Source organism: Vicugna pacos, chromosome 36, assembly GCF_048564905.1.
Source record: "Vicugna pacos chromosome 36, VicPac4, whole genome shotgun sequence".
Classification (NCBI taxonomy): domain Eukaryota; kingdom Metazoa; phylum Chordata; class Mammalia; order Artiodactyla; family Camelidae; genus Vicugna; species Vicugna pacos.
Window position 1 is genome coordinate 4,468,316 of NC_133022.1, and position 54,394 is coordinate 4,522,709.

The 54,394-nt window shown below is 46.7% G+C and overlaps 1 protein-coding gene and 1 long non-coding RNA gene across 2 annotated transcripts; both read left to right on the plus strand.

Annotated features, from left to right (window-relative positions):
- Positions 1-25,813: 25,813 nt before the first annotated feature.
- Positions 25,814-31,216, plus strand: LOC140691707 (uncharacterized). Its single transcript, XR_012067403.1, has 3 exons — positions 25,814-25,896; positions 29,666-29,797; positions 31,146-31,216. It is a non-coding gene; the product is annotated as an uncharacterized lncRNA (long non-coding RNA).
- A 2,023-nt stretch (positions 31,217-33,239) lies between these two features.
- LOC140691656 (transport and Golgi organization protein 1 homolog) lies at positions 33,240-42,268 on the plus strand. The gene is made up of 11 exons (XM_072955521.1): positions 33,240-33,298; positions 33,384-33,494; positions 35,132-35,204; positions 37,229-37,364; positions 38,731-38,829; positions 39,695-39,755; positions 39,868-39,903; positions 39,978-40,045; positions 40,167-40,261; positions 41,403-41,473; positions 42,239-42,268. Exons 1-11 carry the CDS (start codon positions 33,269-33,271, stop codon positions 42,266-42,268), a joined length of 810 nt encoding a protein of 269 aa, XP_072811622.1. The 5' UTR covers positions 33,240-33,268.
- The last annotated feature ends 12,126 nt before the right edge of the window (positions 42,269-54,394 follow it).

Below are 54,394 nucleotides of genomic sequence, written 5' to 3' on the forward strand. Positions count from 1 at the left end.
CTAGTGATGTTATGCAGTGTTAAAATCTCCAACTATGATTTTATTCCCATCAATATCCCCCTTTATCTCTGTTAGTAATTCTTGCATGTACTTAGGTGCTCCTATATTGGGTGCATATATATTAACGAGTGTAATATCTTCATCTTGTATCACTCCTTTAATCATTATAAAATGCCCTAATTATCTTTCTTTATGGCCTTTGTTTTAAAGTCTATTTTGTCTGAAATCAGTACTGCAACACCTGCTTTTTTGGCTTTTCCATTTGCATGGAATATCCTTTTCCATCCTTTCACGCTCAATCTATATGTGTCCTTCTCCCTAAAGTGGGTCTCTTGTATGCAGCATATTGACGGTTCTTGCTTTATTATCCACTCTGCCACTCTATGTCTTTTGACTAGAGCATTTAGTCCATTAACATTTACAGTAATTAATGACAGATGTGTGTTTACTGCCATTTTGAACTTATCTTTGCAGTTGAATTGGTATATCCTCTTTGTTCCTTTCTTCTTCCTTTTGTGGTTTGGTAACTTTCCTTTTTATTTTCATGGATTTTATTTAATTTTTGTGACTCCCTTGTAAATTTTTGACTTTTGGTTACCCTTTTTTGTAAATCTATAACCCATTACTATATCTGTTTTATTTAACTGATAGTAACATGATCTCAAACCCATCCTACTGTTAAAAAAATTTAAAATGAAAGAAAAAAAATTCTATATTTCCCTGTCTCTTTCTCCTACTCTCAGTGATTTGTATGTCTTCTTTTATAATTCCGTGTTTTCTTTATTTGTAATTCATGAGTTGTCACCTTTCCAGTTGTGAGTTTCTCATTTCTGTAGCATCGTGCTGCTTTTCTATTTAGAAAAGCACTTTCAATATTTCTTTTAGCATGGGTTTAGTGTTGCTAAACTGCTGCAGCTTTTTTCTTGTCAGTGAAACTCTTTATTTCTCCTTCTATCCTAAAGGATAGCCATGCTGGTTAAAGTATCTTAGGCTGCATCTTTTTTTCATTCAGGACTTTGAATATATCTTGCCACTCCCTTCTGGCTTGTAGTGTTTGTGTAGAGAAATCAGCTGAGAGCCTTATGGGGGTTCCCTTGTAACTTAGTTTTTCCTTTTCTCTTCCTGACTTTAGAATCATTTGTTTATACTTGAGTGTGGCCATCTTGATGATGATATGTCTTGGTGTGGGTCAATTTGGGTTCTTCCTGTTTGGGACCCTCTGAGCTTCCTGTACTTGGATATCTGATTCTTTCTTTAAGTTTGGGAAGTTTTCAGTCATGATTTCTTCAAAAACCTTTTCAATCCCCTTTGATCTTTCTTCAACTCCTGGGACACCTATTATGCGAAGATTGGGATGCTTTATATTATCCCATAAGTCCCTTATGCTATTTTCATTATTTTTTATTTGCTTATATTGTAGGTCTTCTGAATTGGTGCTTTCTATTGTCCTGTATTCTAGGTCACTAATTCATTCCTCTGCATTATTTAGTCAGCTTTGCACAGCTATTAGATCATTCCTCATCTCTGTCAATGTGTTTACCCATTCAACCTGGCTCTTCTTTATAACTTCAATTTCATTTTTGACATATTTAATATCTCTAAACACTATCTCTTTTAATTCCTTCAGCAATTTTATCATTCCTTTTTTGAAATCTTGATCTAGTAGGTTATCAATGTCTATTTCATTGATCTTTCTTTCAGGGGATTTCTGTTTTTCTTTAAATTGGGAAAAGTTTCTCTGCTTCTCCATCTTGCTCATACCTCTCTGGCACTGTGGTTTATGGAGTATCAGTTGTCTATTTTGGACCTTAAGGATTTTATCTATCTAATGCCTTTTTAGGAATAGAACTTAGGAAAAAAAGAAAAAAAAAGAGAGAGAGAGAAAGAATTTTAAAAGAAGGGAGAAAGAGGGTTTGAAAACAGTGTATAATGAATAATACAAGAGCAAGTTGAAGCAGAATATTAATCGGGTTGACACGTCCTTTTAAAACCTTTAAAAAAAGGGGGGGAGATGAATAGATGCATTTGAAACCTGTGTCTATTCAATAACAGGACATCAAGGAGGAGAGGCAAGATGGCGGAGTAGAAGGACACTTGTAAGTCACCCTCTCCCACAAATACACCAAGACCCATATCTACAGACCCACTCAGCCAACCAGAGCACCTGCGGAACTCCGACAGATCATCGCACTCTTCAAAAGATAAAGACCCCAAAAATCTGGTAGGAGAAAAGGAAAAAAGAAAGAACAAAAGGCAAAACAGCGTGGGACGGGTCCTGCGGGGAGGAAGCGGCAAAGGAGGACTGGCGCTCGCTCGCTGGGTCTCCCCTCTCCAACTGAGAGGCCAGTGGGACGGAGGGGGAGCCTCCGAGGCTCGGATCTGTACAGAGCAGCCCTTGTCTGAGAGAACTATGTTAAACGGGCACAGAGCATCCCCCCGACACCCAGCCTGAGATGCGGGCCGGCAGCGGCAGGCAGGGCCAGGCTGCACAAGCCGGGCGGAGGACGGGGACGGCTGCACGGAGGCAGCCCTGGGGGACTGCAAGGGGCTGGTTGCATTGGCTGTGGGTGTACAGGGCAGAACAACCTGGGCCCTCCATAAAACAGCAAGGTTGATGTGCTCTCGGGGGAAGGGTGCATACCCCAATCTCTGAAAACCTGCGGAAACTTTTCAGGGGAAGAGAGGCGGAGCTCAGGCACAGCCGCCATATTCTCCGGCGCTTAGCACCAAGGCGGGGGCAGTGGCTAAACCTGCATCCTCACCTAAGGGCTTAGCAACCTCAAGGACCAGACTGAGAAGGGCCTACTGCCCGGGGCAGATAGGATCCTCCCATTCTGGTCCCTCAGAGAACATGCTCCACAAGGACAAACAAGGAGCTGGGTCTTGGCTCAGAGCAGCGACGAGGTGGCCCCTCGGTCTTCCCGAAGACCACCCGCGGAGCGCGACCAGGGCGGAGCGTGCAGCCGCACAGAGCAGCGGCGCTACGGCGGCGCAAGCAGAGTGAGAGTGGCCCCCCGCCTGTCGGGCAGGAACACAGCCCCTGACTGAGGTGCTGGGAGGGGGCATGACCCGCCCTCCTGCCTGGCCAGTCTGCAACATCTGACTGCGGCATCCGGAGGGGCAGTGTCCCGCCCGCCCACAGCAGAGGAGAGCTGCACCTGACCCTGTGTTAGGAGGAGGGGCGATCTGCTTGCCAACAGGTGCTGGGAGCAGTACAGAAGAGGGCGCCAACGGAGGGCCTCTGAAAACAAGCTGAGCTTCCAAAACAGGACGAAGACACAAAGACTACACATTAAAAGCCCACAGACTCCAGGAGAACACCGACAACACCTTTTTTGTTTTGTTTTGTTTTGTTTTGTTTTTTCTTAAATCTGTTTTTACCTGTTCTATTTTCAATAAATCTCTTAATTTTTACTTCTTAATTCATTTCTATTTCTCTTGGGTTCTGATGTCGTTTTATTGATTAGACACAGGCTTCAAACACATATATTCATCTCCCCACCCCCTTTTTTTTCTTTCATTTTTTTTAGGTTTTAAAAGGACGTTTCTACCCAATTAATACTCTGCTTCAACCCGCTCTTCTATTATTCATTATACACTGTTTTCAAACCCACTTTCTCCCTTCTTTTAAAAATCTTTCTCTCTCTCTACTTTTTCTATTTTTTCTTTATTATTCTTTCTTTTTTTTCTAAGTTCTATTCCTAAATAGGCATTAGATAGATTAAATCCTTAAGATCCAAAATAGACAACTGATACTCCATAAACCACAGTGCCAGAGAGGTATGAGCAAGATGAAGAAGCAGAGAATCCTTTCCCAATTAAAAGAACAAGAGGAATCCCCTGAAAGAAAGATCAATGAAATAGACTTCGATAGCCTACTAGATCAAGATTTCAAAAAAGGAGTGATCAAATTGCTAAAGGAATTAAAAGAGACAGTGCTTAGAGAAATAAAATATGTCAAAAATGAAATTGAAGCTATAAAGAAGAGCCAAGCAGAATAGGTGAACTCATTGACAGATACGAAGAATGATCTAATGGCTGTGCAAAGCCGACTAGTTAATGCAGAGGAACGAATTAGTGATCTAGAAGACAGGGCAACAGAAAGCACCCATTTGGAAGAACTACAAGACAAGCAAATAAAAAACAATGATAATAGCATAAGGGACCTATGGGATAATATAAAGTGTCCCAATCTTCACATAATAGGGGTCCCAGAAGGGGAAGAAGGATCAAAGGGGATTGAAAAGGTTTTTGAAGAAATCATGACTGAAAACTCCCCAAACTTAAAGAAGGAATCAGATATCCAAGTACAGGAAGCTCAGAGGGTCCCAAACAGGAAGAACCCAAATAGACCCACACCAAGACATATCATAATCAACATGGCCAGAGTCAAGGATAAAGAAATGATTCTAAAGTCAGGAAGAGAAAAGCAAAAGCTAAGTTACAAGAGAACCCCCATAAGGCTCTCAGCTGATTTCTCTACACAAACACTACAAGCCAGAAGGGAGTGGCAAGATATATTCAAAGTCCTGAATGAAAAAAAGATGCAGCCTAAGATACTTTACCCAGTATGGCTATCCTTTAGGATAGAAGGAGAAATAAAGAGTTTCACAGACAAGAAAAAAGCTGCAGCAGTTTAGCAACACTAAACCCATGCTAAAAGAAATATTGAAAGGGCTATTCTAAATAGAAAAGCAGCAGGATGCTACAGAAATGAGAAACTCACAACTGGAAAGGTGATAACTCATGAATTACAAATAAAGAAACACGAAATTATAAAAGAAGACATACAAATCACTGAGAGTGGGAGAGAGAGACAGGAAAATATAGAATTTTTTTCTTTCTTTTTAAAATTTTTTAACAATACGATGGGTTTGAGATCATGTTATTATCAGTTTAATAAAAACGGGTATAGGATTATAGATTTACAAAAAAGGGTAACCAAAAGTCAAAAATTTACAAGGGAGTCACAAAAATTAAATAAAATCCATGATAATACAAAGGAAAATTATCAAACCACAAAAGGAAGAAAAAAGGAACAAAGAGGATATACCAATTCAACTGCAAAGATAAGTTCAAAATGGCAGTAGACACACATCTATCATTAATTACTGGAAATGTTAATGGACTAAATGCTCCAGTAAAAAGACATAGAGTGGCAGAGTGGATAATAAAGCAAGAACCGTCAATATGCTGCATACAAGAGACCCACTTTAGGGAGAAGGACACATATAGATTGAGAGTGAAAGGATGGAAAAGGATATTCCATGCAAATGGAAAAGCCAAAAAAGCAGGTGTTGCAGTACTGATTTCAGACAAAATGGACTTTAAAACAAAGGCCATAAAGAAAGATAAAGAGGGACATTTTATAATGATGAAAGGAGTGATACAAGATGAAGATATTACACTCGTTAATATATATGCACCCAATATAGGAGCACCTAAGTACATACAAGAATTACTAACAGAGATAAAGGGGATTATTGATCGGAATACAATCATAGTTGGAGATTTTAACACTGCATAACATCACTAGACAGATCTTCCCGACAGAAAATAAACAAGACAATAGAGATATTAAATAGTACAATAGAAAAACTAGATTTGGTGGATATTTTCAGAGCTTTACACCCCCCAAAAGTAGAATATACATTCTTTTCAAGTGCACATGGAACATTTTCCAGAATCGATCATGTACTTGGGCACAAAAGAAACCTCAACAACTTTAAGAAGATATAAATTATCTCAATTACCCCTGGCCGGTGCAGCAGCTCCCCTGGCTGGCACGAGGCCCCTGAAGCCTGTAAGTACTGTTGTCAGCTTAGAGCTGGCAGAATTTTGTAGATTTTATGGCGCCTTCTCCTGTAATTGCTGGTGCAGGGCAGTAGATGGGTTGGTGTGGCCCTGGGTCATGTGCACACTCATTTCCTGATGAACTTAGTCTCATATTTGTGTCATGCTTGGCAGCCTGTGAGAATGCAGGCCACAAACATGCCCATGTACAATGCTTAACTGATTGCTTTTGATGAATTAAATCATAATGGTATATCAACTGTAGCGTTAGTAAACAAAAATGCATTTGGGGAAAATGCAAATGCTGTATGAGTTATAGCACTTAGCTATATGAGTTAAAAAACCCCAGTAGTAAATGCAAATCATTCATAGGACTTGTCAGTATGGGCTTTTATTATAACACACACATCTTTGTTAGGAACCTACCTGGAAGTTTGCCTTCATTGACTCTTAACAGATTGCCAATCTACCTTGGTACTATTCCATTTTCTAAGTAGATTAATAACACAGAGAGCAGAAATTACTAATTTCAGTAGGAAGAGTATCAGAACACCTGAGGGAAGGGAAATTTACAAGACTTTACAAAAAGAAGCAGGGACCATGAACAAAGATAAACACAAGTTGAGCCTGTCCGAGTGTTGATTTGCATCCTGTGTGTGGCAGGACGTGTTCAGACATTGATTGCCTTTATCCATCGCATGGAGCAGCTATTTTAATAGAAAAACCTCTCCCTAAGAAGTGTATCTCACGTGTACATGCCTCTGACATTCGGGATGCTTTGGGGTCACTGTCGTAAGCCATGGATGTTGTATGTGAGAACCTTCCCCAGGAACCTAAATGGGAGGTTGCTGAAGTTGGCTAAGGGTCAAGTGTGAGCTCGCACTTAATGGAGAGGGAATTTATGAGGGTAAATTACATCTAACGCTGTGGTCTGGGCAGATCACACGAGGTAGCACAGAGGTTGGCATCTGCTGTGTCTGGACTCAGCCCTTTACTATAAATGTTACTATGCTGACTAATAAAAGACTCGGTAAGCATTTGGGTTGTCGACAGACAAAATTAGTCAGGTCCTCCCCTCCAGATTGTGGTGTCAGGAAATACCCACACGGGGCACTTGGAGCAGCTGAGTCCAGAACATCATTGCCCTCCACTTGGATGGAGGGGGCATCCCAGCCCCACCCAGGGCACCAACACATGGGGCTGAAATCCTTTCCACCCAATTCCCTTGTGATTCAGTGAGAAAGGCTGGACAGGTGGGTGGTGAGGGAGGGGTGCTGAGAGCTGCCTCCACCTTGCGCAGGTGAGAGGAGGCTTGGAGCCTACTTCTGCCCGGGTTCCCCACGTTCTCATTCAGGTTGAAGGCCCTCTGGGACTGAGTGAGTGTCACTGGGCCGTCTTCTCATCTGGGACCTTTGTTAAGGAGGTTCCTTCCCTTCTCCTGCCCTGCAGTGGCTCTTCTCACCAACTGGGCACTTTTGAAATGTGAGGGCTTGGCCTCTCATTCAACAGGAAGTGGTCAGAGTAGTTGAAACCCCTTTCTCTCCCAGTCTGTACATTTAGGTTCCAACCTAGTCTCTGACCCTGAAAGATCAGCACGTAACCAGCTCTGAGTGGAGCACTTTATTTTTAAACAATTTTTTTATTCAGTTATAGTCAGTTTACAGTGTCAATTTCCAGTGTACAGCACGATTTTTCAGTTATACACGGACATACATAATATTCATTGTCACATTCTTTTTCGCTGTGAGCTACCACAAGATCTTGTATTTCTTTCCCTATGCTATACAGTATAACCTTGTTTATCTATTCTACATACGCCTGTCAGTATCTAAAAATTTCAAACTCCCAGTCTGTCCCTACCCACCCCTCTCCCCTTTGGCAACCACAAGTTTGTATTCTATGTCTGTGAGTCTGTTTCTGTTTTGTATGTATGTTTTTTTTCCGGCTTCCACATATGAGTGATCTCATATGGTATTTTTCTTTCTCTTTCTGGCTCAGTTCACTTAGAATGACATTCTCCAGGAGCATCCACGTTGCTGCAAATGGTGTTATGTTGTCACGTTTTATGGCTGAATAGTATTCCATATTGTAAAAATAAACCACATCTTCTTTATCCAGTCATCTGTCGATGGACATTTAGGCTGTTTCCATGGCTTGGCTGCTGTAAATAGTGCTGTTATGAACATTGGGGTGCAGGTGTCTTTCTGAAGTAGGGTTCCTTCTGGGTATATGCCCAGGAGCAGGATTCCTGGGTCATACAGTAAGTCTATTCCTAGTCTTTTGAGGAATCTCCATACTGTTTTCCACAGTGGCTGCACCAACCTGCATTCCCACCAGCAGTGTAGGAGGGTTCCCTTTTCTCCACAGCCTCTCCAGCATTTGTCATTTGTGGACTTTTGAATGATGGCCATTCTGGCTGGTGTGAGGTGATACCTCGTTGTAGTTTTGATTTGCACTTCTCTGATAATTAGTGATAATGAGCATTTTTTCATGTACCTGTTGATTATTTATATTTCTTCCTTGGAGAATTGCTTGTTTAGGTCTTTGCCCAATTTTGGATTGGGTTCTTTGGTTTTTTCTTAAGTCATATGAGCTGTTTATATATACTGGTGATCAAGTCTCTGTCAGTTTCATCTTTTGCAAAAATTTTCTCCCATTCTGTAGGTTGTCATTTTGTTTTGTTCGTGGTTTCCTTTGCTGTGCAGAAATTTGTACATCTAATTAGGTCCCATTTGTTTATTCTTGCTTTTATTTCTATTTTTTGGGTAGACTGCCTGAGGAGAATATTTTTGAGATGTATATGAGACAGTGTTTTGCCTATATTTTCTTCTAGGAGGTTTATTGTATCTTGTCTTATGTTTAAGTTTTTGATGCATTTTGAGTTTATTTTTGTGTATGGTTTAAGGGAGTGTTCTAGCTTCATTGTTTTACATGCTGCTGTCCAGTTTTCCCAACACCATTTGCTGAAGAGACTGTCTTTATTCCATTGTATATTCTTGCCTCCTTTGTCAAAGATCAGTTGAAAAAAAGTTTGTGGGTTCATTTCTGGCTCTCTGTTCTGATACTCATTCATTTGAACATTTTGTAACATGTTGCCTGGTTGGAGGATGAAATTAAGCTTTGTTCTTTAGGAAGTACTGTGATGACAGTTGAGTCTTGTCTCTTGTGTTACAGTCTGATATTTTGTCCTGTGTGACTCTCATGTGACAGTCACATTTTGTATGAATTTTTCTGACCTGGCCAATCAGAATCCTCCCCAGCTTGGGGGTGGTGACTTGGGGCTATGCTTGGCGGTGCAGTGGGGGCCAAGACTGAGGCAGGAGACCTGGAGCCCCCACTGGAAGTCCTGGGCCTGGGACCCTCCCCCACAGCAGGGGGCCCTGTCACCTCCCTGGTGGTCCTGCCTCCTGGCATCTTGTCTTGGGGCCCTGCTGGGATCCTCTCACCTGGCCCTGCATCAGGAGAGTTACCTTTCAGGAGTTCTGTCAGCCTCTTGGGCTTATTTTTCTTCATATGGTCTTCTCACTTTCCTGTTGGTTCTTTGTGCTTTTCTTATACTGTTTTGAAGACTTATTTTTAAAATTTCTATTACCCAGAGCCCCTGGGCTCAGAGGCGGTGGACATCTGACTAGGGCCAGTATCGTGCGAGTGCCAGCTGTACAGGGAGGCCGATATTGGGCCCCTGCCCGGCCTGTGCACATGCCCTGCAGCCTGGGCTGGACCCAGCCTGGCTGGAGAGGACTCACAGCCCCTGAGGAGAGGGCAGACCAGGTGCAAGAAGGCCTGAAGCATTATTTTTTAATGTTGTGCAGGTTAATCTTTTATTGATTCTTTTCTCCTGTGGATACTCATTTCCTTGTCTGCTGTTTGCAGGTTAATTTTATTTTGTTTCTTGCTTACAGACAGAAAAATTTGCTTGATTTTATACTGATCCTCAATCCAATAACCATGCTTTAATTCACTGACTAATTATAAATGTCTTTGGATTGTGGTGGATTTTCCATGCATATGATAATGCCATGCACATACAACGACCGTTTTCTTGCTTACAATTTGATCTTTATGCCTATTTTATTGTTGTTATTGCATTATTATCCTGTCTTCAGTACATATTGAATAGAAGGGGTGAAAGCTGGCATCTGGTTCCAGTTACAGGGAAAAGTCGTTCAATATTTGCTCATTAATTACATCATTTGTTATTGTTACTGAGTCCAAACTCATTCCGCTCAGTGCACAACAGGCCAATAAATCAGAAGACAAGGTTTCGGGGCAAGGACTAGTGACTTTATTCAGAAAGTTGGCTGACCCAGAAGATGGTAGACTGATGTCCTGCAGAACCATTTTCTGCAAGTCAGAATTCAGGCTTCTTTTTATACTAAAAAGAAGAGGGGGAATTCTTGGTTGTTGCAAACTTCTTGGTGTAGGAATTCTTTGTTCTTGGAATCCTGTGTTCTTGCAGCTGTCCACGTGGGTCAGATTGTGGTGTTTCTGTAAGCCTCCAATGAAACAAATGTTATTTTCTGTATTGCAACTTATTATCTTTATATGAATGGAAACATGTTAATATCCTTAGGGCAGAACCTTGAGAATAGGCTCTCCTATACATTTCAGGCTATTGGCAGCTTTATTTTATAAAAGGTGCAGAGCCAGCAAGAGGAAGCCTAGGAAACAGCACAGGGTTAAAGTCAAAGGAACAGATCTAAAATGGAGTCAGATTTGTTCTTCTCTATTCCATTATCAGTTCACTTAGATAATCAGATTCAGGAAGTTGCTTTCTTTCCTTTTGTTTTCTTTATGGTTCATGGTGTTCTGAGTGTGTTTCTTCCTGTCTGGATTCTAAACATTACTGGACTCATCATGCTCAATCATGTTAGATTCATTGTTCTGTTTCCTTCCTCTGCACCTTGCTTTGCATTTCTGTCTAGTAAAAAGCCAGTTTTCAGTCTATTTCTTCCCAGAAAATTTGAACAATACTGTTAATGGGGTTTCTGTTGGTAAAGAAATAAAGATGGCAATCTTTACTAGAGAACTTCTACTGCAGAGGGAGGCGTAACTACAGCTGAAGTGACCTGGGTAATTGCAGCCCCCTGCAGGACCTGCCTGCACGGTTTCAGGTTTCTGTAAAGCAGAATGGAATTGTCACTTTTGTTTCTGAACAAAAGGCGAGAGAACTTGCTGTGTTTTTATGTTTCTCTCCTGTGCTGTTTGCATTTTCTTGGACTGCTGAGTGTGATTTCGGTACTTGGGCACCTGGACTCTGAAACTTAACGTCTCGTGCAGGATGCCTTCTCTTTATTCCCACGTTGCTCATCCTGAAGTGCTTGTGCTGACTCATCAGGATGGGGTGTTAGAGTGGACATATGTTACTGTGCTGTAGAGTAAGCCCACCCCCTGCCACCCCCACCGTCCTCACCCACTCCAGAAATAGCAATAAGACCCAAAGTATATTTTTGTTACAGAACCACAATTAGAGAGTTGCTCAGAGTTAATAATAGCAGCCCTCTTCTTTGTAGCAAAACAAAACACACACGTCAAACCCTCAACAGTTAATGAGCTGATTCTGGATGTGCTGTACTTCATTTAAGTTTCACTTAGATATTTTTGTTTAGCAGGAAGATGCCTAAGAAAAATGGAGTGTCTAATTTTTATCTTGTGTGGAGACCAGAGCTACCCTGTGCTGATGCTCTTACCAGGCTGCTGTGGCTGGTGCTGCCACCACGCTGTGACGACTGCCTGTCTTCCTGGTTTTTATTCATCTTATTACAGTTTTCAAAGCATCATAAACCCCATTCTTTCTTAGTACAGCTTTGCAGGATAAGCAATGCAGGTTTTCACATCCTAAGTTTTATATGTAAATGAAAATTGAAGGTCAGAGACTTGAAGTGGCTGGAATCAGAACTGATTAAGTAGTAAGACGTAGTCTAGTAGGATGAAGTGCACTTTTGTTCTGGTTCCAAGACAGGTCTGAGTCCTGGCTGTGCCACTGTCTTGGGAAAATTGCGTAACTTCCCCAAGCCACAGTTTCATTCTTTCTAAAATTACCTATGATACAGATCTTTTTATGATTGATTGTCTTATAAGTGAGATAATGTGAATTAAGCTCTTAGCACAATGATCACCAAAGGATGTACCCAAGGTTACCATAATCATTATTGTTGTTGTTGTTATTATTACTAATGTTGCTAAATGTTCACATTATCCCAAATATATCCTTTTACAAATTGCATAGCTGTTAGGTTCGTTTGTTTTTATTGAGACATTATAGACATATAACTTTATATTAGGTTCTGGTAAACAACATAATAATTGATTTGTATATATATTGTGAAGTGATTACCACAGTGAATTTGCTTAACTTCCATCATTACATATATTTACACATTTTTTTCTTGTGATAAGATTCTACTCCCTTAGTAATATCAAATATTTTATGTGGTATTATTACTTACAGTCACCACAGTGTATGTGTCATGACCCCATGTTATTTATTTTGTAAGTGGAAGTTTATGTCTTTTGGTCGCGTTTACCAGAATTGCTCCTCTCCTCCTCCCCACACCTGGCAACCACCAGTCTGTTCTCTGTATCTGTGAGCTTGTTTTTGGTTTTGTCTTAGTTCCCATCTGTAAGTGAAACCATGCATGTTTCTCTCTGTCTAATTTATTTCATTTAGCATAATGCCCTCAGGGTCAATCCACATTGATGCAAATAGCAAGATTTCATTCTTTCTAATGACTCAATAGTGTTTTGTTAGATATATACAGGCATACCAGATTTTCTTCATCCATTTCATCCACTGATGGACACTTCAGTTGTTTCTGCATCTTGATTGTTGCAATTAATGCTGCAGTGAAGATGGGCCTGCAGATCTCCTCTCAAATTAGTGTTTTCATTTCTTTCAGAGAAGTAAGAATGGAGTTGCTGGATCATATTGTAGCCCTATGCTTAATATTTTGGGAAACTTCCATGTGGTTTTTATATTGTGGCTCCACTAATTTATACTCCCGACAGTCACAGGGTCCCTTTTCTCCATGTCTTGCCAACACTTGTTATGTCTCGTCTTTTTGATAACAGTCACCCTAAGACGTGGGAGGTGATACCTTGTTGTGGCATTGATTTCTGTTTCCCTGGTGACTAGTGATATTGATCCTTTTCATGTTTTAATCAGATTGGGGTTTTTTGTGTCGTTGTTGTTACTGAGCTGTAGGAGCTTTTTAATATATTTTGTATGTCAGCCCCTTTTCGGTTGTTTTGTTTGCAGTTCTCTTCTCCCGTTCAGTTAGGTATTTTTTCATGTTTTTGTTAATTTCCTTTGCTGTGCAGGAGCTTTCTAGTTTGATACAATCACACATGCTTATCTTTAGTTTTGTTTCTTTTGCTTTTGGGTGTCAAATCCAAAAGCTCATCACCAAGATTGATGTCAGGGAGCTTACTGCCTATGATTTCTTACAGTAGTTTTATGGTTTCACGTCTTGCGTTCAAGTCCTTCATGCATTTTGAGTTGAATTTGGGGTATGGTAATAAGATAGGGGTCCATTTTCATTCTTTTGCACGTAGCTATACAGGTTTTCCCACACCACTTAGTGAAGAAACTCTCTTTTCCCCATTGTATATTTTTGACTCCCTTGTTGTAAATTATTGATGATATATGCCTGGGTTTATTGATGAGCTGTATTCTATTCCATTGATACATGTGTCTGTTTCCAAGCCAACCCCAGACTGTTTTGATTATTTTCACTTTGTCATGGAAGTTGCTTTCTTTTACAGTTTTGCTAAGAGTTATTTTCATGACTGATTGATGAAGTTTATTAAATGCCTTTTTATATTTATCCTACTTAATCATTATTTTATCATTGCTTTTCTGCTAATGGGATAATTTAGATATTTTTGAATCTTGACTAGTATTGCATTTTCCAGTATAGCCTATTATTCTGTTATGTTTACATAATGGCTTAATTCATATAATAATACTTCATTTGAGTATGTACAGCATAGTTCTTTAGTTATATATATTATACATATATATTCCTTTTCATATTTTTCACTGTGGTTTATTACAGGATATTGAAAAGTTTTCCTGTGCTATACAGGAAGACCTTGTTTTTTATTTATTTTATATGTAGTAGTTTGTATCTATTGTTGTTTGTATCTGCTCATCCCAAACATCTAATGTATCTTCCTTCTTGCTTTCCACCTGGTAATCATAAGTTTTTTTTTCATATCTCTGAGTCTGTTCTGTTTTGTAAATAAGTTCACTTGTGGCATGTTTTAAATTCCACATACAAATGATATAATGTGATATTTTTCTTTCTGTTACCAACTTACTTAGTGTAATCTCTAGGTCCATGCATGTTGCTGCAAATAGTATCATTTCATTCTTTTTTTATGGCTGAGTACTATTCTAGTGTGTGTGTGTATAAAATGTATGTATATATAAAACACTTCTTCTTTATCCACTTACGTGACAAGGGACATGTAGGTTGCTTCCCTGTCTTGGCTGCTGTAAATAATGTTGAACATTGGGATGCATATATCCTTTTAATTTAGTGCTTTCTCTGGATAAGTCCAAGAATGGGATTGTTGGATCACATGGTAGCTCCACTTTTAGTTTTTTAAGGAACCGCCATGCTGTTTTTCGTAATAGTTGTACCAATTTGCAGTACCACCAGCAGTGTAAGGAGAGTTCCCTTTTCCCAGTGTCTCCAGCATTTGTTATTTGTAGACATTTTAATGATGGCCATTCTGACTGGTGTGAAGTGATATCTCATTGTAGTTTTGATGTGAATTTCTCTGATAATTAGCAATGTTCAGCATCTTTTCATGCGCTTGTTGGCCATTTGCAGTTTTCTTTGGAGAAATGACTGTTTAGGTCTTCAGCCTGTTTTGGGGTTTGAGTCATCTGTTTTGTTGTTGTTACTGAGTTTCATGTGCTGTTTGTGTATTTTGGAAATTAAGCCCTTTTTGGTCACATTGATTGCAAATATTTTCTTCAGTTTCATAGTTTGTCTTTTCATTTTCTTTATGGTTTGATGGTTTGCTTTGTTGTGCAAAAACTTACAAGTTTGATTAGGTCCCATCTGTTTATTTGTGCTTTTATTTCTTGCCATGGGAGACTGACCTAAGAACACATTGCTATAATTTATGTCAGAGAAAGTTTTGCCTGTGTTCTATTCTAGGAGTTCTATGGTGTTATGTCTTATATTTCAATCTTGAAGCCATTTTGAGTTTATTTTTAAGTATGGTGTGAGGGAGTGTCCTAACTTCATTCATTTACATGCTGCTATCCAGTTTTCCCAACACCTGCTGAAGAGACTGCCATTTCTCCACTGTATATCTTGCCTCCTTTGCCGAAGATGAACTGTAGGTCTGTGTGTTTATTTCTGGGCTCTCTATTCTGTTCCATTGATCCAACACCACAGTGTTTTGAGTACTGTAGCTCTGCAGTATTGTCTGAAGTTTGGAGGATCATTCCTCTAGCTTTATTCTTTTTCTTCAGTAATGCTTTGGCAATTCTGCATCTTTTATGATTCCATATAAATTTTAGGATTACTTGCTCTAGTTCTGTGAAAAACGTCCTGGGTAGCCTGATAGGAATTGTGTTAAATCTGTAGATTGCCTTGGACAGTATGGCCATTTTTATAATATTAATTCTTCCAATCCAAGAATATAGGATATCTTTCCATTTCTTTAAGTCATCTTTCATTTCTTTAATCAATGTTTTGTAGTTCTTCATGTATATAAGTCTTTCACCTGCTTGGCCATATTTTTTCATAAGTATTTTATTGTTTTGGATGTGATTTTTTTTTTTTACTTTCTTTTCCTACCATTTCATTGTTAATGTAAAGAAATGCAAACTTACTTGTGTATGTTAATCTTCTATCCTTCTGCTTTGCCAAGTGTTTTTGTAGTCCTTCTCTGTCTTTCTTCCTTCATACTCTTCTGTTATGGTTAGTTGATTTTCTTTATTGTTACATTTGTGTTTCTCTAGTTTGTTTTTGCACATCTAATGTAGGTTTTTGATTTATGGTTACCATTAAGTTCATATACTTTGCTCCATTACAATATCTGATTGTCTTAAAGTGATTGTCATTTAAGGTCATATAAATTCTAAATGATCTCCTGTTTTACTCCCCCACCTTTTTTTGTTTTTGATTTCATTTTTTACATCTTCATATGCCTCATGTAAGTGTTTACTGTAATTATAGTTGCTTTTACAATTTTTGTTTTTGCCCTTAAAGTGGGATTTTCCCCTTCACACAAGTTCTTAATTCTTACTCTGTTTCACATAAAGAAAACCTTTTAATACATCTTGTAAGGTTAGTTTAGGATTGATGAACTCTTAGTTTTTGCTTATCTGAGAAGCTCTTTAATTGTCTTTCAATTGTGATTAATCTTTGCTGAGTAGGTAGCCTTGGTTCTAAGTTTTTCCTTTTAAGTAATTTAAATATATCGTGACTGTTCCTTATGGCCTGCAGTGACTCTGTTGAAAAACAGCTGATTGGCCTCCATGACCTCTCCTCACAACTGCAATGAAACAACTGACTTCTAAACAAGCATCAAATAAAAGACTGGAACCTAGCAAAAAAGATCTTCAACTGGAAATATAAAAAGGGAGCCACAGCAGGACGGTGCGAGAGGCATTCTCATGATATAATCAGGCCCCATACCCCTCAGGGTGGGTGAACCAGAAGCTGAAGAATAAATCACAGAGACCCTCTCACCGGACTGAGTTCTAAACCCCACGTCAGGTTCTGCAGCCCAGGATTCCAGCATCGGGAGGTGGAGGAGACCCCAGGACATCTGGTTTTGAAGGCCAGTGGGGCTTAGCTCTAGGAGCTACACAGGACTTGGGGGAAACAGGCTTAATTCTCTTGGGAAGCATACACACAATCTCAAGTGTGTCAGGTTCAAGGGCAGAGGTAGTGATTTCATAGGAACCTGGGCCAGAGCTGCCTATTGGCTTTGGAAGGTCTGGGGACATAGAGGACATCTGTGGCTCACCCAGGGGACATAAAAGCTGGTAGAAGACATTCTGGGAGTGTTCATCTACACGAGCTTTCCTGGAGGCTGACATCTTGATTGGATCATTAGAACCAAGACCAGCCCCACCCAACAGACTGTAGGGAAGCCTCAGGCCAAACGACATACAGGGTGGGAACACAGCCCCACCCATCAGCAGACTTCCTGAGCCACAGAGGCTTCTGAACAGGGCTCTACCCACCAGAGGTCCAGGACCGAGCTTCACCCAGCAGTGGGCAGGCACTGGCTCCTCCAGCCAGGAAACCTGCATAAGCCTCTAGTCCAGCCTCATCCACCAGGGAGCAGATACCAGAAAGCAGGAAACAACAGTCCCAAAACCTGTAGAAGGAATCCACACACAAGCCAGATTCCACACTGGGACTGGCTGGACCTTGGCCCTTGGGTGACAAGAGAGGAGCATACTGCTGGGACACACAGGACATCTGCCACAGAACGCTGCTTCTTCAAGGTCAAGAAATGTAACTAAACTACCTAAAAATACATACAGAAAGAATGAGGCAGCAGACAATATCTCCCAGGCCAAGGCACAAAGATAAAATCCCACAAGAAATAAGTGATGAGGAGACAGGAATTTTTTCTGAGAAAGTTTTAAAGTGATGATGGTGAAGATGTTTAGAGAACTGAGGAGGTGTACAGATGCACAGAGCAAAATTTTTAGCAAAAAGTTGGAAAATAGAAAGAATACCCAAACAGTTGAAGAATAAAATCACTGAAATGACTTTAATGATCTAACACAGTAGAAGGAACCAAGAATAGACTAAATGAAGCAGAACTAGAACTGATCAGTGAGCTAGAAGACAAATTAGTGGAAGTCACTACTGCAGAACAGAAAAAAAAAATGAAAAGGAATGAAGACAGTTTAAGAGAACCCTGGGACAAGGTGGAGCACACTAGTATTCACATTATAGGGGTCCCTGAAAGAGAAGAGAGAGAGAAAGGACCTGAGAAAAATTTTGGTGAGATAATAACCAAAAACGTTCCCAGCTTGGGAAAGGAAACAGTCACCCAAGTCCTGGATCAACACAAAGAGGAACACACCAAGAAGGCACATAGTCGTCAAATTGGCAAAAATTATGAATAAGGAGAAAATGTTAAAATCAGTAAGAGGAAAGCAACAAAACAACACACAAGGGAACTCACATAAGGTTATCAGCTGATTTCTCAGCAGAAAGTCTACAGACCAGAAGGGATCAGCACGACATATTTAAAGAGATAAGAAGAGAAAAATGTACAATGAAGAATAAACACTCTATCCAGAAAGGCTCATGTTCAGACTTGATGCAGAAATCAAAAGCTTCACAGATAGACAAAAGCTAGAAGAATTCAGCACCTCCAAACCAGCTTTACAGCAAATGTTAAAGGAACTTCTCTAGTCATCAAACCACAAGAAAAGACAACAAAAAAGAAGAAAGCAGGAAAGGAAAAAAAAAGACATAGACAAGATTGTTTTGGCTGTTAGGGGTCTTTTATTGTTCCACATAAATTTTGTAATTGTTCTAGTTCTGTGAAAAATGCCATGAGTGTTGACAGGGGTTGCATTGAATCTGTAGATTTCTTTGGGTAGATGGCCATTTTGATAATGTTGTTGCTTCCAATCCAAGAGCATAAGATATCTTTCCATTTCTTTATGTCATCTTCAATTTCCTTCATCAATGTTTTACAGTTTTCAGAATATACGTAACCTCCTTGAATAAGTTTATTTCTAGGTATTTTGTTGGTTTTGATGCAATGGAAATGTTTATGCCAGTTCTAAAATTCTGGGTTTTGAAGTGAAAAAAATTGGTGAACGAAGGGCCACAAATGGAAAAATACCCTTCTCTCTTATGGGTGAACTGTATTCCATTACCTACATATGGTGCATCTCCTTTCTCCATTCATCTGTTGATGTGCACTTGGGATGCTTTCATGTCTTGGCAATTGTAAATAGTGTTGCTGTTAATAGTGGGATGCGTGTATCTTTCTGAATTTTTATTTTGTGTTTGGTTTTATTCCTTTAATAACTACGTAAGTTTAAAAAGCTAAAGCTCTATAAACATTCTTAGAGACAATGAACAGTGCATGTACATAAATTTAAAAAATATGTGCAGTAAAAGCAGCTGATAGGCTCATGAGGGATTTCCTTTTCTGTGACACTCCTTTTTTCTTGCTGCCTTTAGAAATTCTATCATTATCTTTAAATTCTGCTTTTTGAATGATGGTATGTCTTGATGTGGGTCTGTCTCAGCTGATCCTGTTTGAGACTCTCTGATTCCTGTGCCTGGATATTCGTTTCCTTCTTCAGATTAGGGGAGTTTTCAGCCTTAATCTTATCCAATGTTTTCTCAGCCTTTCTCTCTTCAGGGACCCCAGTAATGTGAGTCTTACTATGCTTGATGCTGTCTCAGAAGTGCCTTAAACCCATGTAACAGGCCTTTTCTTCTTGCTTTTTTGATTGGGTGTTTTACATTCTGACTTCCGGATTGCTAATGGATCATCTGCATTGCCTAATCTTCTGTACTACCTGCAGTTCTGCTCTGATTGGTTCTTTTTTATATTTTCTAGTTGTTTTTGAAAATTCTCCCTGTGCTCATCTGTTCTTTTTCCCAGTTCAGTTATCATTCTTGTTGCTATTGCTTTGACCTCTTTGTCAGGTAAATTATTTCTTTGCATTATGTTTGTTTTGTTATTCTTTCATTGAAAACATGTTCTTGTGTCTTCTCATTTTAACTTTCTGTATTTCTGTGAAATTAGGTGAAACAGGTACCTGCTCCAGAATGAAAGGTGTCCTTGTGTGAGAGCACTCCTGTGCAGTCTTCTGTGCCCAGTGGGCTTGTTGGGAAGAGCTGGACCTGAAGTGATCCTGGGCTGCCCTCTTCCCCCGGGACGTGCTGGCAGCTGCTGCAGTGGGGCGGCAGGGCTGGAGTCAGAGGCACTGGAGCCAGTTCCAGGTTGAAGCAGGGGCTTCTCTGCTCAGTGACTATTCCAGCCCTATCAGGGGTGGCACAGGGTCCCATGGGGCTGGAGCAGGATCTCTGTGGGAGTGGGGTTCTCCTGGGTGTGATGGCAGTCTCTGTTTTGGTTTGGGTTGTGGCTGAGGCCTGAGGGCTTGTGGTGGCCCTTCTGTACTGGTTTTACCTTTCCTCCAGTGTGCACACCTTGGCTAGAGGGTGGGTCGGGGCCAGAGAGATTGGGGCCGCACCACTGAGCTGGCCCCACCCCGTCAGGTGTGCACAGGAAAGTGAGTTCTGGGGATGGCAGGCTCTGCCCTGGTGCTGGTGCTGTTCCCTGCAGAGGGTGTGCGGGGACGCTAGCTGGCCGTGACTGCCGGCCATTTTTTCAGAGGCAGGGCCACACCCAGGCCTCCACCTGAGTGGGAAGCAGCACCAGAACATGGAGGGTGGGAGCAGGAGCCTGGGGGAGTCCGGGGGCCCCCCTGAGCCACCTCTGCCAGCCAACTGGAGCTGAAGGCAGTGTTCAGCCTGCTGTGTCCCTGCCATGATGGGGAGTCAGCGAGTCTCTGCACAGGCTCTTCAAAAGCAGTGGCTCCGTGTCTTACAGTGCCCCAGCAAGCTCGCTGGTTTTCACCCCAGCTGAGGGGGCTCCTTGTCCCGGTTCTGAACCCCGTGCCTGGGTGCCTGACATGTGGTTCAGACCATGAGTTAAGGCGTGGGCGGTTGTCAGGGCTGGAGCACCGCTGTGACACCATGCTTCTGAGCACGGATGCCCACAGCTCCTGCTGTGTGTGGCTGGTGGGGAGCCCTGCAGGGAGCGGCTGTACGTCTGTCTGGCACAGACAGATGGGGCTCTTTATGATCATTCCTCATAAAGATAGTATAAGGACAAGATATGCGTTCTGGTTTTCCAAGGGATTGAATATTATAATGTGTGATGTGCCCCAGCTGCCTAGTGTGAGGAACATGACTGCAGGTGCTCTGGGTCCAGGAATGCAAACTCCAGTTATGCCCTTGGGAACCAAAGGAGCAGGTCCTAAAGGGGTCTGCTTACTGTAAATGCTCTTACAGATGTCAGTCGTAGGGAAACACCAGATTAGGAAATGGATGCTGCCTGTGTTTAGTGTTGAATTATTATAAAATGTAAGGAACCTACAAGATTCTGGGTAAAAATTAGTGTAGTGACAAGTGGAAGTGATCCAAGGAGTACATACAGTAAGAAACAGAGTCCTGAATTAAATCATCTTGTCTGATTTTCTTAGTGGGTAGTAAATGATTAGGGTTTTGACTCATGTTGTTTTGATTAAACTCTAGAATGTGGTCAGTTGTGAAGTGTAAAAGCCTAAGGATGTTTGTAGTAAGGGTACTTGTGATGATATGGTTTTGGGGATTAATGATTGCTGGGATGGATGAAATCGGCTGGCTGTGTGTGCTGGTGGAAGAAGAGAAGTTGTTGATGCAAGTGGAGGCACTAACAGGAGGCTAGTGAAAAGTGAATGCTAGTGTCAGTTGATTCAGGAAGAATGAGCTGATAAGGCTGGTTAATAGACCATAAGGTTTAGTGTTAATTCAGAGGGTATAATTTTTGGTAATCATGTTAATTGTATTAATATAATGTTTGGAATAATGAGTTTTAGCCTTGAAGAAGGTTAAGATTTTGTACATAATCAGTACCGTAGGCGTTGGATCCCACAGCTGTTACTGATGGTCCCGGTGTAGCCACACAGGCGGGAGCACTGATGGTAGGTGTTATGCCAGCTCATATAGAATGGGTGCTGAGCATGGTGACAGCAGATGTAATGAAAAACGATGTTATTGTGCCATATAAGCATAGTAATGGGGATGTTAAGTGTGATTTATATATTAGTATCCATATAGGGTACTGTAAATGCAAAAAGGATAGTAATATAGATGAATGCCATTTGATAATTATGAAGTTAATTATAGTTTTATGAGTCAAAATGTTTTTGTTTAAAGTAATTATCATACGTTCATTCTAATCCTTTTAAATTCATTCATAGGCTAACCTTAGGGCTACTAGTAATGCGATTACAGTTTGTGCCATGTGAAGAGTTTAGTTTCTAGGCTACTCTTGAGATGCTCAGGGTAAGGGTAGGAGGAGGGCAACTTTTAGGTCAAATAATAGGAAAGTAGTGACAACTGAGAGTAAGTAAATGGAGAAGGTGGGTGTGCTGGCCCTAGAGTCACAGCCGCATGCGTGTGGGCTTGGTGTTCTGGGACACTGACCAGAGGAGGTCAGAGTGTGGTCAGGACAAGCTGTGAGTCTGGTCATGTGTGGTGAGTGACATCAGTGTAAGCTTTATTAGTGTTTCTGCAGCTACAGGAAAAGCTGTAGATTGGAAGTCAGTTGTTCTACTTAATACTAAAAGAATAAAATGCTCATCGATAGATAGCGATCTATAGGAACAATCACACTTTACCTTACTTACAAAATGCACTATCAAGCCACTGACTGAAATCCAAAATAATTAGGTGTATAGGGAAATTTTAATTGGCATAGAAAGCACAGAAGGAGAAAAGTGGAGCCAATAATTCTGTGTAGTCAGTGGAAGCTTTTAACCTTGAAAACTACTGAGCCAGAAACTCCTTCTGAAATTGTGAATTGTATATTCTTCTGACACTTGGAATAATATAAGTTCCTAGAAGAACTGTGATGAATGAGACTTGAAGTATTGTTTATGATTTCTTTCTGTTAGATGATGGTGAGTGCAAGTGAGGGGAACTTCAGAGTCTCATAGAACTGAAGTATTAAGAAGTTACTGTGGGAAATGTGTGTGTGGTCAGTGTGTTGTTAGGTGGTATGAGTACATATCTTTATCTTTTTTCTGATCAGAAGGTAGATGGTCATTTTAGGATCTGTGTGCATTTATTTGCCTTTGTGTGTGTGTGCATGTGTGTGGTGTGTGTTTGCGTGTGTGTGTGTGTTGAGAGTTTGGTCATGGGGAGAAGCACTGTGAACTTAACCCACCCTGTACTGAGAGCTGTAGGACCTCCTTCCCTGCTAAAAATGACCCTGCTCTTGTCACCACATCCCCACCCATGACAGCACTTCTTTGTAATGAATGTATGTAATGTCCTGTTTGTCATGGACCAATGCAATGCATCCATTTATAGTTCATAAAGTTATTTATATTTTTAATTAAATACTCATATGTATGATAGATTTTATGTTTTTACTCTTATTTACCTTGGTGCCCAAATTAATAATAGAAGACCCGTTTCCTGAGACAAAGTTGACTTGCCGTTAAGACACAGGATCCCTCGTGAACACATCCTCACCGTTTGTCCTGACTGATGCATGACTTAATGCCATTGCAAGAGGAATTTCCCAAGGAAAAGCCAACAGTCTTCCTCAGAACCCCAGGGAGCAGGTCACAGGATGGGCTCCAGGTGGATCCCTTTCCAAGGTAGACCTTGGTTCAGGGTAAAGTTACAGCGCTCGCCAGCCCCGAGACCCTTAGCTGATTCACATCCCCTCGGTCTTCTCATCCATAAAATGGGTTGTTGAGAATGTTGTGTACTTGGAACACTGCACTTTTGAATTTGGTCAGTTGGCACATTTTATTGCTTAGTTTGAGACCTCAATACCTTTGACCTGATGTTAATTGATTTATAGGGGGTCCCGACTCCTGAGGGTTGGAAGGAATTCTGATTGACATTAGAAGGAGATCCAGGATCCCTGAAGCCTGCTCACCCTGGATGGGACTCAGTCCCTCCAGACCAGGGGATCCTGGAGCCAGCACAGCGCCTGAAGCCTGGCTGTGGGACCAGGAAGGCCCAGCAGTGTGGTTGGAAACGCAGCCCCACTGGGTCTGTGAGGAGTTAGGGTCAGCTCTCCACAGGGCAGGCTCTGGAGTTTCCTCCCCAAGGGCAGGCCATTCTCCTGGACGTCAGCCCTGATAGGGACAGACACAGAGGCTGCTACCAGCAGTCCCAAGAAAAATGGGAGGTACCAGTCTTTGCAAGTACAGTGACCCCTGGGGAGCTCAGCTCCAGAGAGGTGAGAGCCATGGCGTGGGAGGGACTGTGATGCCAGGATTCCTGCCTTTTCTGCCCCCTCCACTCAGGGCCCCTTCCCAGAGTCAGGCCACCCTGGCCCTTCATCCTCCACCATGCACTGTGGGCTGGCTCCCTCTTTTCTTCTTGCCTTGTCTTGTACTTGCTCTCCCTACGTGGTTCCCCCTGTCAATGTCTGTCACTCTAGGACTTGACCCCCACCTCCCTTTCTCAGTCACTCATGCACTGTCTCTCTCCCTGCCTGCCTCTCTCTGTCTTTCTCCACAGGCCCCTTAGGCCCTGGGCTCTGGTCCAGACCTGTCCAGGGCCACAGGGCTGCACCTCTCCCAGCCCTCCCACCCTCACTGCCATGTTTTGGCCCCAGCCCTGCTCACAGTGGAGGAGCCCGGTTACAGAGGCTGCTCCTGCTGGTATGGCTGGACTGCTGTTCCCCCTCTTCCCGGGCAGCACAGTCACACCTTGACCTGTTGGTGGCCCTTGACCAGCTGGTGGCCCAACCTGGACCCCAGAGCTGCTGCAGGGCTAGCCACCTGCCCCAGCTGGAAGGAGGGAGGGCACTGCGGGCTTAAGGGGCTCCTGGGGGATTGGATTGAGGAACGTGTAATGAGCCAGGTATTTTCACCCAACTCCTCTTTGTCAATGGCAGAGCGTCCCAAACCACTGACTGCCCCCTGCCCATTTCTCACTAAGAACACTGGGCACACTGTGGGAGCTCCTGAGACTTAGGAGCGAGCTGCTGCCCTCAGCCCCCCTCAGGGTTTGCTTGGAATTGGGGCTCCTGGGGGCAGCTGGCAGGGCTGGGGCCCAAAGCCTGGATGAGCACGGGGCCCTCTCACTGGACTGAGCACGGGGCCCTCTCACTGGACTCTGGTGGCCACTCCAGGCATCTCATCCCTTCCTCGCTGTCAGCAGTTGGTCACTTCATGGGGACAGATACGAGGGTCTCTCTGACCCTTAAGACTGGCAGACCCCACGTGCTCAGTATTTCTTGATTGAGTGAACACAACCACCTCCCATATCTAGACACCAAGTCTTCCCACTGCCCCAAAAGGGTTTCTCAGTCCCCCTCAGAGCCAGTACTGCCCCAAAGCACAACTTTGCTTCTGTCCCACATGGTAGTTTCTGCCTCCTTGGACCTGGGTGTACACAAATCACCCAAGTGTAGGGGGTGTGACAATATATAACTATTTTTTATACTTATATATATATTTGGCAAAAACCATAGGGCTTATTTATATGCATATAAGATAGGTACTTAAAATCAATGTGTCACCTACAGGTGTACTACAGATAAGGACGGCCACATGGGTGTGGTGGTGTGATTAAGATGGTGTGCTGTTAGGATCTTCTCCACCTTGTGGACGTTCTCTCTGCATTTTGTGTGCAGTGCTGAGTGAAGGGGAGTGAGGACCTCCCACCCTGCCTGTATATTTGATTCCTCTTGGTTCTGTCATTCTTTGCCTCACATGGTTTTCAGCCACTGCCCAAGGGAAAGCCTGGGAATTTGGAAAAGGAGGAGGGAGCACCCCAGAAGTAGGGGGCAGGGGACATGGGTTGGGCAGGACCAGAAAGCATAAGGTCAGAAAAGTTTGCAGAGAGGACCCAGGGTTGGATGGCAGTTGGTGGTGGGGGATCAGCTAGGCAGGGCACGTTCTAAAAGTGAGGTCACGCGGAATGTCCACTGTGAGGTAGCAGGGGCAAAGGCAGGTGATTGGTCAGAGAGAGGGCATAAGGCACTGGCGTTGCTAAGGCAGCGTTCAGACAGGAGGAGGCTTGGAGGGAGGCGTCTCGTCCCCTCCAGCTGCTCCTGAGAGTTCGCTTGCCTGCTGTTTGTTTTCCTGACCTGACTGAACCCTCCTTCCTCCCCTCAAGAGCTTGATTGGCCCTCATCCTTTCTGTGGTCCCCTTCTCCTCCTCCCAAGTGCCCAACCCCTCTTCCTATTACACTCCTTCCCCAATCCCCTCCCCTCCCCTCCCCTCCCCTCCATGTTCCTCCCCCTCCCCTCCCCCCACCTCCTGCCTGGGGACCTCAGGCATGGAGATGATGGGGATGTTCTGGCCCCACGTGCTGGGGTGTACCGGATATGAAAACACAACTGTGAGTAAACATCCTTTTCCCTGGGCTCTTTCACACTGTGGTTAAATCCCTGCTTTCTCATGGGGTCCTTGATGGGAACGCATCGTTGGTGAAGCCCGAGGCCCTCAGGACAGGTTTCTTGACCAACCTGCACCAGCCCTGGCCACTGGCGTCCTCAAGATCTGAGTCCTGTCAGGACCTCTTGGACCAAGCACAGCAGGTTGACAGGATGAAACCTGAAATAGTTACTTTATTGCATCAAAGAAGGAAATGTGAATGTACTAAAAGCCACTGAGTTGTATGCCTAAAATGGGGGAATGGGGGAATTATATCTCACTAAAGCAGTTTTTTAAAAAGCGAGAAACTCTTATTTACTAGAAGCCATAGTGAGACTTTCTCCTGGAAAGCTGGTCAGGATCCTGCTTCAAGTTATGCGCATTCTGGTGCCGTCCCCGTCCCCGTCCCCGTGTGGTGCGCTGTCCTGTGCATGCGCCCTTCCTGGTGGTGACGTCTGGCAGTCCTGGGAGCAGTGGGGTCTCAGCACTGGGTTGGTGCTGGTTTGTTAAACAGTGAAATGTCATCTGTGCTCTGTGTTTTCTGGTTTGTTGACTTACAGCAACTTTGTTTTTTCTTTGAAGTGTGTTTTTTTCAGGAATTTTAATGTAACAAATATTCAATAGCCATATAAATTTAAAATATTTTTATTGAAGTATAGTCAGCTTATCATGTTGTGTCCATTTCTGGTGTACAACAGAATGCTTTATTCATATAGGAAAATGCATATATTCATTTTCATATTCTTTTTTACCATAAATTACAGGATATTAAATAGACTTCCCTGTGCTGTACAGTGTAAACTAGTTGTCTACTTTATATAGATTAGTATCCATGAATCTCAAACTTCCAATTTTTCCCTTCCCACTCCCTTCCCCCTGGTAACCATAAGTTTGTTTTCTTTGCTGTAAGTCTGTTTCTGTTTTGTAAATAGGTTTGTCTTTTTTTTTTTGATTCCACATATAAGTGATATCATATGGTATTTTTCTTTTGCTTTCTGACTACTTCACTTAGAATGATAATCTCCAGGTCCGTCCATTCCCTGTTGCTGCAAATGGCATTATTTTATCCTTTTTTATGACTGAGTTATATTCCATTGTATAAATATACCATATCTTCTTTATCCAGTGATCTGTTGATGGACATTTAAGCTGGTTCCATGTCTTGGCTATTGTAAATAGTGCTGCTATGAACATTGGGGTGCAGGTGTCTTTTTGAAGTAGGGTTCCTTCTGGATATATGCCCAGGAGCAGGATTCCTGGGTCATACAGTAAGTCTATTCCTAGTCTTTTGAGGAACCTCCATACTGTTTTCCACAGTGGCTGCACCAACCTGCATTCCCACCAGCAGTGTAGGAGGGTTCCGTTTTCTCCACAGCCTCTCCAGCATTTGTCATGTGTGGACTTTTGAATGATGGCCATTCTGACTGGTGTGAGGTGATACCTCGTTGTAGTTTTGGTTTGCATTTCTCTGATAATTACTGATAATGAGCATTTTTTTCATGTGCCTGTTGGCCATTTGTATGTCTTCACTGGAGAGCTGCTTGTTTAGGTCTTCTGCCCATTTTTGGATTGAGTTGTTTGTTTTTCTTATTTAGTTGTGTGAGCTGTTTATATATTCTGGCAATTAAGCCTTTGTCAGTTTCATCTTTTGCAAAAATTTTCTCCCATTCTGTAGGTTGTCTTTTTGTTTTGCTTATGGTTTCCATTGCTGTGCAAAAACTTCCAAGTTTAATTAGGTCCCATTTGTTTATTTTTGCTTTTATTTTTATTGTACTTCTAGCAAATTCTTAGTTATCCCTTTCCTTCTCATCTTGGAGGCTGCCCCCAGGGACTCTGTGTCCAGCTAGGTTGATGGGAGCCCTGAGAGCCGAGCTGATGTGAAAACCAGTGGCTGCAACCTGCTGTGATGTTTATAATGAGGAAATGCTTAGGAGGGACATGACCAGGAGGTGGACAAGTTGTTTTATTTTTAGTGACGTATCCCTGTGAAGAATGTTGATTTCCCCAAAGCAGAAAGTGTCCTTCCTTAGAATTGTCCAAATATAAAGAAAATTCATTTACATGCTGTGAAATTTTTACTGTGTCAGGAAAAAGCACCTCCACACCCCAAAAAAGAAAGACTGAGAACACCTCATGGATTTAAGTGGGTTTGTTCAGATAGGCTTGCAGCAGATTCTTATGGACCTGGAAAAATCACGTGTCAGGAACAATCTTTGCACTGAGGCAGAATCACACCATGTGAACAGTCCACCCAAAGAAAAGCGTGTTCTGTGTCTTCTGAGCCTGCTAAAGAGGGCGTTTCTAGGTCATCTTTATTGGGATTTTTTCCCTTAGAGGGAATGAGGCTGAGTTCTCATAGGTTAGTTAGCCCTCTTTCCCTACCACATCTTTGAGCATTTGGATAAACTAACTTGTCCTTTTCCACTGTTGCTCACAGAACCTGAGTCCATCGGCCCTGGTGGGTAGACTCTAGGTAGGAGGCACCTACTGACGTCAGCGCTCAGACAGTGCCCTGTGTAACAAGCATGCCCACGACGGAGGGGGTTCTACCAGTTAGCGACTAGATGGTGTTTGTGTTTTTGTGCCTTTGATCTTCATGTCTCTCCTTTGTGCTGAGACCCACTGCTTTCTCAGGCAGCGTCTACTCAAAGACAGTGCATGTTTCCCACCAGCACACATTTTACTGACCTCAACTGTGAGAGCTGTCAAAAACGATATTATCGATTTCAGAGGCTGCTTTCTAGAGAGGTTTTGTTTGCACAAGACTGAAGCTTAGTGTCTAGGTTAGTACAAATTACATCGCACATTTATTCCCTCCTATAGTACTTACAAATCTAGTTTTTACAAAACTATGTGTTTGCCTTTTGTTTTCGTGACTGTACATTCCAGAAATACAAATTAATTTTTGTGGTGGCTGTTAATGGATGTAGGTGCAGTTCTGTGAAATATGCATGTAAATTATTTGTACTTATTATTTTGAGTTCTCTTTTTATGTAACTTCATTCTTTGAGTGATCTTGTATAATATAATTAAAACTCTATTATACAAATTCTTATTTATTTCAGAAGTCTGACGTGCTCTGGTTCAGAACCAAAGGGAATATTGAAGAAAACCTCCATGGTTTTTAGATAGTTGGGCTAAAATAAATCATTAATTTTTGCTGGAATAGTAATTTTGACATTATTTTTAAGCGCTCGTCTGCTTTCTCACTCATGTCCAGTCTATAAATGTAGAAATACATCTCTGTACAGCTCTCTGTATTTTAACACATACCTTCATTGCTCTTTCCCCATAATGTTGGGTGTATTTTTGGAGACATTTCATAGGGGTTTGTCCAGGTACTTCGTGAACATACAATAGAAAATGAAGGCGTCCCATGCCCTGTAGGTTTGTTTTTGCTTATTTTCAATTTCAAGTTGGCTTCTACATACATAAGTTCTGTTAACTATTTTAAAAATATTTACTGTGTGTCTGTCAGCAAAGTCAAAGCTCTAACATTTTGTGTATCAGATATTTGACATATGTGAGCAGCAGTGAAACTATCACCAAACAAAGACAGTAGACATACCCACACTCCCAAGAGCATCCTCCTGCTCCTTTTGAACTCGTGTCCCTTCTCGCCTCTCTGTGGAGCTATTTGAGGGGTGTGGTTGAGGGTTTCTAAAGATGATTCTCTGTGACAGATACACTGTGAATGTCTTTGAGGTTCCTCATTATCTCCAATGTCTTTTCAGATCCTCCACTCTCTCGTTCTCCTTTCCCATACTGGGTCTGATGTTTATGAACTTCTGTGGAAGCTTATTCTTCTTGCTGCCTTCTGGGGAGTATGTAGTTTTCTCTTGTTCGTCTGGAGGACCGTCCTTGTGGTGAGTATTACTAAAGTACCTTATAGTGTCCTTTTAATCACACCTAACAGGAATTTTTATAGTCACTGGACATTTTATTTGCCTGCCTGGGCCAGAATCCAGAAGTCTTTTTTTCGTTTCCTTTTAGATTACTAACTTGAACAGAAATTAGTTTTGAAATGGAAATTTGTTGCAAAATCTTTATAGTAAGAACTCATTGAGCAAGATAACAGTATATTCTCAATGAGCAAATGACAATTTATAAACTCTTCTATTCAATAATAAAATAGGAGGGTTAAGTGTTTGGTGAGCCCATCTCTCTCCCCACCTGCCCCACCTGTGTGTTGGGTGACAGGGGACAGGGACTCTCAGTGTTCCCTGAGCAAGTGTGAAGTGAAGGGAACATCTGTGGCTTTCTGTTTGCCCTCCATGGGTGCATTCTTCTACAGCCACGGTATTGCCCCTGGAGCTTCGATACTGTGATGATGCTCCAGTGTCTTGGCAAAGTTAGGGCTGGCCTCAGTCTCTGATCATCACTTACAGTTTTGAATGAAGAAATATGTGTTAAGGGTCAGGAAAATTTGTCTTTACGTGGTATTACAGTGGAGTCCTGCCTGGGTTTTATTGAGCTATGTTTCCTCAAATGATGACTCATGTCTGAGTCAAGAAGCACGTTCACTTCTTGAAAATGGTCACTGTCTGTCCTGCTGCTGCGTGTGCTTTTGTTACAGCCATTGCTCACTTTCATTCTCATCTGATGTCTCATTTGATATCTGTTTGTTTTTAGTGGTCTTGACAAATCTTGTGATCTAATATGTTACAATTGCTTGTCAATTCAACAGTAAACTCTATAAGATATCAGAAAACCTTTCATTGAATGAAAGGGGTGCATCTTAGTATAAAGATTTTGCCTTTATTTTTCTTTTAGTTTTTCTCCTCTGTCTCTCTCTCTTTTGAAGGTTACACAACAATCCAGGTTCTGCACTTAAGTGTGGATGTTTGGTTTGCCAAAAAGAATCAGATAAATGGTGCATTAGAAGAACGTATTATGATAATAATATAATTCAGTGTTATGAAACATGAATATGCATTATGAAAATTGAATAGAGTGGTGTTTATTTAACAAAATGTAAACAGATCTTTTGTGTAAAATAAGTTATTTACCAGTGTGCTATCAGAAATGGTGAGTGAAAGATCATGCCTGAAGTAGGAAATTCGATTTTTCCTGAGTTTTAATCATATAAATCATTATTCTGAACCAAAGTGGTAATCGTAATTTCAATGGATTACTGTTTTGATAGTTTATTAGAAACTGTATGTTTACTAATTATATGTTTTGACTTCAAATTTAATGTTTCTTCCTCTCTAGGTAAAGCCTCCAATGTTTCAAGGTAAAATATTAGGGTTTAGTTTCCTTTGTAATGTTTTCTCAATACCAGGATTCAATGTGGGTTTTAGTTCAACTAAAAGCAAACACAATGACTTCTGATGTCAGACTCCTTAACTCTTGAAAATTCTACTCCTGTGATGGTGTCTGAATGACATTGTAGAGGAAGTTGGCATCTATTGAGATAAGAGACCAGAATGGTCACAGGCGTAGGGAAACTAGGAAGAGTTTAATTTTGCATAGCAACCTTGAGGAAGCAGGTGATGAGAAGAGTCTAATATTCGGAGTGAGTCCCTGACATGACCTGGCTCCTGGTGAAAAGGAAAGACACTGAAACATGACTTGAGCCTGTCAGGACTCTCCAGGCTCAGGGAGGGATGCAGAAGTGGCCAGGCGTGTGTGTCACAGCAGAGGGGAAGCATGGGTGAAGGGAGCCACTCCTGGCAATGAGGACTTAATGGAATGTGTGATCCAGCCTGAGGATGATGCTTTCTGTGCAGGCTTCACAGGCTCTGCTGACTGAGTGGGGCTGTGTGTGGTGGACAGGGTGGCTGCCTGATGCTCAGTAGGCCCTCGAGGGCTGGTGTTGGTGACAGTGGATGCACAAGTGCTGGTGCTGAGAAGAGGAATCTTAGCATCAGAGCGTCCCCGCTGAGCAGAGAGAAGACACGTGTGCACTGTGCAGTCAGATGAGGGAATTAGATGCCCAAGAGAGGAGGCTGGTTCTGACGGCCGCGTTCTAGAGCGTCACATGTGGAGTCACCTGTGACCGGCTGCTTTATGTGTGCTTTTTTCCTGAAGCAGTGATGGGAGCATTCTCATCCTGGCGATGGAAAACTTGTCATTTAGGGACTGTGTGTTACCAGGTCCTCCAGTGACTAGGTGGGGAAGCCCACATGGTATCAAAGTGTTTAATTCCAGTGACCTTGTCCTCCAGGGCCCCCAGCGTGGTTTTCATGAAATACGATCTGACAGGCAGCAGGACAACACTGGGGGCCTGTGCGGGCCCAGTCAGGCGACATGTTGAACTTGCCTTCTGTGGTGCTGCAGATAGGGCCTGGCTGTGCAGTGAACCTGCGTGGGATGAGGGTTCTTTTTTTTTCCTTTCTTTTAAGCAGGGTCATGTTTACTTAGGAGGAGAGAATGTCAAGAGGACAGGATGCTTGGTTTTTCTTTTTCATCTCTGGTGATGTCAGAAGTATTTGAATGATTGAATTTTCTAAGAATGGTGCTTAACTTATAGCCAGGAGAGAATTTAGGAGAAGACTTTTTATTGTGTTTCTGCATCTTTGAAAAAAATTGAACTAGGAAGCTCAGCAATCTCACATTTAGAATGCCACTAAGATTTGCTTCCTTTAGGCACAGTAGTAAAGTTACAAAGTTAATTACACTCATAGTGCCAGGCAGAGAGATGTCTCTGCTGCTAATAAATTGGGATAATTGTATTTTACTGGGTTTTCCTGCCAAAATGCTTTACCTCCTTTTAGTTACTTTAAAGCAGATGACTGAGAAGATCAAGAATTTTGAGAAAGAAAACAAAGAACTTGAAGAAAATGTATCCTCTTGGGAGCAGAAGGTATCATTGTCCTTTTGATTTTTTGTGTGTGTGTGTGACTTCACCTTCAGTTCCTTCCCCCTTCTGGCAGTTCAGTTCTTGGCTCTCTTTTCTTTCATCCTTAACTGTCCTGTTCCGTATGTTCTATAAGAGGTCTAGATTCAAAGCAAAGCAAGTGTCCTAGATAAAAAGAAAACAAAACAAAACAAATTTCTTCTGTAGAGCACAGGGAACTCTACTTGTTATCTTGAAATGTATAATGAAAAAGAATGTGAAGACAAGCATAGGTATATATATATATGTGACTGAAAGACATTATGCTGTGCACCAGAAAATTGACACATTGTAACTGACTATATTTCAGAAAAAAAATTAAACTAAGCAAATGTCGTAGATGTAAAGCACCACTTGCTGTATTAGTGGAAGGGGTCACACACAAGATAGGTTCGGCTAGCAGAGTAATTAGTATTTGTAATTCTGTTTCCTTCATTACGTATTTGCATAGACCAACAATGCAAAGAAATGCTTAGAGGCCATTAGGCAAAAGAAGATGCTCTCTGAGGAAGCAGTGAAGTTTAAGGTACAAGCCTCTTCTTCTAGATTACATTCTGAAAACAGAATTGAAAGTAATAAGTAATTGTTACTAATTCAATGTTTCATTGAAGGAGAACTTGAAAATCATTAAGAGGAAGAGTGAGTATTTGAACGACATCATTCAGATTGCTCGAGCTAAGCTGCAGGCAGCGAGGGACCAGAACGCCAAGAGCCCACACTTGGTAAGAGCTTGGCTGTCACATTGACCACAGCTGGGCGAGATGCGTGCTCCCACTCCTCCTGTTTTTTTGCCACAGCAGTGTGTGAGAGCCCAGGAGCAGAAGCTCCCTGTGAACAATGACCCAGAATTTCATGGACTAAAGCCTCTGTGACTTTTCCTATTTTGGAGACTAGGAAATATGTCTTATTTTCACAACCTAGAGAGTTTTCTCACCACTCACACTGCCCTCCAAGATACATGGAAAATGCCAGGAAATACCTGAGAGGTGAAGGAAGTTACTAGCTGAGTTGTAGAGCCCCTTGCCCTGTTGATGTTAAACAGAGAATTTTCCACATGAATTTGGGTAAACTTTGTTTACATTTCACTAGGGATGCTCATTTGTGAGCTCTTTGACATGAGCAGTTTCCCACCCTTGCTTCCCCTTGTCGTCCAGTCATGCCCTCCATTGTCCAGTGAGGAGGAAGTCTGTGGAGATGAGGAAATATCTGTGCCTGGAGGTCTCTTCTTTCCACATTTCTTCATGGGTTTGACATCTGTCCTGGGCCCAGCCTGGATCAGCTGCCATCACAGGAAACTTAGGGGCGGCTGTGGGAACTGGCTGAGAAGAGACAGGACTCCAAAAGGGTTGAAGAGAAGCAAGTGCCCATCAGAACAAACCAAGACTTGCTGGAAGAGCTTGGCAGGCTGGCAGTGGAAGAGGACCCGCTGAGGAAGGAAATTCAAGACGCAGGGTGTCAGAACGAGCTGCTAGGACGCCTGGTGCTAGAACTCGAAGGAGAGGCCCTGTCTGCTGTAAACTCTCAAACGGAACACTGTCTTCAGCCCCAAACTGAAACTCAGGGAAAGTCCCAGATGCTTTCAAGCATGTGTAAGGGAACGTATGACACTTGCTTTCTTTATAAAACTTGAATGTTCAGAATCATTTCGCTGCCTTAATATCTTCTGGAGAGAATGCTCACCAAAGTCTTTGGAAGTGCACCAGGGCTAATATATTTATTTTCTATGGTTTGTTTTGCAGTTAACAAAATACTTTGTTTTTGGGAAAAAAGTTACACTTTTTAAGCATATCACCCTGAGTTTTCATTGAAATCATAATACATGCTTTAATTCTGTCCTGTGTGAAGATACTGGAAAAAAGAACGTCTCCAGAGACCTTGAAATTTGCTGTTTCAATGAACACTTCAGGAATCTGAGGTAAATTCCTCCAGTTGCAGCAGGATTTCCACTGTACACATGAGCTTTCACAAGGAACAACAATCTCATGCCTTAGAAGATTAAATGTTGATGTCTATTCAAGTTACTTTTCTTGGGATTTAGTCATCAATGAGAGAGTTTTAGGTTGAAATTGCTCTTAATAAATCTCTTGTCTGTGAAGCCACAGTGAAATCTGAAGAAATGCATGTGCAGGAGGATGTTCAGCTCAGCAGCAAGAAGAGATTAAGAGATGTTACTCCACCCCAGAGGTACTTAACTCAAGAGAACTGAGCATCACTGTGTCAGTGTCTAATTGTGCTGTGACACACATAAAGCAGATGGCCCATCTTAGCTGATTCCAAGTGTACGATCCTCTCACGTTAAGTACGTTCACGTTGCTGTGGAGCAGTACTTCTTGAACGTCTTTTCTCACATGTCTTGCAGCCACGTGTTTTGAAGACCAGATCTGAGGATACGATGCAGAGAGCCGAGACAACTGAGGACTGCAGCCTGGAAGGTATGTTGCTTGTTGGGAAGAAAACCTCATATGCAGGCTTCCTGGGAGATGTTATGGCTTCAGTTCTAGACCCCTAGAATCAAGTTAATATCATAGTAAAGAGAATCAAATGTACACTATACTGTAGTCTATTAAGTGAGCAACAACACTGTGTCTAAAACCCCCAATGTTCGTAACTTAATGAAAATATACTTTATTACTAAAAGCTACTAGCCATCATCTGAGCCTCCAGTGAGGTGTTATCTTTTTGTTGGTGGATGGTCTTTTTTTTAAACTTTTTTTTTTATTGAGTTACAGTCATTTTGGTGGATGGTCTGGAATTGATAATGACTGCTGACCGATCATTGTGGTGGTTGCTGAAGATTGGTGTGGCTTTTTGCAATTTCTTAAAGTAAGACCACAATGAAGTTTGTCACAGGATTAACTCTCCCTTTCAGGAGCAAGTCCTCTGTAGCAGGAAGTGCTATTTGATACATTTTACACACAGGAGGACTTCTTTACAAATTGGAATCAATCCTCTCAAACCCTGTGGTAGTTTCTCAGCTAAGTTTGTGCACTCTTATAAGTCCTTTGTTATTTCAACCTTCTTCATGGCATCTTCACCAGTAGAGTCCATCTCAAGAAAACAACTTCTTTGCTCGTGCATAAGAAACAGCTCCTCATTCATGCACATTTATCATGAGACTGCAGCCATTCAGTCACGTCTTCAGGCTCCACTTCTAACTCTAGTTCTCCTGCTGTTTTCAGCACATCTGCAGTTCCTTCCTGCACTGAAGTCTTGAGCCCCTCAAAGTCACACATCAAGATTGGAATCAATTCCGTCCAAACCCTGGTTGTTGATATTTTGACTTCTTCTCATGAATCATGAATGTTCTTAATGGCACCTAAAATGCTGAATCCTTTCCAGAAAGTTTTCCATTTATTTACCCAGACCCATCAGTCATATCACTGTCTGTGGCAGCTAAAGCCTTCCAAAATGTATTTTAAATAAGACTTGAAAGTCATAATTACTCCTGATCCATGGGCTCCAGAATGGATGTCATATTAAGCATGGAAACAGCACTCATCTCATATGTCTCCATCAGAGCTCATGGGTGACCCTGTGCATTGTCCATGAGCAGGAATATTTTGAAAGAATTTTTTTTCTGAGTATTAGTTCTCAACAGTGGGCTAAAATATTCATGTTGTAAACAGATGTGCTGTCATCCAGGCTTTATTCCATTTATAGAGCACAGATAGATTTCCCATGATTCTCATGGGACAGAGGATTTTCAGAATGTTAAATGGGCATTGGCTTCAACTTTACAACCATCAGCTGCATTAGCCCCTAACAAGAAAATCAGCCTGTCCATTGAAGCTTTGATGCCAGGCACTGACTTCTCCTCTCCAGCTATGAAAGTGCTGGATGGCTTCCCCTTGCAGTTCTCTGCATTGAAAATCTGTTGTTTAGTGTATCCACCTTCATTATTAGCTGTCTTAGCTTCATCTCCTAGAGAACGTGCAGCAGCTTCTGGTTTAGCTCTTCCTGCTTGACCTTGCACAGGTATGCAGTGGAGATGGAATCTTGCCTTAAACTTCATGGACCAATCCCTGCTGGCTTCAGAGATTCCTTTTGTAGCCTCTTCATCTCTCAGGCTTGCAGAATTGCTGAGAATTAAGGACTTCCACTGGCTTAGGCTTTGCCTTAAAAGAATGTCATGCCTATTTTAATGAAAATGATAAAGAATGAAGTATTTCAAGAATTACCAAAATGTGACACAGAGATAAGAAATGAGTAAATGCTGTCGGAAAAAATAGTCACCAATAAAATTGCTGGACTCAGGGTTGCTACAGGTCTTCAATTTGTTTTAAAAAATGCATTATTGGGAAGGACAATAAAGTGAGACACACCTATAGTAGACATGAGTTTACACTGGGAAGGTAAAAAATGGGTTCCTGCATTCAGGATTCTCTCCTTTCTCCACTGCCCAGCACAGCCAAGCTGTTGAGTGCACATACATAGACAAACTGTCTCATGTTCACAGAACTTGAAAAGAAAATGCAAGACCACCATGCCACATCGGGATCTGTGACAGGAGAGGAAGCCAATTTCCAGAGGCTGGAGCAGAGAATATGTTTCCCTAACGATATTTCTGGACAGACAGACGGGCACATTGAAGAGTAAGATGTTCCCATGTTAATTATGACAAATGTGTGAATGAATGTGTGAAATCACGTAGATATTATATTTCAGAATACTTAACCACCATATTTCCTTTACCACATTCAGCCAGCACAGATTTGTGTTTCCTTTTCTGCCTTGATTTCTGTAACCTGCTGCTTCTGTTCATTCTGACTGGTTACCAGAGTTCTTGTTGTATTTAGTTTGAGATCTTAGCGGGTTCTTGGGCCAGATTTAGTCACTTCATTATCTAGATCCCCCAGATCCATTTTCATTGTCCTTAGGTTTCAACTGCATCATGCTGTCATGACCTGCCATGTGTCTATCATTTTTACTGAACTCTAGATATGGGGTAGAAAATAGAGAAAATTTGAGGCCTGGTGTGAGGTTAATTTGCTGCAGAGAAGGTGGGCGTGACAGCTGGCAGGTGATCAGGGTACCAGCAGTGCTACATCCTGTTAACCCAGTTAGCAGCTGAGATCAGTCAGTGCAGCCAGCCCTCCTGAGGCCAGTGTGTCTGCTGTCCAGCTTTATTCCTGGCATGTAGCTCTCATGGAACCCAGCTAAGGCCTGCAGGTGTCACTAGGGATTGCCTGCGCTGACAGGCTGCGAGCTCCAGCCATCTGACTGTGATGCACATGTTGGGGGGGGCACCAGCTGCCGGGCTGCTCTGCATCTCAGTGGCTTCCCCTGCAGTTAACAGGTGACCCTCGGGGAAGGTGGACCCAGTCCTCAGCTTCCTTTTCCCATCTTGGCCTCATGTTCCTTCCTGGCTTGTTAGCAATTTGGTACATTTGAGCATGGATTTCATAATTTGTACAGAGTTCCTGTCATTCTCAGGGAGAGGTCATGGACATCACACCCACTAGCCCACATTCAAAACCAAACATTTTCTCATATTCCCTGAAAAACCAGGTTTGCCCCAAGCTTTGACTGAAATCAGGGCTCTCTGTGGGAGAAATCAAACAAGTCATGAACGCTTGCTTCACCCTAATGTGTTTGGTAGTGAAGACTTGGTCAGACCCTGAGTCCCACATTGAAACGTGAACTCACGCTGTCCCCCTCACAGGAGCCTGAGCCAAGGAGGGGCACAGAGTGCACCTCATGTGGGCTTTTCCTGTGTGTTTACTTTATGCACAGATTAGAATAGGTGTGGGGACGCTGAAGGGAAGGCCAGATACCAAACACTTGCCAGAGGCCTGAGTGTAGCTTTTTCATATGTATTAGTGGGGGCCTTTAATTCTTTCCTCTGTATCTGTCAGTCTGAGCACTTATGGGGAAGGGCAAAAGGAACATTGAATTGTTCCCCTCCAATTTCTGGGAGGGAAACTGGCAGAATTTTGCAGAGTTTCTTTCCCCTCTCAGGAAGGTGGACATGAAAGGATGTGAGCTGGTGGAGAAGCAGCAGCTATTGGCAGCAGAGGAGAAGGCAAAACTGGCTGAAGACGAGACACGACAATACAAGTGAGTTCAGCTCCTGTGCACCTGCGGTGCTCACACCACTGTTGGGTTTTTAAAAACTTTTCTAAAATGTTCAGGCACAATATCACACACAGACCAAAACACATGTTTAGAAGAGATTTGTATAGATACTTCACACAGAAGAAAAAATGTTAAGTTTTACACATGTTAAATTAAAGGTTTAACTTTAAAAAGTATTAAGTTACTAAGAATTTCCTGGTCTCAATGCTGGGCAGACTGAGTGAGTGGAAAGACAGTTCACAGAGATGTTTCTGAAGGTGCTATAAATTGTTCTCAACCTGAGGTAAGCAGTTTGGTGTAGCATCAGTTGGACCAATAAATATGACCATGTCACTGGAGAGACCCACTTGTAAGCCTGAGAAATAGGATAAGGATGTAAGGAAAAGAAGATTCAAGGTTTATGATGAAAGATGCTCAACACAGGATAAGTGAGGGAAGTGTTGAGAACGGGAAAGGAAATTGTGTCAGCGCAGAACCTGGCAGACGTAAAATAATAGTGACTAAGGAGTGACTGCAGTGATAGCTTTGAACCTGATGTGCTTCTACAGCCGTGTGCAGTGTGTCTTGTGTGGTGATACTGTGTGTGAGTGTGCAGTGCAGATAACGTGAGATACTGTGTGTGAGTGTGCAGTGTGTCTTGTGTGGTGAGATGATGTGTGGAGTGTGCATTGCAGATAACGTGATGAGATACTGTGTGTGAGTGTGTGAGTGTGTGAGTGTGCAGTGTGTCTTGTATGGTTAGATAATGTATGTGAGTGTGCAGTGCAGATAACATGGACTGGAGCAAGTTATTTAACAGCATGCCCAGCATTGTGTTTTCTCTGATGAAACAATTTGTAACTCGTAGGAGAAGGCTTGAAGAATGTCACAGGCAGATGCAGGGAGCAGACATCGCCTTGAGACTCCAGGTAACCTGCCTTCCTCCTGACACACGGAGTCCTCAGCACCTGAAGCAGATGGTTACTGTGGGCCTGAGAACCCCTTGCCATGGGGTGTTTCTTGATGTGTTGACTTTTTCAGATCACTCGTGCCAAGAAGAAGTCCCAAGACAACTGGGTAAGAATTTGTTTCCTTCCTTCCCTTTGTGCACAGTCTGCCACGGCTGAACATCGATGTGTTTTCCCCCACAGATCAGGGCTCGGGAGCTGGAGAGGGAAAACACTGAGCTTAGAAGGGAGGCCGCCCACCTGAAACAGAGGTACAGAATTTTCACACATTTTTAAGGGTGTTCTGAGATTTTTAAGGGTTGGCTGTTTTGTGTCTAGAAGAGGAATTGATGATGTAATTCTCATTGAAGCCATTCTTTCTGTGTCTTTAAGATTGGATGCAATCTGCATACAGAGGCAGGCAGAGAAGTACATGAGGCAGGAGCCCACCCCAGGAGGACCGTACAGGCTGCATCCTTCCCTGAGGCGTAAGGAGCACACTGTGAACTGCAGCAGCTTCATTTCTGCTGCAAAAGCCTCCAAGTGGGCTGGGTTTCCTGGACACCACACCACACACTCACCACAGGGGGCAGGTTCTCAGCTGGGTGACAAGATGTTTTCTTCACGTGCTGCCAGCCAGCAGGGCTGTCTCCTGTGAGCAGTGGAGCTCATGCCCCTCCAGGGACTGTGGGCCACCCTCCAGGCCCTTGGTTGGCTGGCATGGCTGCTTTCTGTGCGCTAGAAGACATGAGTGTCAGCACTCTCTTCCAGCCTGGACACAGTGTTGAAGGCTGCTTTCTCCTTGTAGTTGAGAAAAATAACATGCACAGAGTTTTGGAATGAAGGCAGTATGTCCTGATGAGAAAAAATTTTTCTTCATTTGCCTTGGTGGATAAATATTCTATTCAAGATCTGCTTTAAGACAGCAGGCATTTCTTTACTAATTATGCAGGTCCCTTCGTTCCTATAAGAAATGTTGCACGGTGACCTAGAGTAGCCCGCTAGGAAGTGACATGACTACGTAGTCTCCCTCTTCTAGAGTCACACGTGTAACTCTAAAGTCTTCCAACAGGTTCTCTGTGTAATTCACCGTTCTTCTGCTGATTATTACAATATTAGTCTTTCTAAGGCTACTTGTTTCATAAATGTTTACATAACACGCAGTCACTTGTAAAAGACATGTCCTATCGGACGAGGATTGTAACAGCTTACCAGCGGGCTGAGGAGGGAGAGGTGCAGCTCATGGTCAGGGGTTGTTATGCTGTTCCTATGAAAGACACTTCTCACTTTAATAGGTAATATGCAGAGACTGGTTTCCCCTGAACTGCATTGTGAACCACCTGTGTTAGTGTTGATTTCCAGGGATCTGAGCCCTGAGCTCCCATCCAGGGTGATTAGCTATGAAAACACCTGAACCAGGGCTCTGTGGTGTCCTCATCACGGGTCAGGGGTCCAGCCTCTCCTCGTCCTCGGGGTCACCTGAGACATGAGGGGGACCTGCGGCCTCTGTGCGGAGCCTGGGGCGCGGGCAGGAGTGACAGCTCCTGGGGAAGGGCATGGACGGCTCGTGCTTCCCCCCACGGCCTCTGTCAGAGAGGACCCGCCCTCAGCGCTGCTCTCCCTTTACAGCCTCAGGGCCTGGTGGTGCCCCTGTGAGGAACGGCAGCGACTTCCGTGCTCAGGAGGCCGAGGAGACACAAGTAAGTGATTTGTTTCCAGTTGTGTCGCAGTGATCACTTTGTGTTGGGATTTGATCTCTGGAGATATCTGCTGTCTTTCCAATCGCCCTCTCCTGCCTTGCATCTGGATTGTGTGTTCCGTGATGGGTCTGCTGTGTCATTTACTTTTCAAAAGCAAACTCTTTGCTGGATCTTCCCCAAGGCCTCAACACACAGCTGGTCATCTTTGGTGGAAACTTTCATGTTTTTATAAAAGTAGGAAAAACACTCTAAATAGTTACATAAATTCTCTACTGGAGAGCCAAAGCAGTCTCCCTGAGAAAGAAAAACACAGTGGGAGCACGACGACTCTGGATTTCAAGCTGTATCATAAAACTATATTTATCAGAACTGGCATGAAAACAGACTCAACACCAATGTAACACGCTCAAGAGCCCAGAAATACACCCACGCAAATACAGTCAATTGACATTTGACAAGGGAGCCAACAGTACTAAATGGAGAAAAGGCAGTGTCTGAAATAAATGGTGCTGGGAAAATAGGATGCTCCCATGTAAAAGGCTTAAATCCCTGTCACATGCTCCTCAAGGGGGTTGACTTGAAATGAATTAAAGACTTAAAGGTAATACCTAAAACCACCATCCTCTCTCATTCTCTCTGCTTATAATATACAAACAAAGGGCTTTTGTGCTGGTGAAGGGCTGAGTGGAGAGTGGCACTGGGGGTAGAAGCATGCTTGTCTCTGTGATGCCCCAGGACTAGCCCCTTTCCTCCCTACATTTCCAGACACTGGCAGTGGCTTACTGCTGGGCCTAAAACTTCCATAAGCTCGCACGGCGACACAGGAGAGTAGAGATTTCTGGCATTGATGCTGTTCTTTAGAACCCTGGTGCATTTGAAGGTGTTGGGGACTATTCCTGTTCCAGTTGGTGTTTCTCTCTTTTCCAATAATACTGATATATTTAAAAACTGCATCTCTTGTTCTGCAGGACTATGGGCCTAGAAGAGGCCCCAGAACTATTCCAGCACCATGGGAAGATTTCTACCCCTGGGGATGTCCACCAGAACCATTCATTAGATACAGGACACTGGCACCTAGAAGACCCACGTGCCTTCTAGGACCTTATCCACAACCTATATCTCCAGTCATTGGTAAGATGAAAGCGTATGTCTGTTTTCTTGTTGAGTCTCTGCAGAAGAATGGAAGATGCCAAGCCAAGAATTTCCAATGCCTGGGAAAATCAGATTGAGTAAATTGTAACGTTCTTTTAGGTAATTAGGATACACATTTATTTCATAGCCCATGTCATTTCCCAATCATGACCTAGAAAGGAGGAGTATCTTGCAGAGAAAAGAAGGTCTGACAGAAGGCAAAATCATCACTACTACATACCTTCAACATACACCATGATATGGGCTCTCTGAGGGATGAAGCACCGATAATGAATTCTGCAACTAATTTAAGCCCTGAACTTGCACAGCTGATGATAAGTCACAAAACACAAAAGTAGAGAAATATGGCCTCTTCCTGAAGAGTCAGGAGACCTGCATTCCTATATTTGTGATGTGGGGACGAGTGGGATACGGGGAAAGAAGGCTCAAAGGTTTAGTGTCGCTTCAGAAAAGTCTTCACAGGCGAGCCTAATCCCCAATCCCTTCTGTGGTTTTCAGCCAATGCAAGACCTGGCATGGCCCTGGCATTGGCAAGCAGCTCCTACCCGCATGCGGTGGCCCAAGAGGCCCAGGTAAGTGGGGTGGTCATGCTCCGTTGGACATCATCCTGGGAAAGGTGAGCTTCCTGGTTTCCCGGAAGCCATTCATGCCATCATCTCCAGACTGTCTTGTGAAGGCTCTGGCATGTCGTACACTTTCAAATTCAGTCTCCCCAGGGGCCAGTGGGCTGCTTGTCCCTGGAGCCCGTCACCTTGGCTGGTGCCTGCAGAAGCCATGAGGGAGTGCTCAGAAGCCGAGGACCGCAGACTTTGGCTGTGGGTTTGTCGAGATAGCGTGCGGAGGGTGAGCCCTCGCTCCACACTGGCTTCTCCTGGCTCTGCTGACTCCTTCCTGCCGACCTGCACCTGGGGTTGCTCCTGGGTCACTGAGGCAGAGTCCTGTGTCGTCACTCGTTTGACTTGTTTCCTTGCTGAGGCCAGGTGATTCTCCTGTTTAGCATGGCCATTGAAATGCTCGTAAGTGAGAAAGGGGCAAAGCCCTCCCTCCAGCTTTGTCCTGTGTGCTTTGTGCAGCTTTGAGTCTACCTGTTTGGTGTGGGGTAAATGTCAGAACCCGTGACCGTCTGTTCTCGGGACGGAGATGTGCCTGGCCCGCTGCGTCCAGTTGTACTCTGGGTAGATGTTGCTTTTGTAGTAAGAAATAGAGGCTTGAAGGGAAAGAGCCCGCAGTGAAGAGGGCTACTTCCCTGCAGGGGAATTGCGACGCGCAGCAGCGTCCTCCCATCGTGCTCCCCACCCCTGCGCCGGGTCGGGCCTGCCCCGGAAGCTGTCAGAGCTGCTCCTGGGCGTCAGCACGACACGTCGCGGGAGTTTGCGCACGGGCCTGTAGGGTCCTTTTGGTGTCAGTTGTGGGATCCAGACATCCCACTTGAGTTTGCCGAAGGACACAAGTAGTGCGCGCTTCGTAGCGCACTGAAAACCCAGACGTCCCTGAGGATAGCGGTGATTGTAGCGGAGCCTGACTACCTCCCGTGGGCAGCATTGTCCCCTCAGGAGCACTTGGGCAGCTCCCCCGCAGGACTCCGGGGTGCCCAGCTCCCCAGTGCACGTTGCGCCCAGGGGAAGCCCCTGCAGGTCGGAGGAGATTACTTGGTTTGGGGGGAAGGAGAGGGCCAGGCAGGGTCCTGGAGGCAGAGCGGTGACCCAGGTGCGGCTCTGATTGCACGTGTGGAGGACGAGCTTTTCACGTCCGTCCCTTCTGCGTGTTCCTGGTCCGTGCCGGGCCAGCTCCCGTGGAGCTGGGGTGGTGGCGAGGAGGGCTGTCCTGCCCAAAGGGGCTGCCTGTTGTGAAGGCGCTGCTTTTGTCAGAGTGCTGGAAGCTCTGTGTGCATCCTCGCAGGCAGGACCCTTGGCTTCGTCCACTTGGAGACACCGGCGACGTCGTGTGGCGCCATTGTTGTCCCCCCGTGTCCTGCTGCGCGGCCCGGGCTGCCGGCTGCAGGCCCCAGAGGGCTGGGTGGAGCGTGGGGCACTGTGCTGCTGGGTGGGCACCCGGCGGGGTGTGGGGAGGGTGCCCGGTGCCGACAGCTGATGCGTTGGGTTTCGGCTTTTGTCGGTGGTCGCTCCGTTTCTGTCGCCTGACACGGCTCTCCCTTCTGCCCTGCAGGTTACCTTGCAGCGTCCCGGCGTTTGCAGGGACCGGCCCGTGTTGCCACCAGCACCTGGGCCCCCCTTGGGCCCTGTGCAGCCTCGCTCACCAGTACCGGATGCTCCACTTGGTAAGATGAAAGCGTCCATTCCTCTGTTTGTTCCTTGCGTCACTGCAGGAGAAGGGCAGATCGCTCTCCGGGTCCCTCCCAGGGCATGGGCCACCCTGACTGGGCTGTCGGCCGTGCTCCCCTGGTCCCTTAGCGGACGCAATTGATGGACCGCGTCTTCCCCTCCCCCATCCTGCCCTGGGGAGGAGGTGTCTCTTGTAGAGTGCTACGGAGTAAGAGGCCTGTGACAGAAGGCAGGCGTGTCAGTTCTGCACACGGGGCTTCAACAGGGAGCACGTTCCGGGCTCCCCGAAGGAGAAGCCCACCCCTGCCATTGTCTGCAGCGTGTGGAGCCCTGACCTTCCACGGCCGTTGATCGGCTATGGAAGAGACCCCTGAACCCGTGGCCTGTGGTGTCTCCCTCAGGGTCACGAGACCTGTCTCCCACTAGGTCTGATGCGGGGACGAGTGGGATACGGGGAAGGAAGGCTCACCAGGTTTTGTGTGGCTTCAGCAAAGTCTTCGCAGGTGAGCCTAATCCTCCATCCCTTCTGTGGTTTTCAGCCCACGTAGGACCTGGCCCGGCCCCGGCATTGGCCGGCAGCTCCCGCCCGCCTGCGGCGGCCTCGGAGGCCCAGGTAAGTGGGGTGGCCGTGCTCCGTTGGACGTCGTCCTGGGAAAGGTGAGCTTCCTGTTTTCCCGGAAGCCATTCCCGCCCTCATCTCCAGACTGTGTGTCCTGTGACGGGTCTGGCATGTCGTTCGCTTTCCAATTCAGTCTCCCCAGGGGCCAGTGGGCTGCTTGTCCCTGGAGCCCGTCACCTTGGCTGGTGCCTGCAGAAGCCATGAGGGAGTGCTCAGAAGCCGAGGACCGCAGACTTTGGCTGTGGGTTTGTCGAGATAGCGTGCGGAGGGTGAGCCCTCGCTCCACACTGGCTTCTCCTGGCTCTGCTGACTCCTTCCTGCCGACCTGCACCTGGGGTTGCTCCTGGGTCACTGAGGCAGAGTCCTGTGTCGTCACTCGTTTGACTTGTTTCCTTGCTGAGGCCAGGTGATTCTCCTGTTTAGCATGGCCATTGAAATGCTCGTAAGTGAGAAAGGGGCAAAGCCCTCCCTCCAGCTTTGTCCTGTGTGCTTTGTGCAGCTTTGAGTCTACCTGTTTGGTTTGGGTAAATGTCAGAACCCGTGACCGTCTGTTCTCCTGACGGAGATGTGCCTGGCCCGCTGCGTCCAGTTGTACTCTGGGTAGATGTTGCTTTTGTAGTAAGAAATAGAGGCTTGAAGGGAAAGAGCCCGCAGTGAAGAGGCCTACTTCCCTGCAGGGGAATTGCGACGCGCAGCAGCGTCCTCCCATCGTGCTCCCCACCCCTGCGCCGGGTCGGGCCTGCCCCGGAAGCTGTCAGAGCTGCTCCTGGGCGTCAGCACGACACGTCGCGGGAGTTTGCGCACGGGCCTGTAGGGTCCTTTTGGTGTCAGTTGTGGGATCCAGACATCCCACTTGAGTTTGCCGAAGGACACAAGTAGTGCGCGCTTCGTAGCGCACTGAAAACCCAGACGTCCCTGAGGATAGCGGTGATTGTAGCGGAGCCTGACTACCTCCCGTGGGCAGCGTTGTCCCCTCAGGAGCACTTGGGCAGCTCCCCCGCAGTTCTCCGGGGTGCCCAGCTCCCCAGTGCACGTTGCGCCCAGGGGAAGCCCCTGCAGGTCGGAGGAGATTACTTGGTTTGGGGGGAAGGAGAGGGCCAGGCAGGGTCCTGGAGGCAGAGCGGTGACCCAGGTGCGGCTCTGATTGCACGTGTGGAGGACGAGCTTTTCACGTCCGTCCCTTCTGCGTGTTCCTGGTCCGCGCCGGGCCAGCTCCCGTGGAGCTGGGGTGGTGGCGAGGAGGGCTGTCCTGCCCAAAGGGGCTGCCTGTTGTGAAGGCGCTGCTTTTGTCAGAGTGCTGGAAGCTCTGTGTGCATCCTCGCAGGCAGGACCCTTGGCTTCGTCCACTTGGAGACACCGGCGACGTCGTGTGGCGCCATTGTTGTCCCCCCGTGTCCTGCTGCGCGGCCCGGGCTGCCGGCTGCAGGCCCCAGAGGGCTGGGTGGAGCGTGGGGCACTGTGCTGCTGGGTGGGCACCCGGCGGGGTGTGGGGAGGGTGCCCGGTGCCGACAGCTGATGCGTTGGGTTTCGGCTTTTGTCGGTGGTTGCTCCGTTTCTGTCGCCTGACACGGCTCTCCCTTCTGCCCTGCAGGTTACCTTGCAGCGTCCCGGCGTTTGCAGGGACCGGCCCGTGTTGCCACCAGCACCTGGGCCCCCCTTGGGCCCTGTGCAGCCTCGCTCACCAGTACCGGATGCTCCACTTGGTAAGATGAAAGCGTCCATTCCTCTGTTTGTTCCTTGCGTCACTGCAGGAGAAGGGCAGATCGCTCTCCAGGTCCCTCCCAGGGCATGGGCCACCCTGACTGGGCTGTCGGCCGTGCTCCCCTGGTCCCTTAGCGGACGCAATTGATGGACCGCGTCTTCCCCTCCCCCATCGTGCCCTGGGGAGGAGGTGTCTCTTGTAGAGTGCTACGGAGTAAGAGGCCTGTGACAGAAGGCAGGCGTGTCAGTTCTGCACACGGGGCTTCAACAGGGAGCACGTTCCGGGCTCCCCGAAGGAGAAGCCCACCCCTGCCCATTGTCTGCAGCGTGTGGAGCCCTGACCTTCCACGGCCGTTGATCGGCTATGGAAGAGACCCCTGAACCCGTGGCCTGTGGTGTCTCCCTCAGGGTCACGAGACCTGTCTCCCAGTCGGTCTGATGCGGGGACGAGTGGGATACGGGGAAGGAAGGCTCACCAGGTTTTGTGTGGCTTCAGCAAAGTCTTTGCAGGCGAGCCTAATCGTCCATCCCTTCTGTGGTTTTCAGCCCACGTAGGACCTGGCCCGGCCCCGGCATTGGCCGGCAGCTCCCGCCCGCCTGCGGCGGCCCCGGAGGCCCAGGTAAGTGGGGTGGCCGTGCTCCGTTGGACGTCGTCCTGGGAAAGGTGAGCTTCCTGTTTTCCCGGAAGCCATTCCCGCCCTCATCTCCAGACTGTGTGTCCTGTGACGGGTCTGGCATGTCGTTCGCTTTCCAATTCAGTCTCCCCAGGGGCCAGTGGGCTGCTTGTCCCTGGAGCCCGTCACCTTGGCTGGTGCCTGCAGAAGCCATGAGGGAGTGCTCAGAAGCCGAGGACCGCAGACTTTGGCTGTGGGTTTGTCGAGATAGCGTGCGGAGGGTGAGCCCTCGCTCCACACTGGCTTCTCCTGGCTCTGCTGACTCCTTCCTGCCGACCTGCACCTGGGGTTGCTCCTGGGTCACTGAGGCAGAGTCCTGTGTCGTCACTCGTTTGACTTGTTTCCTTGCTGAGGCCAGGTGATTCTCCTGTTTAGCATGGCCATTGAAATGCTCGTAAGTGAGAAAGGGGCAAAGCCCTCCCTCCAGCTTTGTCCTGTGTGCTTTGTGCAGCTTTGAGTCTACCTGTTTGGTGTGGGGTAAATGTCAGAACCCGTGACCGTCTGTTCTCGGGACGGAGATGTGCCTGGCCCGCTGCGTCCAGTTGTACTCTGGGTAGATGTTGCTTTTGTAGTAAGAAATAGAGGCTTGAAGGGAAAGAGCCCGCAGTGAAGAGGCCTACTTCCCTGCAGGGGAATTGCGACGCGCAGCAGCGTCCTCCCATCATGCTCCCCACCCCTGCGCCGGGTCGGGTCTGCCCCGGAAGCTGTCAGAGCTGCTCCTGGGCGTCAGCACGACACGTCGCGGGAGTTTGCGCACGGGCCTGTAGGGTCCTTTTGGTGTCAGTTGTGGGATCCAGACATCCCACTTGAGTTTGCCGAAGGACACAAGTAGTGCGCGCTTCGTAGCGCACTGAAAACCCAGACGTCCCTGAGGATAGCGGTGATTGTAGCGGAGCCTGACTACCTCCCGTGGGCAGCGTTGTCCCCTCAGGAGCACTTGGGCAGCTCCCCCGCAGGACTCCGGGGTGCCCAGCTCCCCAGTGCACGTTGCGCCCAGGGGAAGCCCCTGCAGGTCGGAGGAGATTACTTGGTTTGGGGGGAAGGAGAGGGCCAGGCAGGGTCCTGGAGGCAGAGCGGTGACCCAGGTGCGGCTCTGATTGCACGTGTGGAGGACGAGCTTTTCACGTCCGTCCCTTCTGCGTGTTCCTGGTCCGCGCCGGGCCAGCTCCCGTGGAGCTGGGGTGGTGGCGAGGAGGGCTGTCCTGCCCAAAGGGGCTGCCTGTTGTGAAGGCGCTGCTTTTGTCAGAGTGCTGGAAGCTCTGTGTGCATCCTCGCAGGCAGGACCCTTGGCTTCGTCCACTTGGAGACACCGGCGACGTCGTGTGGCGCCATTGTTGTCCCCCCGTGTCCTGCTGCGCGGCCCGGGCTGCCGGCTGCAGGCCCCAGAGGGCTGGGTGGAGCGTGGGGCACTGTGCTGCTGGGTGGGCACCCGGCGGGGTGTGGGGAGGGTGCCCGGTGCCGACAGCTGATGCGTTGGGTTTCGGCTTTTGTCGGTGGTCGCTCCGTTTCTGTCGCCTGACACGGCTCTCCCTTCTGCCCTGCAGGTTACCTTGCAGCGTCCCGGCGTTTGCAGGGACCGGCCCGTGTTGCCACCAGTACCTGGGCCCCCCTTGGGCCCTGTGCAGCCTCGCTCACCAGTACCGGATGCTCCACTTGGTAAGATGAAAGCGTCCATTCCTCTGTTTGTTCCTTGCGTCACTGCAGGAGAAGGGCAGATCGCTCTCCAGGTCCCTCCCAGGGCATGGGCCACCCTGACTGGGCTGTCGGCCGTGCTCCCCTGGTCCCTTAGCGGACGCAATTGATGGACCGCGTCTTCCCCTCCCCCATCGTGCCCTGGGGAGGAGGTGTCTCTTGTAGAGTGCTACGGAGTAAGAGGCCTGTGACAGAAGGCAGGCGTGTCAGTTCTGCACACGGGGCTTCAACAGGGAGCACGTTCCGGGCTCCCCGAATGAGAAGCCCACCCCTGCCCATTGTCTGCAGCGTGTGGAGCCCTGACCTTCCACGGCCGTTGATCGGCTATGGAAGAGACCCCTGAACCCGTGGCCTGTGGTGTCTCCCTCAGGGTCACGAGACCTGTCTCCCACTCGGTCTGATGCGGGGACGAGTGGGATACGGGGAAGGAAGGCTCACCAGGTTTTGTGTGGCTTCAGCAAAGTCTTCGCAGGCGAGCCTAATCGTCCATCCCTTCTGTGGTTTTCAGCCCACGTAGGACCTGGCCCGGCCCCGGCATTGGCCGGCAGCTCCCGCCCGCCTGCGGCGGCCCCGGAGGCCCAGGTAAGTGGGGTGGCCGTGCTCCGTTGGACGTCGTCCTGGGAAAGGTGAGCTTCCTGTTTTCCCGGAAGCCATTCCCGCCCTCATCTCCAGACTGTGTGTCCTGTGACGGGTCTGGCATGTCGTTCGCTTTCCAATTCAGTCTCCCCAGGGGCCAGTGGGCTGCTTGTCCCTGGAGCCCGTCACCTTGGCTGGTGCCTGCAGAAGCCATGAGGGAGTGCTCAGAAGCCGAGGACCGCAGACTTTGGCTGTGGGTTTGTCGAGATAGCGTGCGGAGGGTGAGCCCTGGCTCCACACTGGCTTCTCCTGGCTCTGCTGACTCCTTCCTGCCGACCTGCACCTGGGGTTGCTCCTGGGTCACTGAGGCAGAGTCCTGTGTCGTCACTCGTTTGACTTGTTTCCTTGCTGAGGCCAGGTGATTCTCCTGTTTAGCATGGCCATTGAAATGCTCGTAACTGAGAAAGGGGCAAAGCCCTCCCTCCAGCTTTGTCCTGTGTGCTTTGTGCAGCTTTGAGTCTACCTGTTTGGTGTGGGGTAAATGTCAGAACCCGTGACCGTCTGTTCTCGGGACGGAGATGTGCCTGGCCCGCTGCGTCCAGTTGTACTCTGGGTAGATGTTGCTTTTGTAGTAAGAAATAGAGGCTTGAAGGGAAAGAGCCCGCAGTGAAGAGGCCTATTTCCCTGCAGGGGAATTGCGACGCGCAGCAGCGTCCTCCCATCGTGCTCCCCACCCCTGCGCCGGGTCGGGCCTGCCCCGGAATCTGTGAGAGCTGCTCCTGGGCGTCAGCACGACACGTCGCGGGAGTTTGTGCACGGGCCTGTAGGGTCCTTTTGGTGTCAGTTGTGGGATCGAGACATCCCACTTGAGTTTGCCGAAGGACACAAGTAGTGCGCGCTTCGTAGCGCACTGAAAACCCAGACGTCCCTGAGGATAGCGGTGATTGTAGCGGAGCCTGACTACCTCCCGTGGGCAGCGTTGTCCCCTCAGGAGCACTTGGGCAGCTCCCCCGCAGGACTCCGGGGTGCCCAGCTCCCCAGTGCACGTTGCGCCCAGGGGAAGCCCCTGCAGGTCGGAGGAGATTACTTGGTTTGGGGGGAAGGAGAGGGCCAGGCAGGGTCCTGGAGGCAGAGCGGTGACCCAGGTGCGGCTCTGATTGCACGTGTGGAGGACGAGCTTTTCACGTCCGTCCCTTCTGCGTGTTCCTGGTCCGCGCCGGGCCAGCTCCCGTGGAGCTGGGGTGGTGGCGAGGAGGGCTGTCCTGCCCAAAGGGGCTGCCTGTTGTGAAGGCGCTGCTTTTGTCAGAGTGCTGGAAGCTCTGTGTGCATCCTCGCAGGCAGGACCCTTGGCTTCGTCCACTTGGAGACACCGGCGACGTCGTGTGGCGCCATTGTTGTCCCCCCGTGTCCTGCTGCGCGGCCCGGGCTGCCGGCTGCAGGCCCCAGAGGGCTGGGTGGAGCGTGGGGCACTGTGCTGCTGGGTGGGCACCCGGCGGGGTGTGGGGAGGGTGCCCGGTGCCGACAGCTGATGCGTTGGGTTTCGGCTTTTGTCGGTGGCCGCTCCAATTCTGTCGCCTGACATGGCTCTCCCTTCTGCCCTGCAGGTTACCTTGCAGCGTCCCGGCGTTTGCAGGGACCGGCCCGTGTTGCCACCAGTACCTGGGCCCCCCTTGGGCCCTTTGCAGCCTCGCTCACCAGTACCGGATGCTCCACTTGGTAAGATGAAAGCGTCCATTCCTCTGTTTGTTCCTTGCGTCACTGCAGGAGAAGGGCAGATCGCTCTCCAGGTACCTCCCAGGGCATGGGCCACCCTGACTGGGCTGTCGGCCGTGCTCCCCTGGTCCCTTAGCGGACGCAATTGATGGACCGCGTCTTCCCCTCCCCCATCGTGCCCTGGGTAGGAGGTGTCTCTTGTAGAGTGCTTCAGAGTAAGAGGCCTGTGACAGAAGGCAGGCGTGTCAGTTCTGCACACGGGGCTTCAACAGGGAGCACGTTCCTGGCTCCCCGAAGGAGAAGCCCACCCCTGCCATTGTCTGCAGCATGTGGAGCCCAGAACTTCCACGGCCGTTGATCGGCTATCGAAGAGACCCCTGAACCCGTGGCATGTGGTGTCTCCCTCAGGGTCACGAGACCTGTCTCCCACTCGGTCTGATGCGGGGACGAGTGGGATACGGGGAAGGAAGGCTCACCAGGTTTTGTGTGGCTTCAGCAAAGTCTTCGCAGGCGAGCCTAATCGTCCATCCCTTCTGTGGTTTTCAGCCCACGTAGGACCTGGCCCGGCCCCGGCATTGGCCGGCAGCTCCCGCCCGCCTGCGGCGGCCCCGGAGGCCCAGGTAAGTGGGGTGGCCGTGCTCCGTTGGACGTCGTCCTGGGAAAGGTGAGCTTCCTGTTTTCCCGGAAGCCATTCCCGCCCTCATCTCCAGACTGTGTGTCCTGTGACGGGTCTGGCATGTCGTTCGCTTTCCAATCCAGTCTCCCCAGGGGCCAGTGGGCTGCTTGTCCCTGGAGCCCGTCACCTTGGCTGGTGCCTGCAGAAGCCATGAGGGAGTGCTCAGAAGCCGAGGACCGCAGACTTTGGCTGTGGGTTTGTCGAGATAGCGTGCGGAGGGTGAGCCCTGGCTCCACACTGGCTTCTCCTGGCTCTGCTGACTCCTTCCTGCCGACCTGCACCTGGGGTTGCTCCTGGGTCACTGAGGCAGAGTCCTGTGTCGTCACTCGTTTGACTTGTTTCCTTGCTGAGGCCAGGTGATTCTCCTGTTTAGCATGGCCATTGAAATGCTCGTAACTGAGAAAGGGGCAAAGCCCTCCCTCCAGCTTTGTCCTGTGTGCTTTGTGCAGCTTTGAGTCTACCTGTTTGGTGTGGGTAAATGTCAGAACCCGTGACCGTCTGTTCTCGGGACGGAGATGTGCCTGGCCCGCTGCGTCCAGTTGTACTCTGGGTAGATGTTGCTTTTGTAGTAAGAAATAGAGGCTTGAAGGGAAAGAGCCCGCAGTGAAGAGGCCTACTTCCCTGCAGGGGAATTCGACGCGCAGCAGCGTCCTCCCATCGTGCTCCCCACCCCTGCGCCGGGTCGGGCCTGCCCCGGAAGCTGTCAGAGCTGCTCCTGGGCGTCAGCACGACACGTCGCGGGAGTTTGTGCACGGGCCTGTAGGGTCCTTTTGGTGTCAGTTGTGGGATCCAGACATCCCACTTGAGTTTGCCGAAGGACACAAGTAGTGCGCGCTTCGTAGCGCACTGAAAACCCAGACGTCCCTGAGGATAGCGGTGATTGTAGCGGAGCCTGACTACCTCCCGTGGGCAGCGTTGTCCCCTCAGGAGCACTTGGGCAGCTCCCCCGCAGGACTCCGGGGTGCCCAGCTCCCCAGTGCACGTTGCGCCCAGGGGAAGCCCCTGCAGGTCGGAGGAGATTACTTGGTTTGGGGGGAAGGAGAGGGCCAGGCAGGGTCCTGGAGGCAGAGCGGTGACCCAGGTGCGGCTCTGATTGCACGTGTGGAGGACGAGCTTTTCACGTCCGTCCCTTCTGCGTGTTCCTGGTCCGCGCCGGGCCAGCTCCCGTGGAGCTGGGGTGGTGGCGAGGAGGGCTGTCCTGCCCAAAGGGGCTGCCTGTTGTGAAGGCGCTGCTTTTGTCAGAGTGCTGGAAGCTCTGTGTGCATCCTCGCAGGCAGGACCCTTGGCTTCGTCCACTTGGAGACACCGGCGACGTCGTGTGGCGCCATTGTTGTCCCCCCGTGTCCTGCTGCGCGGCCCGGGCTGCCGGCTGCAGGCCCCAGAGGGCTGGGTGGAGCGTGGGGCACTGTGCTGCTGGGTGGGCACCCGGCGGGGTGTGGGGAGGGTGCCCGGTGCCGACAGCTGATGCGTTGGGTTTCGGCTTTTGTCGGTGGTCGCTCCGTTTCTGTCGCCTGACACGGCTCTCCCTTCTGCCCTGCAGGTTACCTTGCAGCGTCCCGGCGTTTGCAGGGACCGGCCCGTGTTGCCACCAGTACCTGGGCCCCCCTTGGGCCCTGTGCAGCCTCGCTCACCAGTACCGGATGCTCCACTTGGTAAGATGAAAGCGTCCATTCCTCTGTTTGTTCCTTGCGTCACTGCAGGAGAAGGGCAGATCGCTCTCCAGGTCCCTCCCAGGGCATGGGCCACCCTGACTGGGCTGTCGGCCGTGCTCCCCTGGTCCCTTAGCGGACGCAATTGATGGACCGCGTCTTCCCCTCCCCCATCATGCCCTGGGGA

Bases quoted from the DNA above. Each gene is read 5' to 3' on its own strand.
- LOC140691656 (XM_072955521.1), top strand. From the start codon at position 33,269: ATGCTCTCTGAGGAAGCAGTGAAGTTTAAG. The intron at 35,205-37,228 runs GTATGTTGCTTG...TCATGTTCACAG, and splicing joins TGAGGACTGCAGCCTGGAAG to AACTTGAAAAGAAAATGCAA. The intron at 39,756-39,867 runs GTAACCTGCCTT...TGACTTTTTCAG, and splicing joins ACATCGCCTTGAGACTCCAG to ATCACTCGTGCCAAGAAGAA.